The sequence below is a fragment of the Mus caroli genome, unplaced genomic scaffold, assembly GCF_978045245.1.
Source record: "Mus caroli unplaced genomic scaffold, Mus_caroli_1 scaffold_7, whole genome shotgun sequence".
Classification (NCBI taxonomy): Eukaryota; Metazoa; Chordata; class Mammalia; order Rodentia; family Muridae; genus Mus; species Mus caroli.
The window spans coordinates 106,237,749-106,309,837 of NW_028227262.1; the positions used below are offsets into that span (position 1 = coordinate 106,237,749).

At 38.5% G+C, this 72,089-nt stretch overlaps 3 protein-coding genes and 1 pseudogene across 3 annotated transcripts; all 4 read right to left on the bottom strand.

The window, feature by feature from the left end:
* Window positions 1-4,717: 4,717 nt before the first annotated feature.
* On the bottom strand, window positions 4,718-5,683 carry LOC110296793 (olfactory receptor 2A1/2A42-like). Its single transcript, XM_021165564.2, has one exon. It carries the CDS (start codon window positions 5,681-5,683, stop codon window positions 4,718-4,720), a length of 966 nt encoding a protein of 321 aa, XP_021021223.1.
* Window positions 5,684-11,560: 5,877 nt separating this feature from the next.
* On the bottom strand, window positions 11,561-32,856 carry LOC110296596 (uncharacterized; annotated as a pseudogene).
* LOC110296729 (olfactory receptor 2A1/2A42-like) lies at window positions 25,875-26,840 on the bottom strand. Its single transcript, XM_021165480.2, has one exon. It carries the CDS (start codon window positions 26,838-26,840, stop codon window positions 25,875-25,877), a length of 966 nt encoding a protein of 321 aa, XP_021021139.1.
* Window positions 32,857-38,011: 5,155 nt separating the features above from the next.
* On the bottom strand, window positions 38,012-39,748 carry LOC110296594 (olfactory receptor 2A1/2A42-like). The gene is made up of 2 exons (XM_021165300.2): window positions 39,704-39,748; window positions 38,012-39,525 (listed from the first exon to the last, which is right to left on the bottom strand). The coding sequence occupies exon 2, from the start codon at window positions 39,515-39,517 to the stop codon at window positions 38,576-38,578; it is 942 nt and encodes a 313-aa protein (XP_021020959.1). The 5' UTR covers window positions 39,518-39,525; window positions 39,704-39,748; the 3' UTR covers window positions 38,012-38,575.
* Window positions 39,749-72,089: the final 32,341 nt, after the last annotated feature.

Consider the following 72,089-nt stretch of genomic DNA (forward strand, 5'->3'; position numbering starts at 1 on the left):
GATATTCATAAGGGAAATTGGTCTGAAGTTTTCTTACTTTGTTGGGTCTTTGTGTGGTTTATGTATTAGAGTAACTGTGGATTCATAGAATAAATTGGGTAGAGTACCTTCTGTTTCTATTTTTGTGGAATAGTTTGAGGAGTATTGGAATTAGGCCCTCTTTGAAGGTCTGATAATCTATAGAGTAAACCCATTAGGTACTGGGTTTTTTTTTTTTTTTTTTTTTTTTGGTTCACAGGCTATTGATGACTGTTTCTATTTCTTTAGGGGATATGGGACTGTTTAGATTGTTAATCTGATCCCGATTTAACTTTGGTACCTATTATATGTCTAGAAACTTGTCCATTTCATCCAGGTTTTCCAGTTTTGTTGAGTATAGCCTTTTGTAGAAGGATCTGATGGTGTTTTGGATGTCTTCAGGATCTGTTGTTATGTCTCCCTGTTCATGTCCAATTTTGTTAATTAGGATACTCTTCCTGTGCCCTCTAGTGAGTCTGGCTAAGGGTTTATCTATCTTGTTGATTTTCTCAAAGAACCAGCTCCTGGATTGATTGATTCTTTCTATAGATCTTTTTGTTTTTATTTGGTTGATTTCAGCCCTGAGTTTGATTATTTCCTTCCATCTATTTCTCTTGGGTGAATTTGTTTCTTTTTGTTCTAGATCTGTCAGGTGTGCTGTCAATCTGTTCACTTATGGTCTCTCCAGATTCTTTTTGGAGGCACTCAGAGCTCTGAGTTTTCCTCTTAGGACTACTTTCATTGTGTCCCATAAGTTAGGGTATGTTGTGGCTTCCTTCTTATTAAACTCTAAAAAGTCTTTAATTTCTTTCTTATTTCTTTCTTTACCAAGTTATCATTGAGTAGAGAGTTGTTCAGCTTCCACATGTATGTGGGCTTTGTATTATTTATGGTGTTATTGAAGATCAGCCTTATTCCATGGTGATCTGATAGGATGCATGGGATTATTTCAATATTTTTGCATCTGCTGAGGGCTGTTTTTTGACCAATTATATGGTCAGTTGTGGAAAAGGTACCATGAGGTGCTGAGAAAAAGGTATATCCTTTTGTTTTAGGATAAAATGTTCTGTAGCTATCAGTTAAAACCATTTGTTTCATAACTTCTTTTAGTTTTACTTTGTTTCTGTTTAGTTTATTATTCTAGGATCTATCCATTGATGAGAGTGTGGTGTTGAAATCTCTCACTATTGTCATGAGTGATGCACTGTGTGCTTTGAGCTTCACTAAGTTTCTTTAATCAATGTGGATGTCCTTGAATTTGGAGCATAGATGTTCAGAATTGAGAGTTCATCTTGGTGGACTTTACCTTTGTTGAGTATGAAGTGTCCCTCCTTATCTTTTTTGATAACTTTAGGTTGAAAGTAATTTTTTTTCAATATTAGAATGGATACTACAGCTTGTTTCTTGGGGCTATTTGTTTGGAAAATTTCCTGCCCATCCAGAGAATGTCCCACCTGGGGATCCAAGCCATGAACAACCACCAAACCCAGATACTATTGTAGATGCCAACAAGTGCTTGGTGACAGGAGCCCGATTTAGCTGTCTCCTGAGAGGCTCTGTCAGTGCCTGACTAATACAGATGTGTAGGTGCACAACCATTCATTAGACAGAGCATAGGATCCCCCAATGAAGGAGCTGGAGAAAGTACTCAAGGAGCTGAAGGTGTTTGCAGCCCAATAGTTGGAACTAACCAGTACACCCAGAGCTCCTGGGTACTAAACCACCAACCAAAGAGACTCATGGCTCCAGCTTCATATGTATCAGAGGATGGCCTAGTTGGTCCTCAATGGGAGGAGAGGGCCTTGGTCCTGTGACGGTTCTATGCCTCAGTATATTGAATGCCAGGGCCAGGAAGCAGGAGTGGATGGGCTGGGGGAGCAGGGGGAAGGGAGAGGGGACAGGTTTTTCAAGGGGAAACTAGGAAAGGGGATAATAATTGAAATGTAAATAAAGATAATAACTAATAAAAAAGAAAGAAATTCAATCATCACAACCAAAATTTATTGAGAATGGAAAGCAAATGAGCCTTTCTGTGGTCTGACATGGCATCATGACTGTCAGGTCCTGTGGTAACCCATGCTAACTCACATTTTTCTTCTATTTTCCCCTTGAACTACAGTGTTTCCTCTACTACATTTAACAATGTTTCCTATACCATGGTCTATGGGCTATCTAGTCAACAAGAGATTAGAGGTAATTAAAAACTTGAATGCTTGCCCATCCCTTTCAGAACATATACTTTTGCAGGTTTCCCAGGTGACCTGAAGGCACAAAATGTTACTCAGTTTGAAACATTGGACTCTACAGTCCCTAGCAAAGAGTAAACAAGAGTCCTCCACTTCAGTGATGGTGTCTCTATTCCACATGCCAGAGATACTGTGGGGCTACTGTCATATGGCTAATTGACTTCAACCACAAAGTGCTATGCCTATCATTTTCAGTAATTATAGCCTCTGATATTGCACTCTCTTGCAGGAGATTGGAGAATCCACACCACCACATGGTCACCTCTTGAGCAGAAACACAATAACAGCATCTTGCAGCTGTATTTCTATCAAGGACTAAACATTTTTTTCCTAATAGTTGCTCTGCATCACTCTAAGAAAGATGCAATTAACCAGAATATTCACTTTAGAAGAAACTTTTACAAGAACTAAGTAAATTTAGGAGTAGAAATGAGTAACATACAATACAGTATTTAGATGCTGCTGTGTTTAAATTGAATGGAAGCCACCAATCTTTCATGTGATATTTTTTCTCCAACTGTAACCTGACTGATTATATCAATTTTAAATATGCAATAAAAGTATGAATGCCCTTAGCTTGGTAGTGGTCTGCATTTCCAAAGATTCTATGAATATCCATTTTCACTCAGAGGTGACTCACCACTCAACTTTCTCCTCATAATCTGTTTCTGTTGTCTGCTCACTGCTCCTGTGCTCTGCCAGTGCTTCGTGTATTACTGAGTTCTTAGTATTAGCACATCAATATTTTCACATTTTTCATAGAGACAAAATACTATTACTAGCTAATGAAGATCTTTTTAGTTTTGGACAAAGAAATAGAATTGGTCAGGGGTGTCTTAATTCTTAGACATTGGTTAAACGTAATTCTCCATGTCTAATGAGAATCATCTTCATTTTTCACTTTATGATGTCCACATTCCTTTAAAAGTAAAGAGCTTAAACAAACAAACAAACAAACAAACAAACAAACTTTGTGCATAGAATTCATTCAGGAAAAACATCCCTTGAAGTGAGACCTCCTTTTCTATCAGGCCTTGTAGAACCAGTTCAGCTCATCATCATACAGACTAAACTACAAAGATACTTTGATACTTTGATACAAAGATACTTCACTTAGCATGGACTTCCTTAGGATATCTAGTCAGTTTATTTGATATCAATGATACTGATATAGCACTATACGATTATAGTACTATGGTTATACTATCATGGTTAAAATTAGAGGGCTTTAGAGACAAGTTGTCTGAGGTAGTCAAGAATCTACTGCTTTCTAGATCATACATTTCCAACAAAGACCAATAACAGGATGGTCTCCACCTTTTTTTTTTTTTTAAAGTATGGCTAAGCAAAATGATCCATATGCAGTTTTATCAATATGCAGTAAAGGGCACTTCCTAAGTAATTAAATAAAATGGTCGCCTACTATGTGTCCATGTCGCAATTTATACACAGTAATTATTATCTGTTAATGTCAAAATGAAGAACACACATTCTTTTGAACAAGGCTGTTATTCACCACCATGGTGGCATTGAGCAATGCTCTAAAATGAGAATCTATTCTGTCTGTACTCAGGTTAAAAAATATATGATAGCTTGTCATTCCAGATCTTTCTAAAGGATCTTTAACATCCCAAATCATTTTACCTAAAGTTCATTTTCAGATCATTTAAGGGACCAATGTTCTATTATACTCTAGATACAGAAATAATCAGGTGAAACCTTTGTAAATGGTACTATAGCACTTTTCTTGACTAGGTTTGTTTGCTTGTTAGCTTGCTTGCTTGTTTGGCTGATTGATTTCTTTTGAGACAGGATCTCACTGTGAAACTCTGGCTGTCCTGGAACTCTTTATATCGAACTATTAAAGATTCTCCTGCCTCTGTCTTTCAAGTTCTGGGATGGAAGCATATCCCAGATATCTATCAGGTTTTAAAATTCCCCCTTCTTATTCCTAAACCTCATGTTTTAAATCTGTTCCTTCACTCAGTTCAACAAATTAACTCCATACTATGTCAGTAATTTTTATTTGAAAGTAATACATGGCATAGATAATGGATAGAAACCTCCAAAGAATTCCTGGTTTGGTCAAGTGTAATGTGGGAACTGTCACTTGTATGATATCACTCAGTGCAGGTCACTGTGTTTGGATATGGCTTGTTTTTCTTTTGAATCTTATGTTGTCAGGTCATCTAATTAGATTTTAAAAATTTAGCAGATTCAACTAAAAGACTCAGAGAATAATTTAAGTATTGTTTAATTTCACAGCTAATTAATTCATCTGAGAAGAAAAATCACATCTGACAAAACTTCATCTCCCAGGGAGCTAAGGAATGCAAAGTTATTAGTCCTGCAGATTAGGAGGAGATGGAGATCTCATGTCATTAAACATGATAACAAAAGACAATGAATATCCCTGGATTTAAGAAATAATTGGAGATCAAAATTACAGGAAACTACCAAGGCTTGTGTTGGGAACACCACACCAAACAAGAATGATTTTCTTTGCATAGTGCCCTCTGGATGGCACCCTTGACTTCAGCATTCCTCAGGCTGTAGATCAAGGGGTTCAGCATAGGGTTGAAAAAACTGTAAAACAGGAAAAGGATCTTCTGCTGCTCCTCTGGGTGCTGGGACTTGGGGGCCATGTACATGACAATGGCACTGCCAAAGAAGAGCCCTACCACACAGAGGTGGGAGGAACAGGTGGAGAAGGCCTTTCTGCGTCCCTCCCCTGACTGGATCCTCAGGATAGTCACCAGGATTCGTGTGTAAGAGACTAGTACAAAGCACAGGGGCCCCACTAAAGTGAACACACAAGCTGCAAAGATAATGACTTGATTGAGTGTTGTGTCAGCACAGGCCAGCTTGAGGACAGACAGGATTTCACAGAAGAAGTGATTGATTTCATGAGGTCCACAGAAGGGCAGCCTCAGGATAAGAAGTAAGTGGACTAGAGACAGGAGAAAGCTGACTATCCAAGAAACAGCAGCCAGGATGGTACACACTCTCCAGTTCATGATGACCATGTAGTGTAGTGGGTGGCAGATGGCAACATATCTATCATAGGACATCACCACAAGAAGAAGACATTCGGTGATAGCAAATGTCAAAAATAGATAAGTCTGTGTCATGCATCCTGCAAAGGTGATGGGCCTGGTCTCATCCAAGAGGTTTATGAGTGTCTGAGGTACTGTGTTGCAGGCATAGGCCATATCGACAATGGCCAGGTGGGACAGGAAGAAGTACATGGGAGTGTGGAGTCTGGAGTCCAGGCAGATCATTGCAAGGATAGTCCCATTCCCTAGTATGGTGAGAGTATAGAAGAGAGAGAAAAGCAGGAAAAGAACTAGGTGAATCCTCGGGCCAAGACAGAATCCCAGCAGGACGAACTCTGTGACCGTGGTCTGATTTTCCTCCATTTCGCTATGAAAGAGGATGCAGAGAACTGAGACTCGATTCTTGTAAAATATGGTTTTATAACTTATCTCAGATTTCAACAACATGAGAAAACTGTTAGTAAACACCAGTAGGATGTATTTAATCAATAATAAGTTAATAATGTATTATTAAAAAGTTGTGCAAAACTATAGTTTTAACTGACACCCAACTTTTGGAAGAGTAGTACATCGTCAGTGTATAATTAGAATAATTGGTACCAGAGCAATTATGAAGCAGCAAACCCTATACACAAAACAATTGTGAAACATACTTTGTTTTGTACTTTTTTACATGCAAAGATATAAAGGAGTTACTGAGGTCCCAGAATCAAACATCACACAACTTGAAATGAACCCAAATCAAGTAGTGAAAAAGCTTTTAAAATGAAAATAATATCAGAAAAGAAAAAATAATTAATTTGATACAATTTATATATGTTAACTGTCCAACTCACAGCTAAAATCTAGAGGTTGCTTACATAACTTAAAGAAAGTCATAAATGAACATTTTTTAAATGATTGGATTGTATTCTCATCAAGTGGAATTTGATGGGTAAGAAAATTCAGGGCCTTTGAGGAACACAAGGTGATGTATAGATGCAAACATAGACTTTGGAATATTAATGATGAGGAAGGAGGGGTGGAAATTATATGTATTGATAATAATACATGATATTGTGTGCTTACATATTTGTTTGTATGTATCTATCCAAAATATGTTTCATTGCCTTGAAATTTAGACAATGACCAATGTTTGGATATTTTGTGGCTAATCAGGTGGGATAATTACAGGGCTATCATACATTTCAGGAAAACGTAATAATTTTTTTTTCATCAAATGTACTACCACCCAGACTCAGTGTATGGGAGTTCTTGTGAACATTTAAAAAGGATTTGGAAGGATGTTTGGCAAAGGCCTTTATGAATACTATTGCAGGCAAGTTTCCCATATGCTATTATTCAGACCTTTCTATGTTTTCTCTGAAGAATATTAGCATAGAATAAAAATAAGAAAGAAAAGCATTGATTTTGCTATTAATCTAATTCCCTATATTTGTAAAACACACTATATTTGAAATCCAAAGCACGAGGATTTGCAATTTAAAGTGGAAAAAAGTTGGCTGATCTTGGCATCAATAACTATACATGTTTCACCTTTTCCATAAATAGCAAGAGCCAATCTCTAGTTTAATTAATATCAGTAATAAAGGAGATTTTAAAAAGTGTTTCCCAAATAAATTGGCATGACGGACAGAATCTTATTCTGAGAAAAAATTTTCATAAAATAGACATGCAACTGATGAGAATAACAAGGTAGAAGTGGAAATAAGACTACATCAGCAAACCCAGGACTGGGCAGTTCAGACAGGACCATCTGAAACTTGATGTTTTGTATATTCTCTTAGATGTGGATTTAACAACTCAAGAATTCATATGTAGGCAATTCAGGAGATATTTGAGATATATGAGATATCATTTTATACACAGTATAAAATGAAGGCAGGAGATGTGTTTGCAATGTAGAATTTGGGCAAGAAATGTATTTGGCAGTGTATAAGAAATGACATTTGGGGAAGGAAATAGGGAACCAGTTGGAAGAAAGATTCTATCCAGCTGATGGATGTCTGTAGTCCACATGGATGGCTTTCAGTGATTGTTTAATCAATGGTTTTACTGAAAGTGATCTCTGACTAGATCTTCTTACTCTCATTTCAAGTTCCTCAGCACTGTCAGGTTATAATTTCTTTTCTTGTGCAGATATCTCTGTAGAGATGGAATAGACAATTAGGAAAATTATGTACAAACATTTCAGTTACATTTTCAACTTCAAATAAATAAGATTTCAACATTATGGCTTATGCCTTATCCTCCTGTGACTTGGCATAACGTGATGCTGCTGTTGAAGAAAATTTCCACAGTTTGGTCTAATATCTGGGGACCACACACTAGACCATTAAAAACCCTTTAAGCAGTACTTTGGAAAAGACAAGTTGTTGGTGATATCAACAGATAAAACATCTATGATTTTGATAGACAAATGGCCAAATCAATTTGACAGAAAAGTTATCTAAATAGTATATATTTAAAACTGCATATGATGATTTAATATTAGGATAATGAATTTATTATTATATCTGTGGTTGATAAAGTATGTGAATTAAATTTTAACACATGGGACATAAAACTAAATTTTAACACATGATGTATAGAAAAAACACACTAGGTTGTAAATTTTTTCAAAACAAAAATACCATGTTTGATGCATTAGGACCCACTTGGTACAGTTGCCTACTGTTTATTGAAAAGCTGGGGAGCAGGTTTGCTTCTTTTCCATATAGGACAATTGATATATATTTAATAAATAGCAAATAAATGCAAACGAATGAATAAACCACTAACTATTGTTGTCCTAAGAGGTCTTGCTTTTTTTAAAGTCTCTGCTAATCATTCTAAACTCAATCCTTCTCCCACAGGAAATGGTCCTTTAATATAGAAAAAAGCCATTGCTCTGATTCATATTAAAGTAAGATCTTTAAAATAGGATAAGACCACTTGTAGGGTTCACAAAATGTTAAGTACTCGTATTTAGTATATGTTAATCTTTGTAATTCTTTTCATTTGAATTCAATGCAACGTATCTAAAGGTAATTAAAACAATCAATTAGAAACCAAACATTACATTTCCAGGGGCCGCATAGACTTCACTTTGAAGTATTTTCCAGTTACAAGTGTAAATTTAAAGAATTACTGTGATGATATACATTAATCTATGTATGTATGACTTCAGAAATTAAAAGTTGTGGAACTGGTATGGTTTATAATTGATCTAGTTACTCTAAAGTACTAAAAGAAGGAAGACATTTCAAAGAAGGAAGGCATTTCTTCATAGATAAACAAATTATCATCACTTGCAATGAATCATATTTTAAAAGGTAAATCTCAAGTTTGATGAACTACCCATTTCTTTTCTATGGTATCAGGAATGGGCAAAGCAACATTCATACAGCCACCCCATTGTTCCTCCGTTGTTTATCTCAACTGCTTACTTATAACTACCAAGGAAGAAGACATTATTTTCTTTATTTTTATTGATGAGATAAGAGACTTTGCCAAGTTATCATATGGAATGAGGATTGATGAGGTAAATGATTTTTTAAATACCAGGAAGAACTGAAGGTCAGTCTTATTGGATCATATCTTCACTAATCTTTGAATGCTAGTTAATCATCTGGTTCATGCACTGTGTGTACCCAGCACTGTAGTAGGATACAACAAGACTAAGCAGTGTAAGGATATAAGGAATTGTTGTAAACGTGTGTTTCAGAGACAAGAGAAGACATAAAAGAGTAAATATTAAACATAAAGATTTACTAATCAGAGGATTTAAATAATTATTGAGAATCTCATTCTTTTTCCCTTTTCATACACCCACTCATACCTCAGTTCCCTCCCCTCACCAAAACTCATCCTCTAGATTCCAGAAAATATAACATGCATACCTACTTATTTACTATATTCTAGGTACCTGGATATGTCTGGAAAATTATATGACATATAGAGATCAGAGAAACATAAAATTCATTTGGCTTTTATAGTCCAATGCAATAAACAAATGTATTTTTACAGGACTGACAGGAATTAAATAGAACCTTTAGAAAACAATCAGTATGTATTAATTTCAATGAAAGGAAACATCACCCTGCAACAAATTCTACTATAATTTTTGGTTATGTAGAAAAGTTATTTTATGTATGTCATCTAAAGCCATGATATGGAAATTATTAATTGCATAGAATATGAATAATTATGTATAATCAGCATTCATAGAGACAATCTGTTTCTCACCATGATATAGAAATAAAGAGTAGCAATAACCGAAGGTGACTTAAGCAAAGACAATATGCATCAACTGTCTGGGAAAAATTTGTGGTATACTATATTTATACAATCTTGTTGACTCACACATTAACATCCAAGAACATCAGAAGAGGAAGGAGCTGGAGGCTGGCACAGGGTGCTATTCCTGCAGAATTTCTGGGGACCTGTAAAACACTCAGGTCTGCTCCTGCTTGAAATGCAGCAGAATCCTCAAGAAAGGAGATTTTATTCTCTGAGGGCTCAGCCTAGTTGGCAGTTCTGGAGTCTCCTTGGAGGAGCAGGGCCAGGAGACATCACACATGACTACCTCAGTGGGAAGGAAACACAGAGAAATTATCTGTTTCTATTGCTGCTGCCATCCCCAACAGGACAAGCAGTTAAGAATCATAGATAAAAAGACAACTCTGAAACATCGCCCATCGGATTCCATGAATAGTGACTGATATTTTTTAATGTCATAATTCCTGTTTCATTATCTTCATTCTAAGATGCTTCTGGGGAAGTTGTCAAGAAGTAGAAATGATGAGTGAACTTTTGGAATCTGCTCTGAAGCTCAGCCTCTCCTGGATGGAATCTGGAGAAATGAGTAGAAATGAGAAGTTAGGACCCTAAAAACTTATGAAGGAAAGTCACAATCCAAATTGCAGATAGTGTGGGGGCAGCATAAGAAGGAACAAAGAGGATTGGGGGTTCAAGGAGAGGCTGCCGTATCCCGGAATGACCCTTTGAGACCTATCATAAGCAGTGCCTTTTAGGGTAGGAACCACCAATGTAGGTAATTGAGTAGAAAAAATTCTCTTACAGGCAGGCGGTGTTGGTGCATTCCTTTAACTACATGATGTGAGAAGCAGAGGCAGGAGGATCTCTGAGTTTGCGAGCAGTTTGGTCTAGAGAGTGAGTTGCAGGAAAGCCAGGGCTATACAGTGATTCAAACTCCTGGGAAGACTAGAGTCTCTACAATATGCCTTCCATCATGAGTTGTTATCTAAAACCATCCACACTTCTATTTCTGTATCTTTTGATATTAGACATCGGGAAGAAAGAGAGAGCAGTTCCATTGAAGCCACTCCAAAATTTATAAAATCAATGAATTCCTTACATTGTAATCCTGGATATCTGGATTTAGAGCATAAACAATAGAGAGATGGGTTATGTTCCTACATTTGAGGACATGTTCACATCTACTATAAATATGTGTTTGTGTTAAAAATCATCATTTTGGCTTGTTTTCCAAGACAGTATTCCCTGTGTAGCCCTGGCTCTCTTGGAACTCATTATGTAGACCAAGCTGGTCTTGAACTCAGAGCTCTGCCTTCCTCTGCCTCCTGGGTGCTGGAATTAAAGGCATGAACCACCACTGCTTGGATGAAAAGAAACACAGTTTTAAAAGGAAAACTAAAATCCTGATTCTTTTATGAAAAACATTTTGTGTCGGATACACTCTATACAACTTTCATCTCCTTTTGTGCCCATATGATCTGCAATTAATGCAAGTAAACGTTTAAAAATTATAAATTTTAGAGCACTAAAATTTGGAAATCAGTATGGCAGTTCCTTAGGAAGCAGGAAATAGATCTACTTCAATATTCAGCTATTGCATTCCTGGAGACAGAGCCAAAAGATACTTCATTATAAGTCTCAACCGTATGGGATGCTACTTCATTTGTATAATCCAGGAATTTGAAGCAACCTAGATACCCCTCAACAGGATAGTGCATTAGAAAAATATGGTACATTTACACAATGGATTTTTTTTTAAATCTTTCTCGTCAGTTCTTATTTTGATCTCAGTCAGTGGTGCAGTAGATGGCTCTGCCTTGCATGGAGAGGCTTCACTTAAATACATCTCAGAATCTCAGGGTATCTTCCATCATGCCACATGGACCATTCTTTTCTTTCAGTTGTCTACTTCCTCCTCTTCCAGTCTTTCTTCACCTTCATCTGCCTGCTTATGTCTTGCTCTTCTGAATCTCTTTTGTGTTAGTCCCTCTTCTTCTTTTGCTCCACAGCTTCTTTCTTGACTTTCTGACCCAGCCTGCATGCTTGTAGAGCTTCTTTCAGTGGTGCTATGAACCATTGGAACTCCATCTCTTCCATGGCTGACAGCACACCACTGATATACTGAGTCTTGTACTTTCCTTTCATTGCGGAGCTTTGGCCACAGGATGTGGCATACAGAATGAAGACACTGGTGGCAAAGGAGATGGTGCTTAGTTCCTCCTTGGAGATTTTGACCCTGTCTGGGAGTGCCTCCTTGATGATCCTGGTAATGATGGCCTTGGGCAGATTAGGTCTTTGTTCCCCTCCACTACTGCTACTGTTGGGTACGGACCCTTCTTCTCAGGTCTCCTCTTCAGATAGTTCTGGTGTCTCTTCACAAAGGAATATTACTCAGCTGATAAAAAATATGAATTCAGGAAATTTACAGGTAAAGGGATGGAACTAGAAGGAAATCTTCCTAAGTGAGATAACCACTTAGAAGACCCAGAAAGACAAATGTTACCAAATTATATTGATATTCTCTAAGAGCTTATCATATTTGGCAGGTGCTGAGGGCTAAATGGAAGGGCTGTAGTTTCATTATTAGTACACAAGATACAATGCATACCTACTTTTGTAGGGAAGATAAAAACAATGCTTATTTATTTCTATTTCTGTTCTTATCCCCACCAGGACACACAGCTAGTAAACACAGTCAGCATGTTATATTCAAGGTGTAGAGAAACTGTATATGCTGGCTAAGGATACATAGGACAGATCTGGGAAGAACAAGGAGGGGCTAGAATGTTCCAGAGGTTTTTGGAGAAGTTTATTCCGTAATAGAATATCTTCTAGGCCAAAACCACCCATGTAGGTTAGCTGTTAAAAATTCTCTCTAGTTTTCACTCTGGAAGGTGATGGTTGCTGAAGTCAAAGACCATTCTTTTCAGGAAGGATGGTAGCCTCTGCAAGGTGTCTCCCCTTATAGTTACATTTCCCCCTGACAAAGATGTAGATATCTGCTGCTAAATATATTCTCATGTTTCAGTTTTATTTATTTTTATTTTGGGCATGAGAGAGATAGAAAATCTATATCTAAGTTAGAAAAACTATATCTTACTCAGTAAGATTCATAAACTATTGTGTTTAACACACAGTGGTTCTAGTCTTCTGGGGTCACCAGGGAAACCTGAGGGAAACTCTGAAATTCACATGAGGTTTGAAGAATATATTTATCTCTGTATTCTAAACAAGAAACAAGAATCCAAAATAGTCTTAAAAATATCAAAAGCATAGCATGTAGAAAGTAGTTAATAGGTTCTTTTCTGCTGGGGCAGACTCCTAATTGTTGTGCTCCCTATAAGGCACCATATACCTACCCATCCTAGAGGACCTGCTGCACATAGAGCAGTTGGTAAGAACGCCCTCCCCTCCCTCTCCTGAATCCCAGAGTTGCTTCTGGGAGCCTGGTGGACTTGGGACCACCCATCACCTACCAAACCCCTGCCCTCCCAAATACTACTCCCCTTCTGTCCCTTCCAACCCTCCTGCCTGGTCTTCTCTCCTGGGGCAGACTCCTAGTTTGTCTGCTTCCGTGAAGACACCATATCCAAACTCATCCTAGAGGACCTGCTGCACTCAGAGCAGTTGGACAACAGTTTGACTGCTCCACTGAAGACCCAACAGTCTGAAGACCTCCCAGGAGATCTACTGCAGCCAGGGCAACAGATCAGCAGCTTCTTTGCCCCTGTGAAGAGCCCCCAGTTGTAAGGCTCCATAGGTTATCTGATACAGCCAGGGGCCTCAGGGACCTGAAACAATCCAGGGACAAAAGAGGCAGACTCCAGACAGTCACTCAGACCAACAAACACCAGGGATATCCAGATGGTGAAAGGCAAGCACAAGACCTTAAGCAACAGAGGCCAAAATATGTGGGCATCACCAGAAACCATTTTTCCCACCACAGCAAGCCCTGAACACACCAACATACCTGAAAATCATAAATCTGTTCTAAAATCCTATCTTGTGAATATAATAGAGTCCTTTAAGGAGAATATCAATAACTCACTGAAAGAAATACAGGAAAACACAGACAAGCAGGTGAAGGAATTGGATAAAGTGATCCAAGACCTAAAAGTGGAAGTAGAAACAATAAAGAAAACACAAATGGAGGCAAACCTGGAAATGGAAATCCTAGAAAAGAGATCAGGAATTCCAGATGTAAGTCCAACAGAATACAAGAGATAGAAGAGAGAATCTCAGGTGTAGAAGATACCATAGAAGATATTGACACAACTGTCAATGAAAATTCAAAGCATAAAAAACTCCTAATGCAAAGCACCCAGGAAATTCAGGACACAATGAAAAGACTAAGTCTTAGAATAATCAGAATAGAGGAGAATGAAGATTCCCAGCTCAAGGGCCTGAAAATGTCTTCAACAAAATTACAGAATAAAACTTCCCCAATCCAAAGAAATAGATAGCCATCAAGGTACAAGAAGCCTATAGAACACCAAATAAATGGGAACAGAAAAGAAAACTCTCTCCTCACATAACAATCAAAGCACTAAATGCACAGAATAAAGAAAGAATATTAAAAGCTGCAAGGGAAAAGGGCCAAGTACCATACAAACGTAGACCTATCAGAATTGCATCAGACTTCTCAACAGAGACTACGAATGCCAGAAGAGCCTGGTCAGAGGTCATGCAGACTATGAGAGAACATAAATGCCAGCCCAGGCTACTATACCCAGCAAAATTCTCAATCAACATAGATGGAGAAACCAAAATATTCCAGGACAAAACCATAATCAAACAGAATCTGTCTACTAATCCAGACCTACAGGGGATCCTAGAAGGAAAACCAGAACACAGGGAAGATACCTACACCAAAGAAAGGAGAAGATATTAAGCATCTCACAACAAAGTGAAAAGCAGAGAACCACAAGCACATAAAGCCACCTACAGAAACAAACATATCAGGAACCAACAGTCATCTCTGTTCAATATCTCTCAATATTAATGGACTCAACTCACCTATAAAAAGATATAAACTAACAGACTGGATATGCTAACAATATCCAGCATTTTGATTCATACAAGAAGCAGACTTCAATAAACAGACAGATACTACCTCAGAGTAAAAGAATGGAAAAAGGTTTTCCAAGCAAATGGTCCCAGAAAAAAAAATCAGGAGGTGCCTTCCTAATATCCAATAAAATAGACTTTCAAACCAAAAGTTATCAAATGTGATGAAAAAGAACACTTCATATTCATCAAGGTAAAATTTACTAAAATGAACTCTCAATTCTGAACATCCATGCCCCAAATGCAAGAGCACCCATATTCATTTACGAAAATATACTAAAGCTCAAAACTCACATTGAATCCTACACAATAATAGTGGGAGATTTCAACACCCACTCTCACTAATGGACAGGTCATTGAAACAGAAACTAAAAAGAGACACAGTGAAACTAAGAGAAGCTATGAACCAAATGGGTTCAATAGGTATCTACAGAACATTTCACCCCCAAACAAAAGAATACACCTTGTTTTCAGCAGCTCATGGTACCTTCTCCAAAACTGACCACAAAAAAACAGGCAACAGACAGACATTGTATACCATGCATCCTATCATACCACCATGGCCTAATGCTGGTCTTCAATAACATTAAAAACTTCAGAAAGCCCACATACACTTGGAATCTGAACAACTCTTTACTGAATCATAACTCAATCAGGGAAGAAATAAAGAAATTAAAGACTTCCTAGAATATAGTGAAAATGTTGACACATCATGCTGAAGCTCATGGGACACAATGAAAGCAGTGCTAAGAGGAAAGTTCGCAGCACTAAGTGTCCCAGTAAAGAAACTGGAGAGATCTTATACTAACAACTTAACAGCTCACTCATATTCTTTTTGTTCTGAGAACTCTAGAACAAAAAGAAGCAAACTCACCCAAGAAGAGTAGAAGGCAAGAAATAGTAAAATTCTGGGTCAAAATGAACCAAATAGAAACAAAGAAAACAATACAAAGAATAAGCAAAACCAAAAGCTGGTTCTTTTAGAGAATCAACAAGATAGATAAACCCCTAGCCAAACTAACTAAAGGACTGAGAGGCAGTATCCAAATTAACAAAAACAGAAATGAAAAGGGAGACATAACATAAACGGAGGAAATTCAAAATACTATTAGATCGTACTAATAGTACTATAAAAGCTTGTACTCAACAAAACTGGAAAATCTAGATGAAATGGATGGTTTTCTTGACCGATGCCACATACCAAAGTTAAATTAAGAGAAGGTAAACTATCTTTGTTTTTAATTATTATTTTATTTTATTAAATAGTTTATTTAATTTCAAAGGTCTCTCTCCTGGTCTCCCTCTGAAACTCTCCTCCCCTTATCCCCTTCCCTTCCTCCTGTTCACCAACACACCCACTCCTGCTTCCTGGTCCTGGCATTCCCCAATACTGGGGCATAGAACCTTCACAGGTCCAAGGGCCTCTCTTCCCATTGATGACCAACTAGGCCATCCTCTGCTGCATATGTAGCTGGAGCCAGGAGTCCCACCATGTGTACTTTTTGGTTGGTGGTTTAGTCCCTGGGAGCTCTGGGAGTACTGCTTAGTTCATATTGTTGTTCCTCCTATGGAGCTGTAAACCCCTTCAACTCCTTGGGTTCTTTCTCTAGCTCCTTCATTGGGGATCCTGTGCTCAGTCCAATGGATGGCTGTGAGCATCTCCTTCTGTATTTGTCTGGCACTGGCAGAGACTCTCAGGGGACAGATGTATCAGGCTCCTTCCAGCAAGCATTTATTGGCATCCACAATAGTGTCTGGGTTTGGTGATAGTATATGGGATGGATACCCTGGTAGGGGAGTTTCTGGCTAGTTATTTCTTCAGTCTCTTCTCCCTACTTTGTCTCTGTAACTCCTTCCATGGGTATTTTGTTCTCCCTTCTAGGAAGGATTGAAGTATCCACTTCGGTCTTCCTTCTAGTTGAGTTTCATGTGGTTTGTGCATTGTATCTTGAGTATTCCTGAGCTTCTGGGCTAATATCCACTTATTAGTGAGTGCATATCATGTGTGTTCTTTTTGATTGGGTTACCTCACTCAGGATGATATCCTCCAGATCCATCATCTATTTGCCTAAGAATCTTATAAATTCATTTTTTTAATAGATGAGTAGTACTCCATTGTGTAAATGTACCACATTTTCTGTATATATATTCCTGTGTGGAGGGACATCTGAGTTCTTTCCAGGTTCTGGTTATTATAAATAAGGCTGCTATGAACATAGTGGAGCATGTGTCCTCATTACAAGTTGTAACATCTTCTGGGGCTATGCCCAGGAGAGGAATTGCTGTATCTTCAGGTTGTACTATGTCTAATTTTCTGGGGGAACTGCCAGACTGATTTCCAGAGTAGTTGTTCCATCTTGCAATCCCACCAGCAATGGAGGAGTGTTCCTCTTTCTCCACATCCTTGCCAGCATCTACTGTCACCTGAGTTTTTGATCTTAGCCATTCTGATTGGTGTGAGGTAGAATCTTAGGGTTGTTTTGATTTGCATTTCCTTGATGACTAAGGATGTTGAACATTTTTTCAGGTGCTTCTGAGCCATTCAGTGTTCCTCAATTGAGAGTTCTTTATTTAGTTCTGTACCACATTTTTCTAATAGGGTTATTTGTTTCTCTGTAGTCTAACTTTCTGAGTTCTTTGTGTATTTTGGATATAAGCACTCTATCAAGTTTAGTATTGGTAAAGTTCTTTTCCCAATCTGTTGGTTGCTATTTTTATCTTATTGACAGTGTTCTTTGCCTTACAGAAGCTTTGCAATTTTATGAGGTCCCATTTGCCAATTCTTGATCTCAGAGCATAAGCTATTGGTGTTCTGTTCAGGAACTTTTTTCCTGTGCCCATGTACCCAAGGATCTTTGCCACTTTCTCTTTTATTAGTTTCAGTGCATCTGGTTTTGTGTGGAGTTTCTTGATCCACTTGGACTTGAGCTTTGTGCAAGGAGATAAGAGTGGATCAATTTGCATTCTTCTACATGCTAGCCTCCAGTTGAGCCAGTACCATGCGTTGAAAATGCTGTCATTTTTTTTTTCCTGGATGGTTTTAGATCCTTTGTCAGAGATCAAGTGGCCTTAGGTGTGTGGGTTCATATCTGGGTCTTTAATTCTCTTCCTCTGATCTAGCCTGTCACTGTTCCAATATAGAGAAGTTTTTATCACAATTGCTCTGTAGTACAGCTTGAGGTTGGGAATAGTGATTCCACCACAAGTTCTTTTATTGTTCAGACTAGTTTTTGCTATCCTAGGTTTTTGGTTATTCCAGATGAATTTTCAAATTGCCCTTTCTAACTCTGTGAAGAATTGAGTTGGAATTTTGATGGGGATTGCACTGAATCTGTAGATTGCTTTCAGCAAGATAGCCATTTTTACTATATTAATCCTGCCAAGCTATGAGCATGGGAGATCTTTCTATCTTCTGAGATCTTCTTCTATTATTTTCTTCATAGACTTGAAGTTCTTTTTTTTTTTTTTTTGAAGTTCTTATCAAACAGATCTTTTACTTGCTTAGAGTAACACCAAGTTTTTTATATTATTTGTGACTATTTTGAAGAATGTTGTTTCCCTAATTTCTTTCTCAGCCTGTTTATCCTTTGTGTAGAGAAAGGCCACCGATCTGTTTGAGTTCATTTTACATCCAGCTACTTCACTGAAGATGTTTATCAGGTTTAGGAGAACTCTGGTTGAAATTTTGGGGTCACTTATGTATACTATCATATCATCTGGCAAATAGTGATATTTTGACTTCTCCCTTTCCAACTTGTAATTCTTTGATCTCCTTTTGTTGTCTAATTGCTCTGGCTAGGACGTCAAGTACTATTGAATTGGTAGGGAGAGAGTGGGCAGCCTTGCCTAGTCCCTGATTTTGGTGGGATTGTTTCAAGTTTCTCTCCATTTAGTTTGATGTTGGCTACTAGTTTATTGTATATTGCTTTTCTTATGATTTGGTATGGGCCTTGAATTCCTGATCTTTCCAAGACTTTTATCATGAATGGATATTGGATTTTGTCAAATGTGTTCTCAGCATCTAGTGAGATGATCATGTGGTTTTTGTCTTTGAGTTTGTTTACATAGTGGACTAAGTATGTGAATTTCTGTATATTGAACCATCCCTGCATCCCTGAGATGAAGCCTCCGTGATCATGATGGATGATCATTTTGATGTATTTTTGGATTCAGTTTGCAAGCATTTTATTGAGTATTTTTACATCAATATTCATAAGGGAAATTGGTCTGAAGTTCTCTTTGGTGGGTCTTTGTGTAGTTTAGGCTTTCTAGTAACTGTGGATTCATAGAACAAATTGGGTAGAGTACCTTCTGTTTCTATTTTGTGGAATAGTTTGAGGAGTATTGGAATTAGGTTCTCTTTGATGGTCTGATAGAACTATACAGTAAACCCATCAGGTACTGAGGTTGTTTTTGGTTGACAGACTATTGATGACTGTTTCTATTTCTTTAGGGGATATGGGACTGTTTAGATTATTAATCTGATCCCGATTTAACTTTGGTACCTGTTATATGTCTAGAAATTTGTCCATTTCATCCAGGTTTTCCAGTTGTGTTCAGTATAGGCTTTTGTAGTATGATCTGTGGTTTTTTGGATTTTTTCAGATTTTGTTGTTATGTCTCCCTGTTCATGTCCAATTTTGTTAATTAGGATACTCTTCCTGTGCTCTCTAGTGAGTCTGGCTAAGGGTTTATCTATCTTGTTGATTTTCTCAAAGAACCAGCTCCTGGTTTGGTTGATTCTTTCTATAGTTCTATTTGTTTTTATTTGGTTGATTTCAGTCCTGAGTTTGATTCCATCTACTCCTCTTGGGTGAATTTGTTTCTTTTTGTTCTGGATCTGTCAGGTGTGCTGTCAAGCTGCTCACTTATGGTCTCTTCAGATTCTTTTTGGAGGCACTCAGAGCTCTGAGTATTCCTCTTAGGACTACTTTCATTGTGTCCCATAAGTTAGGGTATGTTGTGGCTTCCTTCTTATTAAACTCTAAAAAGTCTTTAATTTCTTTCTTATTTCTTTCTTTACCAAGTTATCATTGAGTAGAAAGTTGTTCAGCTTCCACATGTATGTGGGCTTTGTATTATTTATGTTGTTATTGAAGATCAACCTTATTCCATGGTGATCTGATAGGATGCATGGGATTATTTCAATATTTTTGCATCTGCTGAGGGCTGTTTTTTGACCAATTATATGGTCAGTTGTGGAAAAGGTACCATGAGGTGCTGAGAAAAAGGTATATCCTATTGTTTTAGGATAAAATGTTCTATAGCTATCAGTCAAATCCATTTGTTTCATAACTTCTTTTAGTTTTACTTTGTCTCTGTTTAGTTTCTTATTCCAGGATCTGTCCATTGATGAGAGTGTGGTGTTGAAATCTCTCACTATTGTCGTGAATGTTGCGATGTGTGCTTTGAGCTTCACTAAGTTTCTTTAATCAATGTAGATGCCCTTGCATTTGGAGCATAGATGTTTAGATTTGAGAGTTCATCTTGGTGGACTCTACCTTTGTTGAATATGTAGTGTCCCTCCTTATCTTTTTTGATAACTTTAGGTTGAAAGAAATTTTTTTCAATATTAGAATGGATACTACAGCTTGTTTCTTGTGGCTATTTGTTTGGAAAATTTCCTGCCCGTCCAGAGAATGTCCCACCTTGCGATCCAAGCCATGAACAACCACCAAACCCAGACAAGTGCTTGGTGACAGGAACCTGATATAGCTGTCTCCTGAGAGGCTCAGCCAGTGCCTGACTAATACAGATGTGTAGGCTCACAATCATTCATTAGATAGAGCATAGGATCCCCCAATGAAGGAGCTGGAGAAAGTACTCAAGGAGCTGAAGGTGTTTGCAGCCCAATAGTTGGAACTAACCAGTACACCCAGAGCTCCTGGGGACTAAACCACCAACCAAAGACACTCATGGCTCCAGCTTCATATGTATCAGAGGATGGCCTAGTTGGTCCTCAATGGGAGGAGAGGGCCTTGGTCCTGTGATGGTTCTATGTCTCAGTATATTGAATGCAATGGCCAGGAAGCAGGAGTGGTTGGGCTGGGGGGGGGGGGAGGAAGGTGGAGGGGATAGGTTTTTAAAGGTGAAATTAGGAAAGGGGATAATACTTGAAATGTAAATAAAGATAATAACTAATAAGAAAGAAAGAAATTTAATTATCACAACCAAAATTTATTGAGAATGGAAAGCAAATGAGCCTTTTCTGTGGTCTGACATGGCATCATGACTGTCAGATCCTGTATTAACCCATGCTAATTCATGTTTTTCTTCTATTTTCCCCTTGAACTACAGTGTTTCCTCTACTACATTTAACAATGTTTCCTATACCATGGTCTATGGGCTATCTAGTCAACAAGAGATTGAATGCTTGCCCATTCCTTTCAGAACATATACTTTTGCAGGCTTCCCAGGTGACCTGAAGGCACAAAGTGTCTCTCAGTTTGAAACATTGGACTCTACAGTCCCTAGCAAAGAGTATACAAGAGTCCTACACATCAGTGTTGGAGTCTCCATTCCACATGCCAGAGATACTGTGGGGCCACTGTCATATGGGTAATTTACTTCAACCACAAAGTGTTATGCCTATCATTTTCAGTAATTATAGCCTCTGATATTGCACTCTCTTGCAGGAGATTGGAGAATCCACACCACCACATGTCCACCTCTGGAGCAGAAACACAATAACAGCATCTTGCAGCTATATTTCTATCAAGGAATAAACAGTTTTTTCCCAATAGTTGTGAAGTTGCTCTGCATCACTCTAAGTAAGATGCAATTAACCACAATATTCACTTTAGAAGAAACGTTTGCAAGAACTATGTAAATTTAGATGTGGAAATATGTAACATTCAAGACAGTGTTTAGGTGCTGCTGTGTTTAAATTGAATGGAAGCCATCAATCTTTCATGTGGTATTTGTTCTGCAATTATCACCTGGCTGATTATAACAGTTTTCAACATGCAATAAAAATATGAGTACTCTGGGCTTGGTTGTGGACTGCATTTCCCAAAGATTCTATGAATATCCATTTTCACTCAGAGGTGACTCACCACTCAACTTTCTCCTCATACTCTCTTTCTGCTGTCTGCTCACTGCTCCTGTGCTCTGCCAGTGCTTCGTGTATTACTGGATTTCTTAGTTTTAGCACATCATTATTTTCACATTTTTTATAGAGTCAAAATACTATTACTAGCTAATGAAGATCTTTTTAGTTTTGAACAAAGAAATAGGACTGGTCAGGGGTATCTTAATTCTTAGATACTGGATGAACATAAGTCTCTGTGTTCAGTGTGAATCATCTTCATTTTTCATTTACCATGTCCACGTTCCTCTGTAAGTCCAGTGCTTAAAAAAACCCCAACTTTGTGCATAGGAGTCATCATTCAGTGAAAACATCCCCTGAAGTGAGACCTCCTTTTCTTTTTTTTTTTAATATCTTATATTAACTTTTTAAAAAAATTTTTAATATTTTTTATTACATATTTTCCTCAATTATATTTCCAATGCCATCCCAAAAGTCCCCCATAGCGCCCCCCACTTCCCTACCCACCCATTCCCATTCTTTTGGCCCTGGCATTCCCCTATATTGGGGCATATAAAGTTTGCAAGTCCAATGGGCCTCTCTTTCCAGTGATGGCCAACTAGGCCATCTTTTGATACATATGCAGCTAGAGACAAGAGCTCCGGGGTACTGGTTAGTTCATCATGTTGTTCCAACTATAGGGTTGCAGATCCCTTTAGCTCCTTGGGTACTTTCTCTAGCTTCTCCATTGGGAGCCCTGTGATCCATCCAATAGCTGACTGTGAGCATCCACTCCTGTGTTTGCTAGGCCCCGGCATCTTCTCACAAGAGACAGCTATATTTGGGTCCTTTCAGCAAAATCTTGCTAGTGTATGCAATGGTGTCAGCGTTTAGAAGCTGATTATGGGATGGATCCCTGGATATGGCAGTCTCTAGATGGTCCATCCTTTCATCACAGCTCCAAACTTTGTCTCTGTAACTCCTTCCATGGGTGTTTTGTTCCCAATTCCAAGAAGGGGCACAGTGTCCACACCTTGGTCTTCATTCTTCTTGAGTTTCATACGTTTAGCAAATTGTATCTTATATCTTGGGTATCCTAAGTTTTGGGCTAATATCCATTTATCAGTGAATACATATTGTGTGAGTTCCTTTGTGATTGTGTTACCTCACTCAAGATGATGCCCTCCAGGTCCATCCATTTGGCTAGGAATTTCATAAATTCATTCTTTTTAATAGCTGAGTAGTACTCCATTGTGTAAATGTACCATAATTTCTGTATCCATTCCTCTGTTGAGGGACATCTGGGTTCTTTCCAGCTTCTGGCTATTATAAATAGGGCTGCTATGAACATAGTGGAGCATGTGTCCTTTTTACCGGTTGGGACATTTTCTGGATATATGCCCAGGAGAGGTATTGCTGGATCCTCCGGTAGTACTATGTCCAATTTTCTGAGGAACCGCCAGACTGATTTCCAGAGTGGTTGTACAAGCTTGCAATCCCACCAACAATGGAGGAGTGTTCCTCTTTCTCCACATCCTCGCCAGCATCTGCTGTCACCTGAATTTTTGATCTTAGCCATTCTGACTGGTGTGAGGTGGAATCTCAGGGTTGTTTTGATTTGCATTTCCCTGATGATTAAGGATGTTGAACATTTTTTCAGGTGCCATTCTCTGCCATTCGGTATTCCTCAGGTGAGAATTCTTTATTCAGTTCTGAGCCCCATTTTTTAATGGCGTTATTTGACTTTCTGGAGTCCACCTTCTTGAGTTCTTTATATATATTGGATATTAGTCCCTTATCTGATTTAGGATAGGTAAAGATCCTTTCCCAATCTGTTGGTGGTTTTTTTGTCTTATTGATGGTGTCTTTTGCCTTGCAGAAGCTTTGCAGTTTCATGAGGTCCCACTTGTCAATTCTCGATCTTACAGCACAAGCCATTGCTGTTCTATTCAAGAATTTTTTCCCCTGTGCCCATATCTTCAAGGCTTTTCCCCACTTTCTCCTCTATAAGTTTCAGTGTCTCTGGTTTTATGTGAAGTTCCTTGATCCACTTAGACTTGACCTTAGTACAAGGAGATAGGAATGGATTGATTCGCATTCTTCTACATGTTAACAACCAGTTGTGCCAGCACCATTTGTTGAAAATGCTGTCTTTCTTCCACTGGATGGTTTTAGCTCCCTTGTCGAAGATCAAGTGACCATAGGTGTGTGGGTTCATTTCTGGGTCTTCAATTCTATTCCATTGGTCTATTTGTCTGTCACCATACCAGTACCATGCAGTTTTTATCACAATTGTTCTGTAGTAAAGCTTTAGGTCCGGCATGGTGATTCCACCAGAGGTTCTTTTATCCTTGAGAAGAGTTTTTGCTATCCTAGGTTTTTTGTTATTCCAGATGAAATTGCAGATTGCCCTTTCTAATTCGTTGAAGAATTGAGTTGGAATTTTGATGGGGATTGCCTTGAATCTGTAGATTGCTTTTGGCAAGATAGCCATTTTTACAATGTTGATCCTGCCAATCCATGAGCATGGGAGATCTTTCCATCTTCTAAGATCTTCTGTAATTTCTTTCTTCAGAGATTTGAAGTTTTTATTATACAGATCTTTCACTTCCTTAGTTAGAGTCACGCCAAGATATTTTATATTATTTGTGACTATTGAGAAAGGTGTTGTTTCCCTAATTTCTTTCTCAGCCTGTTTATTCTTTGTGTAGAGAAAGGCCATTGATTTGTTTGAGTTAATTTTATATCCAGCTACTTCACCGAAGCTGTTTATCAGGTTTAGGAGTTCCCTGGTGGAATTTTTAGGGAGACCTCCTTTGCTATCAGGCCTTATAGAACCAGTTCAGCTCATCATCATCCAGACTAAACCACAAAGATACTGTCCTTCACTTTGCATGTCCTTCATTAGGATATCTATTCAGTTTATTTAAATCAATGATACTATTATAGCACTATGAGATCATGATACTATATTATCGTTAAGATAAGGGGACTTTGGAGATAAATTGTATGAGGTAGTCAAAAATTTACTGCTTTCTAGAGTATTCATTTCCAAGAAAGACCAATAATAGGATAGTATTCATTTTTCATGATGATTATTCAGAATGATCCATAAGTAGTTCTATCAATATGTAGTAAAGGTCACTTCTTAAGTAATTAAATAAGATGGCTGCTTATTATGTGTCCATGTCTCCATTTATACACAGTAATTATTATCTGTTAATGTCAAAGTGAAGAACACACATTCTTTTGAACAAGACTGATTTTCACCATCATGGTGGCATTGAGCAATTCTTTAATCATGAGAATCTATTCTATCTGTACTCAGGTCAAAAAATATATGATAGCTCATCATTCCAGATCTTTCTGAAGGATATTCATACAGCCAAAATATCTGATGCTCATTTTAAGTTCATTTAAGGGAACAATGCTCTATTATCCTCATTCACTACCTACAAAAATAACCAGGTAACACCCTTAAGTTGTAAAAGATGCTAAAGCATCTTCAATGTCCACATTTATTTGCTTGTTTCACTGCTTGATTTCTTTTGAGACATGCATGGATTTCTAGGAAACTCTGTTCTGGAACTCTTTATGAAACCCATATTGGCCTTGAAATCATACAGATTCTCCAGCTTCTGCCTTCCAGGTTATAAGATTAAATGCTCTCTGTGGGGTTTTAATATTGTCCTCCCTTCTTATTCTTAATCCTCTTATTTTAAATCTGTTCCTTAACTCAGTCCAACACATTAACTCCACAACATGTCAGTGATTTCCATTTGAAGTAATACATGCTGTACATAATGTCTAGAAATCTCCAAATAATTCCTGGACTGGTCAAGTGTAGTTGCTGGAACTGTCAGGTCTATGATGGAATGCAGAGCATATGTTTTTGGATATGGCTTGTTCCATCTTATGCTTTTTGTCAGTTGATTTAAGAAACTGATGAACATACTCAACTAATAAGACCCAGAGAATGATTAAAATATTATTTAATTTTACAGAGAATTAGTTCAACTAGAAAGAAAAAATTACACCAGACACAATTTTATCTCCTAGGTAGCTAAGGAATATGACATAAATCCTGCAGGTTATAAATAAATAAATCCTGAAATTTTGATCCTATGTAATTAGACATTATAAAACAAGACAGTGAATACTCCTGGATGTCAAGTAATTGAAGATTAGAATTAGAGGAAACTACCAAGATTTGTGGTCTGAACACCACACCAACCAGGAGTGACTTTCTTTGCACAGTGACCTCTTGAGGGCGCCCTTCACCTCAGCATTCCTCAGACTGTAGATCAGGGGATTCAGCATGGGGTTGAAAAAACTGTAAAACAGGAAAAGAACCTTCTGCTGCTCCTCTGGGTGCTGGGACTTGGGGGCCATGTACATGACAATGGCACTGCCAAAGAAGAGCCCTACCACACAGAGGTGGGAGGAACAGGTGGAAAAGGCCTTTCTGCGTCCCTCCCCTGACTGGATCCTCAGGATTGCCACCAGGATGCTTGTGTAGGAGACTAGTACAAAGCATAGGGGACCCACTAATATGAACACACAAGCTGCAAAGATAATGACTTGATTGAGTGTTGTGTCAGCACAGGCCAGCTTGAGGACAGACAGGATTTCACAGAAGAAATGATTGATTTCATGAGGCCCACAGAAGGGCAGCCGTAGGATAAGAAGTAAATGGACCAGAGCCAAGAGGAAGCTAAATATCCAGGAAACAGCAGCCAGAATGGTACACACTCTCCAGTTCATGATGACAGTGTAGTGTAGCGGGTGGCAGATAGCTACATACCGGTCATAGGACATCACAACAAGGAGCACACATTCAGTGTGGGCAAAAGCCAAAAAGAGAAATGTCTGTGTCATGCATCCAGCAAAGGTGATAGGCCTGGTCTCATCCAAGAGGTTTATGAGTGTCTGAGGCACTGTGTTGCAGGCATAGGCCATATCGACAACGGCCAGGTGGGACAGGAAGAAGTACATGGGAGTGTGGAGTCTGGAGTCCAGGCAGATCATTGCAAGGATAGTCCCATTACCCAGTATGGTAAAAGTATAGAAGAGAGAGAAAAGAAGAAAAAGAACTAGGTGAATCCTCGGGCCAAGACAGAATCCCAGCAGGACGAACTCTGTGACCATGGTCTGATTTTCCTCCATTTCACTATGAAAGAGGATGCAGAGAACTGAGACTCAATTCTTGTAAAATATGGTTTTAAAACTTATCTCAGATTTTAGCAACATGAGAAAAATATTAGTAAACATCAGTAGGATGTATTTAATCATTAATAAGTTAATAACATATTATTAAAAAGTTGTGCACAAATTATAGTTTTAACTGACACCCAACTTTTTAAAAGAGTATTATGTTCCCAGTGCTTAAATACTTAGAATAACTGACACAGGAGCTATTATGAACTCTAGTAAACCCTATACATAAAACAATTGTGAAACATTGTTTGTTTCAGAGTTTTATGCATGCGAGGATATAAAGAGTTACAAGGTCTCTGATTCAAACATCACAGCAACATGGAATGAACACAAATCAAGTAGTGAAAAGACGTTTAAGTCTGGAATAATACCAGGATAGAAAAAAAATGATAGAATTTACATTTTTTATTTTAAGTGTCTAATTCATAACTAAAATCTAGAGGGTGCTTACAAAGATTTACTCAAAGAAAATTGTAAAACAACTTTTTTATGATTGGGTTGTCTGCTCAGCAAGTGGACATTTGATGGGTAAGAAAATTCAGGGCCTTTGTGGAACACAAGGCAACATATAGATGTATGCATAGAATTTGAAACATTGTTAGTGATGAGGAAGGAGGTGGTGGAAATTATTTCTATAGACAACGATACATGGTGTTGTATGCCTTCATATTTGTTTGTGTATATCCATCCAGAATATGTATCATTACCTTGAAACTCAGACAATAACCACTGTATAGTTATTTTCTGAATAGTCAAGTGGGATATTCACAGAATTATTAATACATTCTAGGAAAATGGGATAATATTTTGTTTCACCAAATGTATTGCCATCTAGACTCAGTGCATGGGAGTTTCTATGAACACTCAAAGATTTCTAAGGGTACTTGATGAGTGCCCTTATGAATACTCTTGCAGGCAAATTTCCCATATACTGTTTATTTAAACACCTTTCTATGTTTCTCTGAATAATATTTGCATGAAATAAAAATAAGGAAGAAGTGGGCTGGTTTTGTTGTTAGTCTATTTCCTCATATTTGTAATACACACTATATTTGAAATCCAAAGCATAAGGATTTGCAATTTAAAGTAGAAAAAATTTGGCTGATCTTGGCATCAATAATTATACATGTTTCAACTTTTCCCTAAATAGCAAGAGGAATGACATTGCTTTGGAACAATCTTTAGTTTAATTAACATCAGTACCAAGGGAGATGTTAAAGAGGGTTTCCCAAGAAAACTGGCATGACAGACAGAATTTCATTCTGAGAAAGACTCTCATAAAAGTCACATGCAACTGATGAGAATAACAAGGTAGATATTGAAATAAGACTACATCAGCAAACAGGACTGGAGAATTCAAAGAGGACCATTTGAAAGCTTGATGTTTTGTGTATTCTCCTAGATGTGTGGAAGGTGGATTTAAATGACTCAAGAATTCATGTGTAGTCAGTTTCATGAGATATTGTGTGGAGACACAGTGTAAAATGAAGACAGGAGATGTGTTTCAAGTGTATAATTTGGACAAGGAAGGCAGTATTTGGCAGTGAATAGGAAATGACATCTGGGGAAGGGACAAGGGAACCAGTTGGAAGAAAGATCCTAGCCACCTGATGGATGTCTGTAGTCCATATGGATGGCTTTGAATGTTTGTTATTAACATGAGTGAAAATGATCTCTGACTAGCTCTTCTTACTCTTATTTCAGGTTCCTCAGCAACTGGCAGGGTATAACTTCTTTTCTTGAGCAGATATCTCTGTAGAGATGGAATTAGCAAAATTCTTTGCAAACATTAGAGTAACATTTTAAACTACAAATAAATAAGATTTCGATAATAAGTCTTGTTCCTTGTTCTCTTGTGACTTGGCATGGCATGATACTCTTGTGAAGGAAATTTTCAGTTTGGTCTATTATCCAGGACCAGACTATGTGAATGGGGCATAAAGTTAAATTTTACAAGTGATGCATAGAAAAAAACATTAGGTTGTAAAGTTTTTCATAGCAAAAAAGAAATACAGTTAACATATTTGATACATTAGAAACCACTTAATAGAGTTGCTTATTGTTTATTATAAAGCTTGGGAGCAGGTTTGCTTGTTTTCTAAATCTGGCAACTGATATATATTTATTAAATGGCAAATAAATGAATGAATGTTAACAAATGAATAAACTACTAGCTATGGTTGTCTCAAGATGTCTTGTTTCTTTTACAATAAAATTTCTCCTAATTATCCTAAGTTCAGGTCTCCCACAGGAAATGAGTCCTTCAATACAGAAAAAAAGTCATTGCTGTGATTCATACTAAACTAAAATCTTTAAGATTGGATAAGATAACTTAAAGGGTTCACAAAATGTTAAGCACTTGAATTTAGTATATATTAATCTTTATAATCCTTTTCATTTGATTTCAATGAAATGTATCTAAAGTTAATTAAAACAATTAATTAGAAAACAAACATTACATTTCCAGGAGCCACAGGGACTTCACTTTGAAGCACGTTCCAGTTACAAGTGTAAATTATAGAATTATTATGATGACATACATTATTCTGTGTACATATGACTTCAGAAATTAAAAGTTTTCCAACTGGTATGGCTAAGAAATGATCTAGTTACTCTAAAGCACTAAGATAAGGAAGGCATTTCTTTATAGATAAACAAATTATCGTCACTTGCAATGAATCATATTTTAAAAAGTAAATCTCAAGTTTGATGAACTATCCATTTCTTTTCTATGATAGCAGGAATGGGCAAAGCAACATTCATACAGCCACCCCATTGTTCCTCTGTTGCTTATCTCAACTGCTTACTTAAAACTACCAGGGAAGAAGCCATTACTTTTCTTTCTTCCATATTGATGACAGAGACATAGCCAAATTATCATATGAGGATAACTTGAATTGATGATGTAAATGATTTTTTCTATGCCAGGAAGAACTGGAGGTCAGTCTTATTGGATCATATCTTCACTAATCTTTGAATGCTAGTTAATCATCTGGTTCATGCACTGCGTGTACCCAGCACTGTAGTAGGATACAACAGACTGAGGAGTGTAATGATATAAGGACCTTGTTGTAATCATGTGTTTCAGAGCTAAGAGAAGACATAAAAGAATAAATATTAAACATAAAAATTTACTAAACAGAAGATTTAAATAATTATTGAGAATCTCATTCTTTTTGCCTCTTCCTACACCCACTTACACCTCAGTTCCCTCCCCTCACCAAAACTCATCCTCTAGATTCCAGAAAATATAACATGCATACCTACTTATTTACTATATTCTAGGTACCTGGATATGTCTTGAAAATTATATGACATATAGAGATCGGATAAACATAAAATGTATTTGGCTTTTACAGTCCAATGCAATAAACAAATGTATTTTTAACAGGACTGACAGGAATTAAATGGAACCTTTAGGAAACAATCAGTATGTGTTAATTTCAGTGAAAGGAAACATCACCCTGTAACAAATTCTACTATAATTTTTGTTAAGTAGAAAAGTTATTCTACACATTTCCTGTAAAGCCATGATATGGAAATTATTATTTGCAGAGAATATGAATAAGCATGTATAATTAGCATTCATAGAGGCAATCTATTTCTCATTATTATATAGAAATAAAGAGTAGCAATAACAGAAGAAGACTTAAGCAAAGACAAGATGCTTCAACTGTCTGGGAAGAATATGTGTTGTACTAAATTTAACATTGTTACTCGTGTTGACTCACACATTAACATCCAAGAACATCAGAAAAAGAAGCAGCTGGAGGCTGGTACAGGGTGCTATTCCTGCAGAATTTCTGGGAAACTGTAGAACACTCAGGTTTGCTCCTGCTTGAAACGCAGCAGAACCCACAGGAAAGGAAATTTTATTCTCTGAGGGCTCAGCTTAGTTGGCAGCTTTTGAGTCTCCTTGGAGGAGCGGGGCCAGGAGACATCATGCATAACTACCTCTGTGGGAAGCAAACACAAGAAATTATCACTTTCTATTGCTGCTGCCATCCCCATCAGGACAAGCAGTTAAGAATCATAGATAAAGAGACAACTCTGAAACATCGCCCATCAGAATCCATGAATAGTGATTGATATTTTTTAATGTCATAATTCCTGTTCCATTATCTTCATTCTAAGATGCTTCTGGGGAAGTTGTCAAGAAGTAGAAATGATGAGTGAACTTTTGGAATCTGCTCTGAAGCTCAGCCTCTCCTGGATGGAATCTGGAGAAATGAGTAGAAATGAGAAGTTAGGGCCCTAAAAACTTATGAAGGAAAGTCACAATCCAAATTGCAGATAGTGTGGGGGCAGCATAAGAAGGAACAAAGAGGATTGGGGGTTCAAGGAGAGGCCATGGTATCCCAGAATCGCCCTTTGAGACCAATCGTTAGCAGTGCCTTTTAGGGTAGGAACCACCAATGTAGATCACTGATTAGAAAAAAGTTCTCTTACAACCAGGTGGTGTTGGTGCATCCCTTTAACTACAGGATGTGTGAAGCAGAGCCAGGAGGATCTCTAAGTTTTAGAGCAGTTTGGTCTAGAGGGTGAGTTCCAGGAGAGCCGATGCTATACAGTGATTCATAACTTCCTGGGAAGACTAGAGTCTCTACAATGTGGCTTCCATCATGAGTTGCTATCTAAAACCATCCTCACTTTTATTTCTATATCTTTTGATATTAGACATCGGGTAGAGAGAGAACAGTCCCATTGAAGCCATTCCAAAATTTACAAAATCAATGAATTCATTATGTTGTAATCCTGGATATTTGTAATTAGAGCATAAACAAACGAGAGAAGCTTTGTGTTCCTACATTTGAGGACATGTTCACATCTACCAAAAATATGTACGTGTGGTAAAAATATTCATTTTGGTTTGTTTTCCAAGACAGGATTCCCCGTGTAGCCCTGGTTCTCTTGGAACTCATTATGTAGACCAGGCTGACCTTGAACTCAGAGCTCTGCCTGTCTCTGCCTCCTGAGTGCTGGAATTAAAGGCATGCGCCACCACTGCCTGAATTAAAAGAAACACAGTTTTAAAAAGAAGCCGAAACCCTGATTCTTTTATGAAGAACATTGTGTGTCAGATACACTCTATACAACTTTCATCTCCTTTGTGCCCATATAAACTACAATTCATGTAAGGAAAACTTTGAAAATTATAAATCTTAGAGCATGAAAATTTGGAAATCAGTATGGAAGTCCCTTAGGAAGTAGAAAATAGATCTACTTCAATATTCAGCTATTGCATTCCTGGAGACAGAGCCAAAAGATACTTCATTATAAGTCTCAACCATATGGACTGCTACTTTATTCATATAATCCAGGAATTTGAAGCAACCTATATAGCCCTCAACAGGATAGTGCATTAGGAAAATATGGTATTTTACACAATGAATTTTTTTTTTATCTTTCTGGTCAGTTTTTATTTTGATCTCGGTCAGTGGTGCAGAAGATGGCTCTGCCTTGCAGGGAGAGGCTTCACTTAAATACATCTCATGATCTCAGGGTCCCTTCTATGGTGCCACAGTCTGACCATTCTTTTCTTTCAGTTGTCTACTTCCTCCTCTTCCAGTCTTTCTTCATCTTCATCTGCCTCCACTCTGCTTTTGTCTTGCTCTTCTGAATCTCTTTTGTCTTCGTCCCTCTTCTTCTTTTGCTCCGCAGCTTCCTTCTTGCCTTTCTGCTCCCGCCTGTGTGCTTCTAGAGCTTCTCTCAATGGTGTTAGGAATCACTGGAACTTCATCTCTTCCATGGCTGACAGCACACCACTGACACTCAGAGTCTTGTGCTTTCCTTTCATTGCGGATCTTTGGCCACAGGATGTGGCATACAGAACGAAGACACTGGTGGCAAAGGAGATGGCGCTTAGGTCCTCCTTGGAGATTTTGACCCTATCTGGGAGTGTCTCCTTGATGATCCTGGTAATGATGGCCTTGGGCAAATTTATGTCCTTGTGCCTCTCTGCCATTACAGCCTGCTGGGTCCTGGGACCTATGTCTCAGGTTTCCTCTTCAGACAGTTCTGTTGTCTCTACACAACGGAATATTACTCAGCCATTTAAAAAAATGAATTCAGGAAATTTACAGGTAAAGGGATGGAACTAGAAAGAAATCTTTCTAAGTTAGTTAACCACTTAGAAGAGCCAAAAAAACAAATGTTGCCAGAATATATTTACTTGTATGTGGATGTTAGCTGTTCTATGTATAAATGTGTCAATCCAATGACTCCTAATGACATTCTGCTGTACTCGTCGATCACTACCTTGCTCAGAAATCCTCAGAGAAGCTTCCTCCCACCATTGATGTGAACCAGTACAGAGACACACAGGCAGATGTTATGCAGAAAGCGAGAGATCCTGATACACCCAGATCCACCAAACCTCTCCCCTCAGGGCTCCTGGAACCCTGTGAAAGTTTAGATTGAAAGAGTATAAGAGCCAGATGGGATGGAGGACACCAAGAAACCAAGGCCTTTTTAAGCACACAGGAGAGAAACACTTGTGAACTCAGAGGCTGTTGCATGCACAGGTTCTGCAACAGATGGGGTCCTAGAGTTCAAAGGAGAAGCATCTAACCCAGAAGCTGTCTCCAACTTACAAAGACTTGCAAATTAAAATTTAGGTTTCTCCAAGGGAGTCTCACTGTGGAAATAAATTATTTCTATGGGTAAACCATATGCCCAGCTGTAGATACCAACACATGATGAATGCAATGCAATAGTTAGAGGTTCCTTGTCTCATAATATCGTGTTAAGGCTTTTTCGTTTTGAATTTTTGTCTTTTTATTATTTATTTATTCATTTGTATTTGCTTTTGTTTCTGTTTTTTTTCTCCTGTCTTTTAACCATTCAGATTCTTATGGCTTCTAGTTTTATATTTTAATGGGATTCCTGATGGTGTGAATGAGTGTTTCTTGCTGACTATATCAGTTTCTTGTGCCTTTTCTTGGCCTCTTCTGCTTGCTTGCTTGTTTTGTTCTATTCTGATATGTCAGTTTTTATCTTATTTTATTTTATTTTATTATTATCTCTTAGAAGCCTGTATGACTTCTAATGAAACACAGAAAGGGGGTGGATCCAGATGAGAGTGGAGATGTGGAGAAACTAGGAGACATAGAAGGAGAGGAAACTGTAATCATAATATAGTACATAAAAATCTATTTTAAATAAATTAAAAGTAAAAATCATTATTTATACATATATATCTGTCTGTCTGTCTGCCTGCCTGTCTGTCTGCCTGCCTGTCTGTCTGTCTGTCTGTCTGTCTGTCTGTCAGGAGAGAGTTATTTTGCCCAGAAAAACAAAAAGGTTTGAAGCAAAGCAAGGCAAATTAAAAATTTCATAATTCTAACAGTTTCAAGAAATGAAAAACTTCAACTACTTCTTTTCCAGTATACAAGCAGGTATACTGGAAGTCTCATACTCACATAGCAACCATGCAACCCTTCTTGCTCAGCTTTCTTTTTACTGTTGGCCCCCTAGCCAGGTGCCATTGTGCTCTGTGAATTTTCCTAAGAAGAAAAGAACAATGTTGCGCTACAGGGCATCTAAGTCTACCTTAGAGAACCAATGAATTATTGGGGTTGCTTACATGAATCAAGGTAAGGGTTACTCACAGGCACATAGGCTATTCAAATGCAACTACATTGCTAAAAGCCAACATCAACATGGGTGAAAACTCATGTTGTTTCCCTAAGTTCTCTGTATAACTTACTGGAAGCTTGGGTCTTTGAAATGTATCCATAGCAATTGTTACTACCTAGAAAATCTTAGGAGAGAGCCTGTGAATCTCCTAAGTCTCTGGAATTTCCTGAAACTTGTGAGTTCTATGTACTTCCTGAGTATTTTAGTTTCATTTACTTTCTGAGCCTCTCTCTAGAAGGAAACATTTCAATTCTGAGAAAGTAGCTACCTACACACATCTTGATGGTGTTGACTATCTGGAGAGAGAAAAGGAGAAACATAAATAATACAAAGCCAACAGCGCAGTCAGCATTAATTTAAGTAAAAATATTTATATTATTTGACAACACTGATTATTTGATTTCCATGGACATTTAAAATTTTCATGTATAAAGTACATCTAGAAGTTAACCTACTATTTAATTGAAAGGAGCAATACTCATAAAACTGTAATATAAAATATTAACTTATAATAGAAAACATATAGAGAATGTGTAACAGCTGCTCAAAATAAATTGTTGAGAATAAATAGAATAAATTATTGTTTTTTGAAATATTTTTGAGAATTTCATCAACACATTTTGACAATATTCTTCCCTTTCTTAACTGCTCCCTTCGGGAAAAGAGACCTTCCCTTATCTCCATCTATCCAACTCCAGGTTCTTTCTCTCAACCAGGGAGATTTGTAAAGAAACATCTCCCCACTGTGGGAGGAACATCTAAGGTATTGGGGGTGTTTCTTCAGGGTAGCATGAGAGAAGTATTTTGGGTGGGGAATGGTTGTACAGTTCTTCACTGTGTATCTGAGTGATTTTGATTTCAAAGGGAAGATATTTATTTATTTATTTATTTATTTTTTTTATTTTTTTTGGTTTTTCGAGACAGGGTTTCTCTGTATAGCCCGGGCTGTCCTGGAACTCACTTTGTAGACCAGGCTGGCCTCGAACTCAGAAATCCGCCTGCCTCTGCCTCCCGAGTGCTGGGATTAAAGGCGTGCGCCACCACGCCCGGCGATATTTATTACAGATGTATATAATCAGGGAACAAAGAAGGCAGTGTGTGTGACAGTTTATTTGTTTTAGATGTTAGTGTTGCCTTGCCTATCCTAGCCTACTTATCTTTACCAAGGGTCATGTTTTTACCTAGGGGTATAAGCAGAAGAAATATGGACAACATATTAAGGCTGTGGATATGCAATTAGAATCTAGGATTATAGTTATTCAGTATGAGGTATAGGTCCCAAATGGGGATTTAGTATTGTCCCATGAAATGGAGGCATCATGTGGGACTGAGCATTCAACTCATGCAGTCAGACACTCCCAGTATATAGTGTCAGAATTAATTCAGACAACATCCTTTTGGTGTTCACCAGAGAACAGGATGCCTAATTTCTGGGGAATCCTCTTAACAACTCTCCATGTCTCAGTGTGAATACTGAGGTTATTAACATAAAATTAGAAAAAAATCACCTTGATTTTTCTCCATTGTTTGATAGGATGTCACTATCTAGCTCTCAGAATGTTCTGAGATCCAAATAGATTGTACTCCTCACTGTTCTTCTGGTGTGAGTGATGCCAGTACACAGAGACAACAAACAAAAGAAATAACTGCCCCATGAAAATGAAACAACCACATAAAACAAAGAAAATGGCAAATTAAACAGTGCTGTTGTTATCAAAGCTCATAGAGAAAACAAAAGCCTCCCTGCAGTCTGGTGACACAGCTCAGCTGTCAGGCCCTTGGAGAACACAGGCAAACTCTCATTTTCCTCCTAGTTTTTCTAAGAATAATAGTAATTCATGTGTAAATAGTCTACAGTAGAAACAGTTGAAATATGGTCCATGGATCAGCCCATCAGCAGAACAGGAGAGATGATTAAAAATTGAGTGTCTGCACATCCTATTCAGAGCCATCAAATCCAAATCTATATTTTTGTCATTTCTCCAAGTGATCAGAAGGCATAAAACATCATGCAATGAAAAATATTGGACTATAGTCCCTAGCAAAGAACAAACAACAGTCTTACAGGTCAGCAATATAGTTACAAGTTCACATGCTAGTGACACCTTAGAGATCAATGGATAGACTTCATTCTCTTGTTTTTTTGTTTTTTTTGTTTTTTTGTTTTTTTGTTCTCTTGTTTTAAGATATGAGAGCTGATATCTTAACATTATTCATGCTATTCTATACTAAAGGGCCTTGTAATTGGGGACATTCCATTTGAAGGACTCACGGATTTGAGTCTTCCATATGAATAATAGTAATATACACCATAATAATTAAGAACCTTAAAGTCACTAATTTCCCAACAGTTTTTCAATTTCTCTGTAACTACTCTGGTAGATGTGAGTAATCAATGATATTCACTCCATAAAAAATGTGTCAAGGACTGAGTACATCTTAGAGTGGCATGTGTCTAATGAATAGGAAGGTGTCTAAGTACTGCTATGCTTAGGCTGGTGGAGGCCACCAATCTTTCAGGTAGCATTCATTCTGTAAAAGCCACTAGAATGATTATAGTTTTGAATACAAAAATTAAGACTGAATTCCTTTGGCTTGATGGAAGGCTACTTTAAGAAAAACTATGAAATGTCCATCTCATTCTGTGAGGTGTTTCTGTCTTCTGGTAGTGCTTTCTTGATCTTAGAGTGCCAAATCCTACTTGTCATACAAGGGATGGGGTTCTCACCCATGAAACTGAGCTAGCAGGGCATGGACCTCCATGAGTGTTTATGGTGGTTGTGGGCATAAGGCATGTTTGTATAATAATGTACACAATTTCAGGTTCCTCCATTGTGGAATGTCCTCTGTGTCACAGTAGATGACTACATGATAATCAGAAACAGCATAGAGGGTGAAAATGTGGCTAATGTCTCAGTAAAATGGTAAATACTGAGAACTTCAGGACAGCCCTTAAAGCTGTGAGTTGTGAGCTGTAGAGTCTGACACTCAGTAAGTGATAAACTCTCTGTGCCTTCACTTATATATCTTTATTAAAAGTGGATAAAGTATTAATTAACCATCAAATAAAGAACACATAGTCTTTTCAATACATTGGACATTTGTCATCATGATGACATTGGGCAAGATTCTGAACATGAAAGTCCATTCCATTTCAAGACGGGAAAGAAATAAATCATATGAAGCTCCTTGAGATTTCTGGGGATTGACTTCTAGTCAAGCATTGCTTAACTAGGTCAAATCAGCAAAGATCAACTACTACCAGGCTGAAAAGCCAGTTAGATACTTGCCTCTTCCTGTAAAGGTTACTGTCAGAGATGAGAGATGCTTTAAGTGGACGGTGACCCTCATAGGTAGGTCCATGGCAATTGGACCAACAGAGGTAGAGCTCCTGATGGAGAGATGCTGGGTAACCATGCACAGAGAAAGTCTGTAGACATGCATAAATCATAGCTCATCATCTGCAGAATCTTTAAACTACCCAAATTGTTTAATTTGATTTTCACTATCAATGTATTCAGAGACAATGCTTATTCTTACCCCTTTATTAGCTACTAATAAACCATGGACTACCAAATGTATAAATGGTATTAAAGCTCTTTCAGTATCTGTGGGTTTTGCAAAAGCTGCTGTGTAATTCATAGAATAGACAAGTGTGACTAAGAGACTAGGAAAGTTCTAAATGGGGCTGTGGGAGTCAGTGGATATAGCTTTTTTTCTTCTTAATCTTATGATACACGTAATTCATCATGAGGTTATGTAATTAGAATTTTGATAAAATGTATTTCAATTTGGGACCCAGAAAATGAATTAAAATATGATTTAATTTCATAGCTAAATAAGTTCAACAAAATAAAACCAATCATGCTTGATAAAATGTCATTCATGGAAAGCCAATGGATATACCCTATGTAGTATTTTTTTTCTCCAAATTACAAGAAAGGGTGTGGAAACAAAGCTAAGAAGGAAATAGTGACTTTTTCTGTGTTTAGGAAATACTTGTGTATCAAAATTAGAGGAAAATACCAAGACTTGTGGTCCAAATATCACACCAATTGGGAATGGTTTACATTGCACAGTGACCTCCTAAGGGCACCCTTGACTTCAGCATTCCTCAGGCTGTAGATCAGAGGGTTCAGCATGGGGTTGAAAAAACTGTAAAACAAGAAAAGGATCTTCTGCAGCTCTTCAGGGTGCTGGGACTTGGGGGCGATGTACATGACAATGGCACTGCCAAAGAAGAGCCCTACCACACAGAGGTGGGAGGAACAGGTGGAGAAGGCCTTTCTGCGTCCCTCCACTGACTGGATCCTCAGGATGGCCACCAGGATGCGTGTGTAGGAGACCAGCACTAAGCACAGGGGCCCCACTAAGGCAAACACACAGGCTGCAAAGATAACGACTTGATTGAGTGTTGTGTCAGCACAGGCCAGCTTGAGGACAGACAGGATTTCACAGAAGAAGTGATTGATTTCATGAGGTCCACAGAAGGGCAGCTTCAGGATGAGAATTAAATGGACTAGAGCAAGGAGAAAGCTAAATATCCAGGAAACAGCAGCCAAGATGGTACACACTCTCCAGTTCATGATGACAGTGTAGTGTAGGGGGTGACAGATGGCAACATATCGATCATAGGACATCACCACAAGGAGGACACATTCTGTGCTCCCAAATGTCAAAAATAGGTAAGTCTGCATCATGCATCCAGCAAAGGAGATGGGCTTGGTCTCATCCAAGAGGTTTACCAGTGTTTGTGGCACTGTGTTGCAGGCATAGGCAATGTCAACAGTGGCCAAATTAGAGAGGAAGAAATACATAGGAGAGTGTAGCCTGGGCTCTAGGCAGATTAACCCAAGGGTAAACCCATTCCCTAACAATGTAAAGATGTAGCAGACAGAGAACAATGCAAAAAGAATTACATGAATTCTTGGGCCAAGACAGAATCCCAGCAGGATGAACTCTGTGACCATTGTCTGATTTTCTTTCATTTTTTTTCCTATGAAGGAGAGATAGAAAGTATTAGGGGATGCAATTATATTAAAACATCTTTTCCCCACAAGTCAGATGTTTTTGGTGTGAAATAATTTTAAAATATACTCTTAGAAACTTATTTGGTAAATTAATGAATTAAATATTAGTTATCAAATAGTAACATTGCCTGTCAATTTACTCACATTTCAGTGTGGGCATCCAATTTTCAGAGGAGAAATATGTCAGTAGTTACAGACTTGGAACCACTGGCACTGATGTAATTAAGGACTACCAAACCTATATGAACAAAAATACCATGATATAGTGCTTAGTTTCATGTGTGCCACTCTTTTAGAAAGTTACTAGGCCATAGAAATAATACTGGAGTTTTTAGTATACTTATGTCAGGGAAAAAATAGAGACTGTAGATTGCTTTGTTAGAAATCAGGTTATTGTTACAAATTTTCAAATAGTGATTTACAAAAATTTAAATTGTAACTGGAGTATAAAGGCAGTTCTTTATGGACAAAAATAACTGGTGTCTTACTGGAATAGAAGTTTAACAAATGTGATGCTATGAGGAGGAAGTAGTTACTAGAAATAATATTTAATTATAGTTCTATATGGAATTATAATTTCATTTTAAAATAGATTATACCTATTTATAAACGAATGAAAATATGTATATTTGCTTGGATAAATTCTTGCTTTGATAAATACTCATATTTCTACACACAGAAAATAGGGCAGTTTGTGTTGGGTCGAACAGTGTTATAAGCCTAGCACTGTGTAAAGTAGGCAAGTTTTGTATTCCTATAAACTATCATGGATTTGAAGGGTGTCCATGATTTGGAGTTTTTCTTGCACTATCTGTTTCGACTTCCCCTTCTTGATTTTAGCAGAATAAAAATAGTCTAAAGTGAAAATAAGGCAGAAGGATACTAATCCTATTTTTCTTTTCAAACCTTACAAAATGGTTGCATTTTGTTACTTTATCCTGAACCATGTCTGTGTGCAGAGGTCAACGAACAGCTTTCAGAAGCTGGCTCTTTCCTTTCACCTTGTGGGTTCCAGGGAATGAACCTGAGTTGACAAGCTTGGTAGCAAGCACCTTTACCCGCAGAGTCATCTTGCTCTCCTACTCGTTTTACTTTAATTCAATACTTTCCATTGTGAAATTCCAAATGAAATAAGTTGCTATCAGACAAATAACAACAACAAAAGAACAAGATGACCTCAGCATCAAGAATTGTCATAGTCTCTGTAAGTAGGCAATTGAAAAAGTATTGGCAAGTTGATAATTCAGTTGGTTACTTTACAGAAATCTGAATGGATAAATTAGGGTTAAAATAGTCTATAAAACTGACCCTGTGATTTTGATTTTGGACCAACATTTCTTTACTAAGTCTTGTTGAAATACAACATGGATTTTAATGAGAACTTTGCTAGAGCTATTTCCTGGGCAAAATAATGTGAAGCTCAGCTACTTTCTCCAATAATCAATGCTAGGAATGACACTGAGTTAGGCTAGTCCCTAGTTTAACTGTCATCTGCAGCAAGGGGTGTTAAATGTTTGTTGAAAAATTGTTATCAGAGACAGAATTGATTTCTTAAAGAAACAATTGTAAAATTACATAACCATAAATAACTGATAACAATAATGACCCAGAAATGGGAAGCTGTTAAATGTAATCTCTCAGAGGCAGGGCTGGAGGATTTGACTAATCAGTGAGCTCAAATTATCTACTTTCATAAAATACCTGCTGGATAAAGAGTAAAATGTTGGACAGAGATGGATGTAGAGTATAGACTCCATGCCCATGAAGTAGCATTTCACAGCTTATGCAAAATGACCTACAGGAGAGGGGACAAGGGAACCAGGTGAAGCAAGAATATAGGATGTCTGCACTGCACATGGACAGGTTGGTGACTGGCCATCTATCACCTTAGTTGGATGGGTTTCTAACTAGTTATTTTAACTGTCATTTCACATCATTTTCAGCCCTTGGTAATGATCCCTTCTCTTGAACAGGTGACCCTACATGATTAACAAAATTCTCTGCTTGTGTTTCAGTTATACCTTGGCTTTGAAATAAAGAGTCTTTAGATATTATAGCTTATGCTCTATGCACTTGTGCTTTGAAGGAGCATGAATTTTTTTCTTCTTGAAAATTTCCAAAGGTAGAACTAGAAAGCAGGGAACAGACTCTAGACTAATACAACCCCTTTATTACCATACTTTGTAAAGAAATAGTTCCCTTAATGGAAACTAAGGATGTGCCTACCTTCATAGAAGCATTATTGATACACAACCAACTTAGATTCACTGAAAATAATCTAAATAATATATATTTTTAAAATTTCATGCATAACCTGCTCATTCAATATAAGGTTAAAGTTGAATTTTTTAGAATGAAAGACTCAAACTTTAAGTACTGAGTACATACATAAGGCATGGAAAAATACTGGATTGTACTCTCTCTCTCTCTCTCTCTCTCTCTCTCTCTCTCTCTCTCTCTCTCTCTGTGTGTGTGTGTGTGTGTTTTACTAAACCCAGACACAGAAAGATGGAGAAGTCAGATGTATTAGCATGTTGTTAGCGCTATTGTTTCAGTCTTGAAACACACATGTTCCACACCAGTAGAAAACAATTGGTTATTTTGTATTCCAGATGTTCGTTATGTGACAGATACAAAAATAAAGGAGAAAATAACTAATTTTTGTTTTCTTATGAAATCTAATTTATTTAAAGATATAGTCTCTAACAGTTATGCTAAATCAGTTCTTTCTTTCTATAGGAAAAAAAAGCCCTAAAACTCATAAAATGACTTTCTTATGATCTGTGTTAAAGATCCTTAGTATTTGATAAGATCGACTCAAGAGTTTACAATATGTTAAACACTTAAGTTTAATATTTACTTCTCTTATATTTTTATTAGATAACTTTTTGACATATCTAATTAAAAATAATTAATTGAAACTAATCACTAAGATGTCTACAAGGACTTCCCACTGATATATGTATTCCAGTTGCAATTATAAATTTCGGGTATGATATATATATTAATGTATATCACATGTATATATATTTGCATGTAATGAATGATTTTAAAAATGTATAAGTTGACAAACTTTTATCCAGTTAAAATAACATCTCATGGCTTAAACATTCTACAGTAAATATTTAAGTAAGAGACATGATTTTTTTTCTGTATAGCAAAGCTTCAACACTTCAACACTTCATATTTAGAAAGGCAAATCTCAAAGTTTGATAGATATCTGCCTCATCTCTGTAGTTGCAGACATGGGCCAGACAGAATTTGTCACATGACTTCCTGTTGTTTACCAATTGTGCAGCTCAAATAGAAGCCTGGTTACTTGTATGCAATGAGAAAGAACAGAAAATGAATTAGTTTTCTTGCTTGCACTATAACAAAGAGAGGCTTTGCCAGCTCATCTTATGGATGACTCTATCGAGTAGTATCCTATGCACCAAGCATTATGGGAAAAGTAGGGCAGGTTGATGAAACCAGCATTATGAATACTTTATTGTAAAAATATCTTCAGGACAAAGATATTAATATAAAGGTAAACTTTAAATATCAAAACTTTCTAAGCAGGACATTTAGAGTTTCTTGACATTTCGTTCTTTTCTCACTTTGCCCCATGATCAGACACATCTGTCGATTTCCATACACATGCCACAAACGCATCCTCCACACATCAGATGATTTAACCTGTATTTATTTTTCAGCATAGATCTGCTTTTCTAAATACATTCTTAAAGGTGTGTTCAAAGAAGGTATGTTTAAGACATAGACTTGACATTCATTTAGTTTCATATTCTATTGGAATAAAATTACATTCATAAGTTTATCAGGTATTTTGACAGTGGTGACAAGAATTAAATGTAACCTTTATAAAATCACCAACATATATTAATTGTTCCGATATGGAGCATTACTCTGTAACATATCCTACTCTTCTACTATATTGTTGTTGAGCAGGACAATTACTTCACATATTTCATCCAAGCTCACAATGTAGAAATTACTTACTATTCATGTAGATTAATGACCATGTAAATTCAGCATCCATAAAGACAATTGATTTCTCTTCCTGATTAATAAAGAGTAGTAATAACAGAGGGAGAGCAGGCCAAAACCCAGAAGCTTTAACAAATCTGGGAGTACTTAGGTAGTAAAGTAAAGTCAGGCACCCTTCTTATCTGAACATTAAACCCAAGGGTTTCAAAGAGGAAGCAGCTGGAAGTTGGTACAGATCCTGTATCCTCAGATCTTCATGGAACTGCAGAAACCTTCCTGCCTGAAATGCAGGTGCATACTCAGGAAAGGTGATAATATTCTCTTAGAGTTCAACCTGACAGTCTTGAGGGAATTACAGGAAGGGCTATGCCGTGAAATGCCCTGCATGCCCACCTCTGTTAAAAGCAGTGGGCAAGCAATTGTGTTTTTCTATTTCTGTTCTTATCCCCAGCACACAATTTGAATCATAACCATCGAAAATACCTCTGAGACAACAACTCTCATTAGAGTTTCTAAGTACTTCTATTATATGAGCTCATAACTTTCAGAATAACATTGTTTCCAGTCTCCAGAGGATTCTGGTAATCCTGCCAAGAAACAAGACTACTGGATGAGCTTTCTGGCATCCAGTCTGCAAGTCAGCTTGTTTTCAATGGAATTTAGTTGCCCTGAGCTGAAGAATAGATGGAGAAAAAAGACTCTAAAACTAATCTGATTGAAAGTTGCACTCCAAGGTGAGGAGATGGTGTGAAAGCTGCTCATCCATTGCCTGCAAAAATCATGATGTCCTTGTGTTTACTAACTGAATAGTAAGTAAATGAGTAAATGAATCACATTTTCTGTATCCATTCTTTGGTTGAGGGACAACTGGGTTGTTTGAAGTTTCTGCTTACTATGAATAAAATTTGCTATAAACATAGTGGAGAATGTGTCCTTTTGATATTGTGAAGCATCTTTTGGGTACATGCCCAGGAGGTATAGCTGGGTCTTCAGGTAGGACTATTTCCGATTTTCTGAGAAATGGCCAAATTGTTGTTCAGAATGACTGTACAAGTTTGCAATCCCACCAGCAATGGAGGAGTGTTCCTTTTTCTCCATATCCTCACTAGCATGTGCTGTCACTTGAGATTTTAATCTTAGCCATTCTGATTGGTGTAAGGTGAAATCTCAGGGTCATTTTGATTTGCTTTTCCTTGATGACTAAGGATGTTGGACATTTATTTAAGTGCTTCTCAGTCATTCAAAATTCCTCTATTGAGATTTCTCTGTTCAGCTCTATACCCCATTTTTAAATAGGACATGCATGCTATGGACTCACTGATAAGTGGACATTAGCCATAAAGTACAGGATACCCAAGATACACCCCAGAGACTGAAAGATGTTAAACAAGAAGGAAGGCCCAAGTAAGGATGACTGAATCTTACTTAGAAGGGGGAATAAAATAGTCATAAGAGGCAGGAGGGAAGGAGAGAGGATGGGGACGGGAATGGGGAGATAGGGATGGGGTATGGGTACAGATAGGAGAGAGAGCCAGAGGGACAGAGGGACAGGAGAATGTAGGGAAATCTGCAGCTGCCAGGGATGAGAAGTCTAGGAAGACCCAGAGACCAGGGATTTTGGGGGAGCAGGGCTTCCAGGAGCCAATGCGGATGACCTTAGCTGAGATGCCTAAAAGTAAGGATATGGAATCTGTAACCAGGCAGGAATACCAGTGGAGGGATAAGGACACCAACTCAGCCATGAAACCTTTGACCCCCAAATGTGTCCTGTCCCCAAGATGTGCAAGGACAAAGATGAGCAGAGACAGAAGGAATGGCCAACCAATGACTGGCCCAAATTGAGACCCATTCCATGGGCAAGCACCAATCCCTGACACTATTAATGATACTCTGTTAAGCTTGCAGACAGGAGCCTAGCATAACTGTCCTTCGAGAAGCTCTTCCTAGCAGGTGACTGAAACAAATGCAGATAACCACAGCCAAACATTGGGTGTAGCTTGGAGACTCTTATGAAAGAGTTGGGGGGGGGGGGCTGAAGGGGCTAGGCACTCCACAGGAAGACTAACAGAGTCAATAAACATGGAACCCTGGGAGCTTTCAGAGACTGAGACACTAACCAAAAGAGCATACACTGGCTGGACCAAGGCCCCTGGCACATATATAGTACACAGCTCAGTCTCCATGTGGGTCCCCCAACACATGGAGCAGGTGGGGGGCTGTCCCTAAAGCTGTAACTTGACTGGAATCAGTTCTCAAACAGGGCTGACTTGTTTGACCTCACTGAGAGATGATGCACCTTATTCTGCAGAAACTTGATGTGCCAACGTGAGGGGGTCCCCAGGGGTGCCTCAGTCTCTCAGAGGAGAAGGGAAGGTGGTATGGTGGGAGGGATTCTGTTTGGGACTGACCTGGAGAAGGGCAGCTTTTGGGACATAAACAAACAAACAATCTAACAAATAAGTAACAAAGTTAAGAGTCCAAGGAGAGGCTAAAATATTTAAGGGAGGTTTTGAGGGACCTGTTTTGAGGCAGCACCTTCTAAAGCAGTAAGCTCAAATGTAAATCATTACTTGTTAGTGCTCATCAAACGCCTTGTGAAAGGTGGGGCAGGGGTGGCTTGCTTCAGTGATTGACCCCTCCTGGGAAGACAGGAGCATCCACAAGGTGGTTTCCCTTATGAGTTACCATCTCTCTTAGGATGATGGAAATACATAATAGTAAGAGCATTTTTATTTTTATTTTTGTTTCCTTCTAATATTGGACACTGGAGAAAAAAATAATTGTGGCCGAAGCCACACTGAACTTTATAAAGTAGTGAGCTTATTACATTGTGATCCTGATCTTCTGGAGATAAAGTATAAACTCAAGAGATATTCTCACATTTTTCCCGTCATTGCAGCTCATGGCCACCTCTGTTGTGAATATACATCCATAATGAGGAAAAAAAATACTGTTTTTAGGGAAACCAAATCTTTCTTACATGAAAAGCCTTATGCACAGAGGCCACTCCATAAACATTTTACCTTCTTTTTGCATTCAGGAGAGCAACAACTAATGTAAATGAAATGCCCATGATAACCATATGAAATCTTCACTGTAGAGATACCAGTCATAAATAGTCATTCCAGTCAACGAGACGGAAAGTTTAAGTCAGATCAAGTTCAACGTAAAATTTCATGAGGGCAAACAAATTGAAATTCAGGAAACACATCACCCAAATCACTTTTACTGCATAAGCAAGATGGGACAGCCTCTGTTTCAACAAGCTGTCATTGTGAAACATAAACACATGGAAAATGTAAACACAGGAAACAAAGTTTAACTGAAACAAATATGTTTATAAATGTTTGCATTATTTTTAGCCACAGAAAAAAGAAAATTGCCTCTAGGGAGTAGTAGCCAGAAAATCTGTATGAACAGAATCTAATAGAAAACATTTCTTTATAGTCAACACATATTTGAGACTAGAAAGCTGAAAAATTAGAGGATGTAATTAAGTTTTACATTTGAAAATACAACAAAAAACCCAAAATTTTAAAATTCTTGAAAAAAAAAACATAATACCAATAACTATTACTCAAATGTTCTATTCAAAGTAAATTGAAATTTCTTTTATCTTGTGTTGGCTTTCCCTGTAAGATGTAAACAAATATTCATTGTTATATATAGGGCACAGATGCTAGACCAACAAAATAGACCTAGCTTAATGAATCAGTGAATTTTGGAGGGGTCCTTACAGGAGTGTAGATGATTAAAAGGCAACTTCATGTCCGAGGAGCCTACCTCAGTATTGGTGAGGACTCAATGAAAGCTGCATTTCTGAAGCTGTCCATATGACTTGCAGGCAGCACGGGTGGATGGTAATTCTCTTTCTATAGCTGTTGTTAATGCTTGTTTAATTCTGAAAAGGGGCTTTATGTATTTCCTAAGTTTCAGGATTATCTTGAGACTTGTGAGTTTTGTTTTCTTCCTGAGCTTCGTAAATTTAATTTACTTTCTATGTTGTAAGGTCACTCATTCGAGGAGAAAACATTTCAGTTTGAAGGAAGTAGCTACTCAACTTCTGGTTACTACTTAAACTGTTTTAAAGAATAAAAATATGTACTGGAGAGGTGACTCAGTGGCTAAGAGCACTGACTGCTCTTGCAGAGGTCCCTGACTTCAATTCCCAGCAACCACATGGTGGCTCACAACCATCTGTAATGGGATCTGATACCCTCTTCTGGTGTGTCTGAAGACAGAAACAGTGTACTCAAATACATAAAATAAATAAATAAATCTGAAAAAAGAATAAAAATGCTACATGAGTATAGGAATGGGCAAAACCAACAGTGCATCCTGGACTGGGCGAAGTTGGAGTGCTGGATGCACTGTTGGTTTTGGCCATTCCTATACTCATGTAGCATTTTTATTCTTTTTTCAGATTTATTTATTCTAGCAAGATTTTGCTGAAAGGACCCAGATATAGCTGTCTCTTGTGAGACAATGCCGGGGCCTAGCAAACACAGAAGTGGATGCTCACAGTCAGCTATTGGATGGATCACAGGGCCCCCAATGGAGGAGCTAGAGAAAGTACCCAAGGAGCTAAAGGGAACTGCAACCCCATAGGTGGATCATTATTATGAACTAACCAGTACCCCAGAGCTCTTGTCTCTAGCTGCATTTGTATCAAAAGATGGCCTAGTAGGCCATCACTGGAAAGAGAGGCCCATTGGACTTGCCAACTTTATATGCCCCAGTACAGGGGAATGCCAGGGCCAAGGGGTGGGGGTGGGTGGGTGGGGGACTTGGGGGGGAGTGTATTGGGGACTTTTTGGATAGCATTGGAAATGTAATTGAGGAAATTACCTAAAAAAAAAAACCCAACAGTGCAGTCAGTATTAATTGAAATAAAAACATTTATATTATGGGCTAGCAGTATTTTTTTTAGTAGGCATTAAAAGCTCTTATGCTTAAAGAAATTCTAGAATTTTAGAGCAATAGACATAAAACCTAACTAAAACAAGAAGTATGATCAGGTCTCCACATAAAACATCATCAGAGAGATTTGTAAAGGTACCTTTCCCTATTATGAGAGGTGCAACTAAGATGTGAGAGGGTGTATCTTCAGGGTAACACTTGAGGGTAGTGTTCTGGGTAGAGAGTATAGATGCAGTTCTGAACTGTGCATCCTGAGTGATTTAGCTTTCAAATGGCAGGTGTTTATTTGCAATGCATAGATCCTGGGAATATAGGAGACAGTGATTGAGATAGGGTTTATTTTTCTCAGCTGCTAGTGTTACTTTAACTGGGACATAGGGCAAAGATAAGTGCTCCTCTTTTCATCATGTAGCTGTGGCTGGTCACAACTACCAATTTGAGGCTATATCATCCTGCCCTTTTACATATAGTGTGGGCTATGTTTTCCCAGCAGGGATACTGTAAGAATAACTTTGAGCAACTCCTGAAGCTGTGGTGGACATGAGATTAGAATTCTGAGTTATACCAAATCAATCAGAAGCATAGGTCAGACCTGGAGCATGTTATTGCCATCTGAAGTGGGGTAGACTTGTGACAAAGAACCATTACTTAATGAGGTGATGTTATCTAGTATCAGAGAGCTGTTAGAGTTCAGTTGGAAGACATGCAGCTGTTCATCACTGGAGAGCAGATTATTTGGTTTGTGCTGAAAGTCTTCACACACCCAGTATCAATGTTGAAAATTGTGAGAACAAGAATGGGAAAAGAATCCAATCTTTGATAGAAATTAAATATCCAAATGAAAAACACAGATTAAAAAATATTTCTAACATTTGCCTTCATGGTGGTGACATTGAGAAAGACTAGAGACAGGAAAGTATATTATGTCAGACTGAAAAATCATCTGAGGGAATGAGGTATGGATTTGTGTGTTAGGTGCTTGTTACTTCAGATCCTCAGTACCCACATTAAAACCAGGCACGGAAGGACACACCTAACACCAGTGCTACAGAAGTAGAGAAAAGTAGATCCTAGGGGCTTGCTGGCTAGCCAGCCTAGCCAAAGCAGCAAGCATCAAGTTCAGTAAAGAGATCCTGTATAAAAAAACCAAAGTGGAGATCAGTAAAGGAAGATACTCAAAGTTGACCTCTGACCTACACACACACACACACACACACACACACACACACACACACACACTCACACACACATGCATACATGCACACAGACACTCACACATGCACATCAGTGCACACACATGCATGAACACACACATAAATGAATACACACAAACATGCACACACATGTATACCTGACAATGCATGTATATGTGTATGCAGGTGCATGCAAGAGCAGACAAAAGAATACATGTGCATATACATGAAATGATTTCATTGAGAAATCACCTATAATATGTTGGAACTGAATACTAGTCTCTAGTTTTTAACTAAGTTGCAGAGCCAGCTAGGTACCAACTCTATTTTGCAGGGCTTCTCATGAAGGGCAAGATGACCTTGGAGGGCAGTGACATATATCTGGATGTAGAGAGCTGATGGAAAGATTCTGGGAAGCAATGCATAGAAATGTCTGCACACAGATATAAATCCCAGTTCATCATAGTATGTTTGTAGAGAAATACTACACTACCCCAAAAGTTTAACCTGATTTTCACTTTCAGTTTATTCAAGGAGACAATGCTCACATTTATCCTTTTACCAGCTAGCAATGAGCCATCAGAATCCCCAGTCTATAAATGAAACTGCAGTGACTTCATTGTCTATAGTCTTTAAAGAGATACTCCCCTCCTCTTCCTCCTGTCGTTTTGTTTTAATTCTATTCCTTCACTCAACAAACAAGTTAACATCCTAATATGTGTCAATAACTTGATTATAAAAGTTTCTGGTCTCACAAAGCACAACTAGATGTCCTGTGTTTCCTGGACTAGACAAATGCAATTGCAGTGTGTGATCTGATTTCAGGATCACCATATCTGGGTATAGCCTGTTTCACTTCTAAATCTGGTGCAGTTTATGAAGTAACTCAAAATTACCCTAAAGGTATGATTGCATGTAATTTTGGAAGGCCTACAAAATGAGTTAAAACACCCTATAATTCAATAATCAATCCAATTGGAAATTAGTTACATCTGATAAAGCTTTGTGTCTATGATGAAACTTATTGCTCTTCCGGTCAGAAAAGCACCGGGGCAGCTAGGGCGCAGGGTGGGCTGAAACTCGCCAGCTACCCACAACACCCGCCACAGGATCTTAAGACTTCTGGTGAGTGGAACACAGCTTGTGCTCCAATCCAATTGCGCGCGGGACCTGAGACTGCATTAGTTAGGGAAGCAGAAACCGGCCTGAGTAGGGCCACAGGCCTCATCCAACTGGATCAGCACAGGGGTAGCTTGAGCCCAGGGTCACCTGACACCCGCCAGCTACCCACGACCCCCGCCACAGGATTTTGAGACTGCTGGTGAGTGGAACATAGCTTCTGCTCCAGTCCAATCACGTGGGACCTGAGACTGCTTTGGTTGGGGAGGCAGAAATCTGGCCTACGTAGGGCCACAAGCCTCTTCCGGTCAGAAAAGCACCAGGGTAGCTAGGGTGCAGGGTCGGCTGACACTCGCCAGCTACCCACAACACCCGCCACAGGATCTTAAGACTTCTGGTGAGTGGAACACAGCTTCTGCTCCAATCCAATTGCGAGCGGGACCAGAGACTGCATTAGTTAGGGAAGCAGAAAACCCGCCTGAGTAGGACCACAGGACTCTTCTGGCTGGACCAGCACCGGGATACCACCAGCTACCCACGACCCCCGCCACAGGATTTTGAGACTGCTGGTGAGTGGAACACAGCTTCTGCTCCAATCTTTAAACAGTGACAACGATAACAACTAACCCCAGAGATTACCAGATGGCGAAAGGTAAACGTAATAATCTTACTAACAGAAACCAACACCACTCACCATCATCAGAACCCAGCACCCCCACTTCGCCCAGTCCAGGGCACCCCAACACACCAGAAAAGCTAGACACGGATCTAAAAGCATATCTCATGATGATGGTAGAGGACATCAAGAAGGACTTTAATAACTCACTTAAAGAATTACAGGAGAACATGGCTAAAGAGTTACAAGTCCTTAAAGAAAAACAGGATAACACAATCAAACAGGTAGAAGTCCTTAAAGAAAAACAGGATAATACAATCAAAGAGGTAGAAGTCCTTAAAGAAAAACAGGAAAACACATCCAAACAGATGATGGAAATGAACAAAACCATACTAGACCTAAAAAGAGAAGTAGACACAATAAAGAAAACCCAAAATGAGGCAACACTGGAGATAGAAACCCTAGGAAAGAAATCTGGAACCATAGATACCAGCATCAGCAACAGAATACAAGAGATGGAAGAGAGAATCTCAGGTGCAGAAGATTCCATAGAGAACATCAGCACAACAATCAAGGAAAATGTAAAATGCAAAAAGATCCTAAGTCAAAACATCCAAGAAATACAGGACACAATGAGAAGACCAAACCTATGGATAATAGGAGTGGATGAGAATGAAGATTTTCAACTCAAAGGACCAGCAAACATCTTCAACAAAATTATAGAAGAAAACTTCCCAAATCTAAAGAAAGAGATGCCCATGAACATACAAGAAGCCTACAGAACTCCAAATAGACTGGACCAGAAAAGAAATACCTCCCGACACATAATAATCAGAACAACAAATGCTCTAAATAAAGATAGAATACTAAAAGCAGTAAGAGAAAAAGGCCAAGTAACATATAAAGGCAAGCCTATCAGAATTACACCAGATTTTTCACCAGAGACTATGAAAGCCAGAAGATCCTGGACGGATGTTATACAGACACTAAAAGAACACAAATTCCAGCCCAGGCTACTATACCCAGCCAAACTCTCAATTAACATAGATGGAGAAACCAAAGTATTCCACGACAAAACCAAATTCACACATTATCTCTCCACGAATCCAGCCCTTCAAAGGATAATAACAGAAAAAAACCAATACAAGGACAGGAACCATGCCCTAGAAACAACAAGAAGGTAATCCCTCAACAAACCTAAAAGAAGACAGCCACAAGAACAGAATGCCAACTTTAACAACAAAAATAACAGGAAACAACAATTACTTTTCCTTAATATCTCTTAATATCAATGGACTCAACTCCCCAATAAAAAGACATAGACTAACAAACTGGCTACACAAACAAGACCCAATATTTTGCTGCTTACAGGAAACTCATCTCAGAGAAAAAGATAGACACTACCTCAGAATGAAAGGCTGGAAAACAATTTTCCAAGCAAATGGTATGAAGAAACAAGCTGGAGTAGCCATTCTAATATCTGATAAGATTGACTTCCAACCCAAAGTCATTAAAAAAGAAAGGGAGGGACACTTCATACTCATCAAAGGTAAAATCCTCCAAGAGGAAATATCAATCCTGAATATCTATGCTCCAAATACAAAGGCAGCCACATTCATTAAAGAAACTTTAGTAAATCTCAAAGCACACATTGCACCTCATACAATAATAGTGGGAGACTTCAACACACCACTTTCACCAATGGACAGATCATGGAAACAGAAACTAAACAGGGACACAGTGAAACTAACAGAAATTATGAATCAAATGTATCTGGCAGATATCTACAGAACATTCTATCCTAAAACAAAAGGATATACCTTCTTCTCAGCACCTCATGGTACCTTCTCCAAAATTGACCACATAATTGGTCACAAAACAGGCCTCAACAGATACAAAAATATTGAAATTGTCCCATGAATCCTATCAGATCACCATGGACTAAAGCTGAACTTCAATAACAAAATAAATAATAGAAAGCCAACCTTCACGTGGAAACTGAACAACACTCTTCTCAATGATACCTTGGTCAAGGAAGGAATAAAGAAAGAAATTAAGGACTTTTTAGAGTTCAATGAAAATGAAGCCACAACATACCCAAACTTATGGGACGCAATGAAAGCATTTCTAAGAGGAAAACTCATAGCTCTGAGTGCCTCCAAAAGGAAACTAGAGAGAGCATACATTAGCAGCTTGACAACACACCTAAAAGCACTAGAACAAAAGGAAGCAAATTCACCCAAGAGGAGTAGACGGCAGGAAATAATCAAACTCAGGGGTGAAATCAACCAAGTGGAAACAAGAAGAACTATTCAAAGAATCAACCAATCAAGGAGCTGGTTCTTTGAGAAAATAAACAAGATAGATAAACCCTTAGCCAGACTCACTAGAGGGCACAGGGAAAGCATCCTAATTAACAAAATCAGAAATGAAAAAGGAGACATAACAACAGATCCTGAAGACATCCAAAACACCATCAGATCCTTCTACCAAAGGCTATACTCAACAAAACTGGAGAACCTGGATGAAATGGAGAAGTTCCTAGACAGATACCAGGTACCAAAGTTGAATCAAGATCAGGTTAATGATCTAAACAGCCCTATATCCCCCAAAGAAATAGAAGCAGTCATTAATAGTCTCCCAACTAAAAAAAGCCCAGGACCAGATGGGTTTAGTGCAGAGTTCTATCAGACCTTCAAAGAAGATCTAATCCCAGTTCTTCACAAACTATTCCACAAAATAGAAACAGAAGGTACTCTACCCAACTCATTCTATGAAGCCACAATTACACTGATACATAAACCACAAAAAGACCCAACAAAGATAGAAAACTTCAGACCAATATCCCTTATGAATATTGATGCAAAAATCCTCAATAAAGTTCTTGCTAACCGAATCCAAGAACACATCAAAACAATCATCCATCCTGACCAAGTAGGTTTCATCCTAGGGATGCAGGGATGGTTCAATATACGGAAATCCATCAACGTAATCCAGTATATAAACAAACTCAAAGACAAAAACCACATGGTCATCTCGTTAGATGCGGAAAAAGCATTTGACAAGATCCAACACCCATTCGTGATAAAAGTCTTGGAAAGATCAGGAATTCAAGGCCCATACCTAAACATGATAAAAGCAATCTACACCAAACCAGTAGCCAACATCAAAGTAAATGGTGAGAAGCTTGAAGCAATCCCTCTAAAATCAGGGACTAGACAAGGCTGTCCACTTTCTCCATACCTATTCAACATTGTACTTGAAGTCCTAGCCAGAGCAATTCGACAACAAAAGGAGATCAAAGGGATACAAATTGGAAAAGATGAAGTCAAAATATCACTTTTTGCAGATGATATGATGGTATATATAAGTGACCCTAAAAATTCCACCAGAGAACTCCTAAGCCTGATAAACAGCTTCGGTGAAGTAGCTGGATATAAAATTAACTCAAACAAATCAATGGCCTTTCTCTGCACAAAGAATAAACAGGCTGAGAAAGAAATTAGGGAAACAACACCCTTCTCAATAGTCACAAATAATATAAAATATCTTGGCGTGACTCTAACTAAGGAAGTGAAATATTTGTATAATAAAAACTTCAAGTCTCTGAAGAAAGAAATTATAGAAGATCTCAGAAGATGGAAAGATCTCCCATGCTCATGGATTGGCAGGATCAACATTGTAAAAATGGCTATCTTGCCAAAAGCAATCTACAGATTCAATGCAATCCCCATCAAAATTCCAAATCAATTCTTCAACGAATTAGAAAGTGCAATCTGCAAATTCATCTGGAATAACAAAAAACCTAGGATAGCAAAAACTCTTCTCAAAGATAAAAGAACCTCTGGTGGAATCACCATGCCGGACCTAAAGCTCTACTACAGAGCAATTGTGATAAAAACTGCATGGTACTGGTATAGTGACAGACAAATAGACCAATGGAATAGAATTGAAGACCCAGAAATGAACCCACACACCTACGGTCACTTGATCTTCGACAAGGGAGCTAAAAACATCCAGTGGAAGAAAGACAGCATTTTCAACAAATGGTGCTGGCACAACTGGTTGTTAACATGTAGAAGAATGCGAATCGATCCATTCCTATCTCCTTGTACTAAGGTCAAGTCTAAGTGGATCAAGGAACTTCACATAAAACCAGAGACACTGAAACTTATAGAGGAGAAAGTGGGGAAAAGCCTTGAAGATATGGGCACAGGGGAAAAATTCCTGAATAGAACAGTAATGGCTTGTGCTGTAAGATCGAGAATTGACAAGTGGGACCTCATGAAACTACAAAGCTTCTGCAAGGCTAAAGACACCATCAATAAGACAAAAAAACCACCAACAGATTGGGAAAGGATCTTCACCTATCCTAAATCAGATAAGGGAATAATATCCAATATATATAAAGAACTCAAGAAGGTGGACTCCAGAAAGTCAAATAACCCCATTAAAAAATGGGGCTCAGAACTGAACAAAGAATTCTCACCTGAGGAATACCGAATGGCAGAGAAACACCTGAAAAAATGTTCAACATCCTTAATCATCAGGGAAATGCAAATCAAAACAACCCTGAGATTCCACCTCACACCAGTCAGAATGGCTAAGATCAAAAATTCAGGTGACAGCAGATGCTGGCGAGGATGTGGAGAAAGAGGAACACTCCTCCATTGTTGGTGGGATTGCAAGCTTGTACAACCACTCTGGAAATCAGTCTGGCGGTTCCTCAGAAAATTGGACATAGTACTACCGGAGGACCCAGCAATACCTCTCCTGGGCATATATCCAGAAGATGTCCCAACCGGTAAAAAGGACACATGCTCCACTATGTTCATAGCAGCCCTATTTATAATAGCCAGAAGCTGGAAAGAACCCAGATGTCCCTCAACAGAGGAATGGATACAGAAATTATGGTACATTTACACAATGGAGTACTACTCAGCTATTAAAAATAATGAATTTATGAAATTCCTAGCCAAATGGATGGACCTGGAGGGCATCATCTTGAGTGAAATAACACAATCACAAAGGAACTCACACAATATGTATTCACTGATAAGTGGATATTAGCCCAAAACTTAGGATACCCAAGATATAAGATACAATTTGCTAAACGCATGAAACTCAAGAAGAATGAAGACCAAAGTGTGGACACTGTGCACCTTCTTAGAATTGGGAACAAAACACCCAGGGAAGGAGTTACAGAGACAAAGTTCGTAGCTGTGATGAAAGGATGGACCATTTAGAGACTGCCGTATCCAGGGATCCATCCCATAATCAGCTTCTAAACGCTGACACCATTGCATACACTAGCAAGATTTTGCTGAAAGGACCCAAATATAGCTGTCTCTTGTGAGACGATGCCGGGGCCTAGCAAACACAGGAGTGGATGTTCACAGTCAGCTATTGGATGTATCACAGGGCTCCCAATGGAGAAGCTAGAGAAAGTACCCAAGGAGCTAAAGGGATCTGCAACCCTATTGTTGGAACAACATGATGTACTAACCAGAACCCCGGAGCTCTTGTCTCTAGCTGCATATGTATGGAAAGATGGCCTAGTCGGCCATCAATGGAAAGAGAGGCCCATTGGTCTTGCAAACTTTATATGCCCCAATATAGGGGAATGCCAGGGCCAAAAGAATGGGAATGGGTGGGTAGGGAAGTGGGGGGCGCTATGGGGGACTTTTGGGATAGCATTGGAAATGTAATTGAGGAAAATATGTAATAAAAATATTAAAAATCAAAAAAAAGAAAGTTTTTCAGTCAAGTGGGATTAGGTTGAAAATAAGGCTTTTCTCACACTAGTAATGTGGGCAGAAATCTTGATAGTAATAGACTATTGAGCATTTCTGTGATAGGCTGTATGAAGTCCTTTAGCCCTTATGAATGGTTCAGCTGGCTAAAGTCGGCTCTCTTTTGGTTAAATAATTTGTGTAAGTATTTAAATGAAACCTCAAGTTAGAAAGTACAAAATACAATGCTTGAAATTCAATAGTTACCACTATGGTTCTGTCTTCTAATATGCTGCATCATTCCTTTGCTATTTTCTTTCAGTAGGTTTTATATTGTTAAGACATGTGAAATCATTTCCCCTCCAAAAACAAAGAAAGAAAGAAAAAAGAAGCCCTAGATATTTTGTTTTAACCAATTTAAGGAGGATATATGACAGTAATTTATGTAGAGAGTCCAAACAAGACTGGGTGCTAGAATACACAGAAATTTAGGACATGTCTGGAAAAAAAATATGCTTCCGTTTTCTCTGTTAGTTCCTCTACCACTTTATTCTTGTTGGTTGTCTTTATATTACTGTACGACAATAGCTGAGGTAATTGGCTGAAAAAGGGAAGGCTCATTTTCACCTTTCCTTTCTGAGATTTGTGGCCATGATGATTACTGCCTTACCCTCCCCAACCCCATTTGTCTGTTTGGTGTGTGTGTGTGTGTGTGTGTGTGTGTGTGTGTGAGGATCCACTTACCCTATAAGTACAATAAATAGATCTTTGATAAAAAAAAAAAAAGAAACTTATCGATATCTTTTCCTATACCTAGAGAAGATATGTTCTTATCATCAGGTACAGGAAAAGACAATGTGAATGTTTCCATATTTGGGCAATAACTGGAGACTAACATTTGCGGAAACTTCTGAGGCTGGTGGCTCAAACATAATACCAACTGGGAATGAATTTCTTTGCACAGTGCCCTCCTGGGAGCACCATTGGCCCCAGTGTTCTTCAACCTGTAGATTAGGGGGTTCAACATGGGTTTTAAAAGCTGTAAAACAAGAAAAGGCTAGGGGTTGGAGAGATGGCTCAGTGGTTAAGAGAACTGGCTGATCTCCCAGAGGTCCTGAGTTCAATTTCCAGAAACCACATGGTGCCTCACAACCATCTGTAATGGGATCCGATGCTCTCTTCTGGTGTGTCTGAAGACAGTGACAGTGTACGCATATACATAAAATAAATAAATATTTTTTTTAAAAAAATGAAAATACACTTCTGTTTCTCTTCAGGGTCCTGGGACTTGGGGCCATGTACATAATGATGGTGCTGACAAAGAAGAGCCCAACCACATAGTGGTGGGAAGAACAGGCAGATAAGGCTTTTCTGAGACCCTCCTATGACTTCATCCTGAGAACAGACACCAGGATGTGTCTGTTGGAGACTAGCATCAAGTGCAGAGGCCCCACTAAGATGAGCACAGAAGTGGTGGAGATGATGACTTTGTTGATTCCAGCTTGAGGACAGACAGGGTTTCACAAAAGAATTGATTGCTTCCATTTGTTACTCAGAAGAGCAGACTCAGAATGGGTATGTGAATATTTATATCCCAACTAACTCGAGATTGAGTTCATAATCTACTCAAAGGAAATTATAAAATAGCAATTTTTATTATTAATATTGTTTTTAATAGACAAGAATAATTATGATATTTACTTGTGGAATGCAATTTAATGTCTAGATACTTGAATATAAGGAGTATTGTGAGGTAGTGAGAAGGAAGGGCTTTGTAAAAGCAATATCTAATGGCAATGACATGCTATTGGGGGGTCCACTTAAACTCTGCATAAATCCAACATAATTTAAACATCAGGTCAATGTAGATGACAAAAATTTATTGTAATCAAGCCACTACTGATTGATTAGGGCTAAAGAACAGACTTGGGAGCTGAACTATGACCCATAAAGGACACTATGCAGCATATTTAAACGATGAAACCATAAAGAGAGGAGAGTGGGGGAGCTGAAATTTTCTGTTGATATTTTATACAATTTTATTCGTTTACATTTCAAACAATATTCAGCTTCCCAAATACCCCTTTATAAATCCCCCATCAACACCCCCTCTCCTCTCCCCTTTGTCTCTATGAAGGTGATCCCCACCAATTCACTCACTTCAGCCTCACCCCGCCAACATCCCCCTACACTGGGGCATTCCCTCCCCTCCCATTGATGTCAGATAAGGCCATCCTCTGCTACTTATGTATCTGGAGCTATGGATCCCTTTATATATACTCTTTGGTTGGTGGTTTAGTTCTTGGGAGCTCTGGGTGGTCCAGTTAGTTGATATTATCCTTCCTGTGGGGTTGCAATCCCCTTCAGCTCTTTCAGTCCTTCCCCCAGTTCTTCCAGTTGGGGTCCCCTGGCTCAGTCCAAGGATTGGCTGTGATTATCTGCATCTGTATTGGTCAGCTGCTGGTAGAACCTCTTAGAGGACAGTTATAAGAGGGTCCTGTTAACAAGCACTTTTTGGCATCAGCAATAGTGTCTGGGCTTGGTGTCTGCATATGGGATGGATGTCTAGGTGGGGCAGCCTCTGGATGGCCTTTCCTTCAGTTTCTGCCCCATTTTTTCTTTTGTCTTCACATTTCCTTGGGAAAGAAACAATTCTAGCTTAAAAATTTTGAGATGGGTGGGTGGTCCCATCCCTCAACTGGAAGCTGTGCCTATCTACTGGAGATGGTTTCTACGTGTTTTATCTCCCCTTTGTTGGATATTTCGGCTAATGTCATCCCTATTGGGTCCCGGGAACCTCTTGCTTCCCTGGCATCTGTGACTTTCTATTGGCTACCTCCAGTTCCTCATCCTCCACTGCTACAAATCTGTTCAATTTCCTGACCCTCTGTACTTTCCTCTTGTCCCTTCCAATACCTGTTTCTAACCCTCCCCCCCTTTCTCTTCCCCATTCTATGTATGATTGAAGAATCTACACTTTGGTCTTCCACCTTCTTAAGCTTCATATGATGCGTAGGTTGTATTGTAGGTTGTTTGTAGGTTGTATTCTGAGCTTTGGGGCTAAAATCCACTTATCAGTGAGTACATACTATGTGTGTGTGTGTGTGTGTGTGTGTGTGTGTGTGTGTGTGTGTGTGTTTGTGTGTGTGTATGTGTCTGGGTTACCTCACTCAGGATGATATTTTCTAGATCTATCCATTTGCCTGTGAAGTCCATGAAGTCTTTGTTTTTAATAGCTGAGAATTACTCCATTGTGTAAATATACCACATTTGCTGTATCCATTCCTTTGTTGAGGAACATCTGGGTTGTTTCCAGCTTCTAGCTATTATAAATAAGACTGCTATGAACATAGTGGAGCATGTGTCCTTGTTATGTTGGAGCATCTTTTGGTATATTTCCAGTAGTGGTATAGCTACTACTACCAAAAAAACTATTTCCAGTTTTCTGAGGAACTGCCAGACTTATTTTCAAAGTGGTTTTTACCAACTTGCAGTTCCACCAGCAATGGAGTGTTTTTTTTTTTTTTTTTAACATCCTCACCAGCAGCTGCTGTCACCTGAGTTTTTGATTTTAGCCATCCTGATTGGTGTGAGGTAGAATCTCAGGGTCATTTTGATTTTCATTTCCCTGATGACAAAGGATGTTGCACATTCTTTAAGTGTTTCTCAACCATTTGAGATTCCTCAGTAGAGAATTCTTTGTTTATTTCTGTACCCCATTTTTAAATAGGGTTATTTGGTTCTCTGGAGACTAACTTCTTTAGTTCTTTGTATATTTTGGATATTAGCCCTCTATTGGATGTAGGGTTGGTAAATATCTTTTCCTAATCTGTGGGTTGCCATTTTGTCCTATTTACAGTGTTCTTCCTCTTACAGAAGTTTTTCAATTTTTATGTATAGCCATTTGTCAATTGTTGATCTTAGAGCATGAGCTATTGGTGTTTTGTTCAAGAAATTTTCCCCTGTGCCTATGTGTTCAAGGACCTTTCCCATTTTCTCTTCTCTTAGGCTCAGCATATCTGGTTTTATGTGGAGATCCTTGATTGACTTGGTCTTGAGCTTTTTACAAGGAGATAAGAATGGAACAATTTGCATCCTTGTACATGCTGATCACCACTTGACACAGCACAATTTGTTGAATATGCTATCTTTTCCCCTCAGGATGGTTTTGGTTTCTTTGTAAAAGATCAAGTGATCATAGGTGTGTGGGTTTATTTCTAAGTCTTCAATTCTTTTCCATTGATCTACCTGCCTGTCTCTGTACTAGTACCATGCAGTTTTTATCACTATTGTTCTGTAGTAGAGCTTCAGGTAAGGCATGATGAGTCCCCTAAAAATTCTTTTATAATTGAGAATGGTTTTCACTATTCTGGGTTTTTGTTATTCCAAATGAATTTGAGAATTGCTGGATTAATGGGAAGATATTGTTTAAATTTGGTTTTGTCATGGGATATCTTGGTTTTTCCATCTATGGTAATTGAGTGTTTTGCTGGATATGGTATCCTGGCCTGGCATTTTTGTTTTCTTAGGGTCTGTATGACATCTGCCCGAGATCTTCTGGCTTTTAGACTCTCTGTTGAGAAGTCTGGTGTAATTCTGATTGTTCTGCCTTCATATGTTACTTGGTCTTTTCACCTTACAGCTTTTAGTATTCTTTCTTTGTTCTGTGCATTTGTTGTTTTGATTATTATGTGACAGGAGGAATTTCTTTTCTTGTCCAATCTGGTGTTCTACAGGCTTCTTGTATGTTTATGGGCATCTCTTTCTTTAGGTTAGGGAAGTTTTCTTTCATAATTTTATTGAAGATGTGTACTGTCCCTTTGAGTTTGGAATCTTCCCTCTTATACACCTATTATCCTTAGGTTTGGTCTTTTTCTTGTTTCCTGGATTTCTTGAATATTTTGAGTTAGGAGCATTTTGCTTTTAGTATTTTCTTTGACTGTTGTGTCAATGTCTTCTATGGTATCTTCTATGCCTGAGCTTCTCTCTTCTATCTCTTGTATTCTGTTGGTGATGCTTGCATCAGTGACTCTTGATCTCATTCGTAGGCTTTCCATCTCCAGTGTTCTCTCCATTTGTGTTTTCTTTAATGTTTCTATTTCCATTTTTAGATCCTGAATGCTTTTGTTTAAATCGTTTACCTGTTCTGTTGTGCTTTCCTATACTTCTTTAAGAGATATTTGTGTTTCCTTTTTGAGGGCTTCTACTTGTTTACCTATGTTCTCCTGAATTTCTTGAAGGGAGTTATTTATGTCCTTCTTAAAGTCCTCTATTATCTTCATGAGATGAGATTTTTATATTGAATCTTGCTTTTCTGGTATGTTAGGTTTTCCAGGGCTTGCTGTTTTGGCAGAAGTGGGTTATGGGGTTTCTATTGCTTATGTTCTTGTGCTTGCTTCTAGCCATCTGGTTATGTCTAGTGCTAACTGGCCTTCCTGTCTCTAATTGGAGCCTGTCCTTATTGTGATCCTATGATCCTGTGATCCTGAGATCCTGGGAGTCAATCTGACTCTGGTTGTGTGCAGAGTAGGTGGAGAGCCAGAGCCCAGCATCTTCTCTGGGCAGCAGTGCAAACTGGAGGGAACATGTGCCTTTGGATTGGCAGGGGCTCCTGCATTCCTTGGGTCCCAATGGTTACCAGTTATGCTGGGCAGTGGGGCAGAGTTTGTAGGCCTCAACTGAGGTCCTGGGTGTGTCAGAGCTCCTAGGAGTCAAGCTGACTTTTTTCCAGTCCTGGAGTTGGGAACATAGACTTAGTTTGACCCTGCCAGCAAGGTGGAATAATTGTCCTTGATATGTCTGGCAACTGGTTCACCAAGTGATTGACAGAATCACTAATTTACTACATCTTTCTATTGGAACCCATAGAAAATAGGGCATTTTGTGTTTCATCAGCTGTATTTACAAGCTCAACATAATGTAAGTACTCCAGGATTTGAAAGCTGGGAATGGCAGATGTCTCTGTGTAAACATTCACAGAAAAAAATTTCCTATGTATCATCTGATCAGATCATTCCATCTATATTTCTTTTTAATAAAATATCCTAAAGTAAAAATAAGATAGACTCGCCAGCTACCCACAACACCCGCCACAGGATCTTAAGACTTCTGGTGAGTGGAACACAGCTTCTGCCCCAATCCAATTGCGCGCGGGACCTGAGACTGCATTAGTTAGGGAAGCAGAAACCTGCCAGAGTAGGGCCACAGGCCTCATCCGGCCAGATCAGCACTGGGTAGCTAGAGCGCAGGGTCGGCTGACACCCGCCAGCTACCCACGACCCCCGCCACAGGATTTTGAGACTGCTGGTGAGTGGAACACAGCTTCTGCTCCAGTCCAATCACGCGGGACCTGAGACAGAAAAGCACCAGGGTAGCTAGGGCGCAGGGTCGGCTGACACTCGCCAGCTACCCACAACACCCGCCACAGGATCTTAAGACTTCTGGTGGGAGCTGGTGAGATGGCTCAGCAGGTAAGAGCATCTGACTGCTCTTCAGAAGGTCCTGAGTTCAAATCCCAGCAACCACATGGTGGCTCACAACCATCTGTAACAAGATCTGACTCCCTCTTCTGGTGCATCTGAAGACAGCTGCAGTGTACTTAAATATAATAAATAAATAAATAAATCTTTTAACAAAAAAAAAAAAAAGACTTCTGGTGAGTGGAACACAGCTTCTGCTCCAATCCAATTGCGCACGGGACCTGAGACTGCATTAGTTAGGGAAGCAGAAAACCGGCCTGAGTAGGACCACAGGCCTCTTCCGGCTGGACCAGCACCGGGGTACTGCCAGCTACCCACGACCCCCGCCACAGGATATTGAGACTGCTGGTGAGTGGAACACAGCTTCTGCTCCAATCTTTAAACAGTGACAACGACAACAACTAACCCCAGAGATTACCAGATGGCGAAAGGTAAACGTAATAATCTTACTAACAGAAACCAACACCACTCACCATCATCAGAACCCAGCACTCCCACTTCGCCCAGTCCAGGGCACCCCAACACACCGGAAAAGCTAGACACGGATCTAAAAGCATATCTCCTGATGATGGTAGAGGACTTCAAGAAGGACTTTAATAACACACCTAAAGAAATACAAAGGAACACTGGTAAACAGGTAGAAGACAATAAAGAGGAAGCACAAAAATCCCTTAAAGAATTGCATGAGAACATTGCTAAAGAATTACAAATCCTTAAAGAAAAACAGGATAACCTAATCAAACAGGTAGAAGTCCTTAATGAAAAACAGGAAAACACATCCAAACAGATGATGGAAATGAACAAAACCATACTAGACCTAAAAAGGGAAGTAGACACAATAAAGAAAACCCAAAATGAGGCAACACTGGAGATAGAAACCCTAGAAAAGAAATCTGGAACCATAGATACGAGCATCAGTAACAGAATACAAGAGATGGAAGAGAGAATCTCAGGTGCAGAAGATTCCATAGAGAACATCGGCACAACAATCAAGGAAAATGTAAAATGCAAAAAGATCCTAACTCAAAACATCCAAGAAATATAGGACACAATGAGAAGACCAAACCTACGGATAATAGGAGTGGATGAGAATGAAGATTTTCAACTCAAAGGACCAGCAAACATCTTCAACAAAATTATAGAAGAAAACTTCCCAAATCTAAAGAAAGAGATGCCCATGAACATACAAGAAGCCTACAGAACTCCAAATAGACTGGACCAGAAAAGAAATACCTCCCGACACATAATAATCAGAACAACAAATGCACTAAATAAAGATAGAATACTAAAAGCAGTAAGAGAAAAAGGCCAAGTAACATATAAAGGCAAGCCTATCAGAATTACACCAGATTTTTCACCAGAGACTATGAAAGCCAGAAGATCCTGGACGGATGTTATACAGACACTAAAAGAACACAAATTCCAGCCCAGGCTACTATACCCAGCCAAACTCTCAATTAACATAGATGGAGAAACCAAAGTATTCCACGACAAAACCAAATTCACACATTATCTCTCCATGAATCCAGCCCTTCAAAGGATAATAACAGAAAAAAACCAATACAAGGACAGGAACCATGCCCTAGAAACAACAAGAAGGTAATCCCTCAACAAACCTAAAAGAAGACAGCCACAAGAACAGAATGCCAACGTTAACAACAAAAATAACAGGAAACAACAATTACTTTTCCTTAATATCTCTTAATATCAATGGACTCAACTCCCCGATAAAAAGACATAGACTAACAAACTGGCTACACAAACAAGACCCAACATTTTGCTGCTTACAGGAAACTCATCTCAGAGAAAAAGATAGACACTACCTCAGAATGAAAGGCTGGAAAACAATTTTCCAAGCAAATGGTATGAAGAAACAAGCTGGAGTAGCCATTCTAATATCTGATAAGACTGACTTCCAACCCAAAGTCATTAAAAAAGACATGGAGGGACACTTCATACTCATCAAAGGTAAAATCCTCCAAGAGGAACTATCAATCCTGAATATCTATGCTCCAAATACAAAGGCAGCCACATTCATTAAAGAAACTTTAGTAAATCTCAAAGCACACATTGCACTTCATACAATAATAGTGGGAGACTTCAACACACCACTTTCACCAATGGACAGATCATGGAAACAGAAACTAAACAGGGACACAGAGAAACTAAGAGAAATTATGAATCAAATGGATCTAGCAGATATCTACAGAACATTCTATCCTAAAACAAAAGGATATACCTTCTTCTCAGCACCTCATGGTACCTTCTCCAAAATTGACCACATAATTGGTCACAAAACAGGCCTCAACAGATACAAAAATATTGAAATTGTCCCATGCATCCTATCAGATCACCATGGACTAAGGCTGATCTTCAATAACAAAATAAATAATAGAAAGCCAACCTTCACGTGGAAACTGAACAACACTCTTCTCAATGATACCTTGGTCAAGGAAGGAATAAAGAAAGAAATTAAGAACTTTTTAGAGTTCAATGAAAATGAAGCCACAACATACCCAAACTTATGGGAAGCAATGAAAGCATTTCTAAGAGGAAAACTCATAGCTCTGAGTGCCTCCAAAAGGAAACTAAAGAGAGCACACATTAGCAGCTTGACAACATACCTAAAAGCACTAGAACAAAACGAAGCAAATTCACACAAGAGAGTAGACAGCAGGAAATAATCAAACTCAGGGGTGAAATCAACCAAGTGGAAACAAGAAAAACTATTCAAAGAATCAACCAATCAAGGAGCTGGTTCTTTGAGAAAATCAACAAGATAGATAAACCCTTAGCCAGACTCACTAGAGGGCACAGGGAAAGCATCCTAATTAACAAAATCAGAAATGAAAAAGGAGACATAACAACAGATCCTGAAGACATCCAAAACACCATCAGATCCTTCTACCAAAGGCTATACTCAACAAAACTGGAGAACCTGGATGAAATGGAGAAGTTCCTAGACAGATACCAGGTACCAAAGTTGAATCAAGATCAGGTTAATGATCTAAACAGCCCTATATCCCCCAAAGAAATAGAAGCAGTCATTAATAGTTTCCCAACTAAAAATAGCCCAGGACCAGATGGGTTTAGTGCAGAGTTCTATCAGACCTTCAAAGAAGATCTAATCCCAGTTCTTCACAAACTATTCCACAAAATAGAAACAGAAGGTACTCTACCCAACTCATTCTATGAAGCCACAATTACTCTGATACCTAAACCACAAAAAGACCCAACAAAGATAGAAAACTTCAGACCAATATCCCTTATGAATATTGATGCAAAAATCCTCAATAAAGTTCTTGCTAACCGAATCCAAGAACACATCAAAACAATCATCCATCCTGACCAAGTAGGTTTCATCCCAGGGATGCAGGGATGGTTCAATATACGGAAATCCATCAACGTAATCCAGTATATAAACAAACTCAAAGACAAAAACCACATGGTCATCTCGTTAGATGCGGAAAAAGCATTTGACAAGATCCAACACCCATTCATGATAAAAGTCTTGGAAAGATCAGGAATTCAAGGCCCATACCTAAACATGATAAAAGCAATCTACAGCAAACCAGTAGCCAACATCAAAGTAAATGGTGAGAAGCTTGAAGCAATCCCTCTAAAATCAGGGACTAGACAAGGCTGTCCACTTTCTCCATACCTATTCAACATTGTACTTGAAGTCCTAGCCAGAGCAATTCGACAACAAAAGGAGATCAAAGGGATACAAATTGGAAAAGATGAAGTCAAAATATCACTTTTTGCAGATGATATGATGGTATATATAAGTGACCCTAAAAATTCCACCAGAGAACTCCTAAGCCTGATAAACAGCTTCGGTGAAGTAGCTGGATATAAAATTAACTCAAACAAATCAATGGCCTTTCTCTGCACAAAGAATAAACAGGCTGAGAAAGAAATTAGGGAAACAACACCCTTCTCAATAGTCACAAATAATATAAAATATCTTGGCGTGACTCTAACTAAGGAAGTGAAATATTTGTATAATAAAAACTTCAAGTCTCTGAAGAAAGAAATTCTAGAAGATCTCAGAAGATGGAAAGATCTCCCATGCTCATGGATTGGCAGGATCAACATTGTAAAAATGGCTATCTTGCCAAAAGCAATCTACAGATTCAATGCAATCCCCATCAAAATTCCAAATCAATTCTTCAACGAATTAGAATGTGCAATCTGCAAATTCATCTGGAATAACAAAAAACCTAGGATAGCAAAAACTCTTCTCAAGGATAAAAGAACCTCTGGTGGAATCACCATGCCGGACCTAAAGCTCTACTACAGAGCAATTGTGATAAAAACTGCATGGTACTGGTATAGTGACAGACAAATAGACCAATGGAATAGAATTGAAGACCCAGAAATGAACCCACACACCTACGGTCACTTGATCTTCGACAAGGGAGCTAAAAACATCCAGTGGAAGAAAGACAGCATTTTCAACAAATGGTGCTGGCACAACTGGTTGTTAACATGTAGAAGAATGCGAATCGATCCATTCCTATCTCCTTGTACTAAGGTCAAGTCTAAGTGGATCAAGGAACTTCACATAAAACCAGAGACACTGAAACTTATAGAGGAGAAAGTGGGGAAAAGCCTTGAAGATATGGGCACAGGGGAAAAATTCCTGAATAGAACAGTAATGGCTTGTGCTGTAAGATCGAGAATTGACAAGTGGGACCTCATGAAACTACAAAGCTTCTGCAAGGCTAAAGACACCATCAATAAGACAAAAAAACCACCAACAGATTGGGAAAGGATCTTCACCTATCCTAAATCAGATAAGGGACTAATATCCAATATATATAAAGAACTCAAGAAGGTGGACTCCAGAAAGTCAAATAACCCCATTAAAAAATGGGGCTCAGAACTGAACAAAGAATTCTCACTTGAGGAATACCGAATGGCAGAGAAGCACCTGAAAAAATGTTCAACATCCTTAATCATCAGGGAAATGCCACTCAAAACAAACCTGAGATTCCACCTCACACCAGTCAGAATGGCTAAGATCAAAAATTCAGGTGACAGCAGATGCTGGCGAGGATGTGGAGAAAGAGGAACACTCCTCCATTGTTGGTGGGATTGCAAGCTTGTACAACCACTCTGGAAATCAGTCTGGCGGTTCCTCAGAAAATTGGACATAGTACTACCAGAGGATCCAGCAATACCTCTCCTGGGCATATATCCAGAAGATGTCCCAACCGGTAAAAAGGGCACATGCTCCACTATGTTCATAGCAGCCCTATTTATAATAGCCAGAAGCTGGAAAGAACCCAGATGTCCCTCAACAGAGGAATGGATACAGAAATTATGGTACATTTACACAATGGAGTACTACTCAGCTATTAAAAATAATGAATTTATGAAATTCCTAACCAAATGGATGGACCTGGAGGGCATCATCCTGAGGGAAGTAACACAATCACAAAAGAACTCACACAATATGTATTCACTGATAAGTGGATATTAGCCCAAAACTTAGGATATCCAAGATATAAGATACAATTTGCTAAACGCATGAAACTCAAGAAGAATGAAGACCAAAGTGTGGACACTGTGCACCTTCTTAGAATTGGGAACAAAACACCCAGGGAAGGAGTTACAGAGACAAAATTCGTAGCTGTGATGAAAGGATGGACCATTTAGAGACTGCCGTATCCAGGGATCCATCCCATAATCAGCTTCTAAACGCTGACACCATTGCATACACTAGCAAGATTTTGCTGAAAGGACCCAAATATAGCTGTCTCTTGTGAGACGATGCCGGGGCCTAGCAAACACAGGAGTGGATGTTCACAGTCAGCTATTGGATGTATCACAGGGCTCCCAATGGAGAAGCTAGAGAAAGTACCCAAGGAGCTAAAGGGATCTGCAACCCTATTGTTGGAACAACATGATGTACTAACCAGAACCCCGGAGCTCTTGTCTCTAGCTGCATATGTATCGAAAGATGGCCTAGTCTGCCATCAATGGAAAGAGAGGCCCATTGGACTTGCAAACTTTATATGCCCCAATATAGGGGAATGCCAGGGCCAAAAGAATGGGAATGGGTGGGTAGGGAAGTGGGGGGTGCTATGGGGGACTTTTGGGATAGCATTGAAAATGTAATTGAGGAAAATATGTAATAAAATATTAAAAATTAAAAAAAAATAAAAAAAAATAAAAAAGATAATTCCAAAAAAATAAGATAGAACCTCTTTTTATTGTTAATCAATCCTTTATATTTGCAACACATGTCAAGTCTGAAATTCATAATACAATAATTTGCTACTCAAACAGCAGCTGATCTCATCATCAAGAATTTTTATGATCTTTATAAGTGGTGCATTATTTTAATCCCAGCATTAGGGAGTCAGAGGCAGGTAGTCTCTGGGTTGGAGGCTAGCCTGGTCTACAGAGTGAGTTCCAAAAAAGGTGGAGAATGCTCATATTCTTTACAAGTAGGCAGTGGAAAATATTCATAAATTGACAATTCACTTTATCTGTTATTTGACAAATACTTTCACTGTAAAATGAGTGATAAAATATGCTCTTCCTTGATTGTATGCTAAGTTGGGGAATTTAGCATTTTGATAATAATTTCCCCAAGAAGTTTTGTTGACATTCAATATGGTTTTGAGTGCAAACATTTATTAGAATGGTTATAAGCTCAAAATAACTTAAAGATTAGTTACTTTCCCACAAACATTGTGAGGTATATTCCTGAGCTCATTTGATTTCCTGGTTTAACTGTCATCACTACACAGTGTAATTTTAAAAAATGTTCCCTGAAAAAGTTAGCATGAGAGATAGAATTGCATTCTGGGAGAAAGACACTTGCAAAATCCATACACAATGGATGAGAATAACATTCCAGAGGCAGAAACTAGTCAACATAAGGAAAGATGGGACTGGAGGGTTTAGGGACTTCTCAAAGGCCACTGTTGCTGGATACAGACTCCTAGTGGCAAGACAGAAATAATTTGTCAAATGATCAAATTAGTAAGCCCAAATATGGTCAGTTTTATGAGATATGTACAAGGGGAAAGAGTGTAAAAAAGGAAGAGAAGGAACAGGAGGAAGAGGAGAATGAGGAGGGGGAGGAGGAAGAGGAGAACAAGGAGAGGGAGGAGGAGGAGGAAGTGGAGGAGGAGATGGATATGGAGAGTGAATATCAAGCCTGAAGGTAGCACTCATCAATGTAAGCATTAGGGATGGGAGCAAAAGAAACAGGAAACACAATGATCCTATCTACTTGGTGAATGGATGTTTGTAGGTTGTAGAGATGGGCATGGTGATTAGTTACCAATAATCTTATCAATAATGAGCTTTGATTCTCTGATTAGGTCTTCTTGCTGCAATTTCATGTTTTTCAGCTATCAGGTAATAACTCCTTTTCTTTAACAAATATCTCTACAGGAAATAAAAAATAATTATTAGAAGACTTATGTTGTTGTTACAATTATGTTTTGAATTTTAAATAAGCTGTATTTATGTATTATAGCTTGTGTGCTTTAGGTCTAAAGTGTATTGACTAGATCCTGACCAATGAAATTCCCTTTAAGCAAGTTTTGGGGCAAAATATGCTTTTGCTTCAAATAACAGATATCTCTATTTTATTTGAGGAAAGAAATGGCCAGATGTGGAAATACCCTAAATAATCTCTGTCTCTTTCTCTCTGTCTCTCTCTCTCTGTCTCTCTGTCTCTCTGTCTCTCAATGTATAATAGGCTGGTTTTGTGTAAGGATATAATAATTTTTGGATGGTTGCTAAAGTGATTTTTTAAAAAATTATTACTTGAGGCCCTAGGGGGTGGGGAGGCTGGGCGGGGGAGAGGCGGTGTATTCTCTTGGAGACACGGAGGAGGAGGAATGGGATGAGGAACTGTGGGAAGGTGGACCGGGAGAGAGGGTAATGACTGGACTGTAAAAATAAGTAATAAAAAATTACATTTATTTATTTTTATTTTATGTGCATTGATGTTTTGTCACCATGTGAGGATCTTACATCCTGGAGTTACAGACCATGTGGTTGCTGGGACTTGAACCCAGATCCTCTGGAAGAATAGTCAGTGCTTTCAACCACTGAGCCATCGCTCTAGTCCCTGCGTCACTTTTTTATTTAATAAAATTTATTTAATTAATTAACTAGTGTGCATATGTGTGTGTGCCACTGCATACATGTAGACATCAAAGAATAGTTTGTAGTTGTTTGTCTCTCATTTCATATTGTTGGTCTCAGGGATCAAATGCAAATGGCCAGGCTGATGGCAGGCAGGCACCTTTACCAGCTGAGCTATCTGAACTCTAATTGTTTTTCTTAAATACACAAAATTCTGGACAGTCAACTTTGGAATTGAAAATGTCAGATGCCTGAGCCTCTTTTCAGCCCTGCCACTCTGTTTTCAGCTTTGATAAAGCATCCGTGTGGTGCTATTTGTTTCAAATCCCTGACAAGTTGTTAGATGTGAAGTCAGTGAAGGAATAC

Coding starts and splice junctions, on each gene's coding strand:
- LOC110296793 (XM_021165564.2), bottom strand. CDS start 5,683: ATGGAGGAAAATCAGACCACGGTCACAGAGTTCGTCCTGCTGGGATTC.
- LOC110296729 (XM_021165480.2), bottom strand. CDS start 26,840: ATGGAGGAAAATCAGACCATGGTCACAGAGTTCGTCCTGCTGGGATTC.
- LOC110296594 (XM_021165300.2), bottom strand. CDS start 39,517: ATGAAAGAAAATCAGACAATGGTCACAGAGTTCATCCTGCTGGGATTC.